Raw genomic sequence first — 72,089 nt, forward strand, 5'->3', positions numbered from 1 at the left:
TACGTGGAAGGGGGTAAGCATCTTTTACAGTAACCTCATTTAGCTTCCGGTAATCAACGCAGAAGCGCAGTGTCCCATCCTTCTTTCTCACCAACACCACTGGCGCTGCCCAAGGACTACAGGAGGGACTGATAATACCATTAGTCAGCATGGCATGGACTTCTCGGTTCATCTCATCCTGGAAATGAATAGGCACTCTCCTCGGGGCCATTCTAATGGGTGGGGCATCTTTAGTGTCGATCCGATGCGAACATAGGGGGGTTCTACCAAGGTCATGGGGACCCATACTGAAAACAGACAAATTTGACTGTACCAGTTCTTTAACGGCCTCTAGCTGCTCCCTGCTGAAGCCTCTATTAGACAGCCCCAAGTTACTCATGATGTTATCTACTTGGTCATCAGGGGTTATTCCAGCAGCATCCAGGGATTGACAAAGTTCTATATCTGACGTGAAAACCCCTAATGACATGGCTGTCTTCAACTCTATCGGTTCGGTAGAGATATTCATGATTCTAACAGGAATCTCCCCCTGAACTACTTGACCAACAGAACGAGCAACGAGCAGGTCATATCTTTCTAAGAGCATCTCACTGGGCTCCACTAGACCATAAACCTCACCCAACTGTACCCCTGGCACCAACCCAGGTATCACTACTTCTGACCGGGGGGGAACGACTATACTTTCCTTAACCACAACCTTCCCAACCTCCCCTCTCCCAAATGCCCCGAGCAACGGCAGACTCTTTCCTAAGAGTGAACAGGTATTTGATTTTAAATTGATGATGGCCCCAAACTTGGACAGGAAATCAGTACCCAACAAAACTGATTGGTTAATATCTCTACAAACTAGGAATTGGTGCTTCACCTGTAACACGTCGAAAACACAAGGGCCCTCCCAAATCCCAAGAATGTCCAACAGCGCCCCATTAGCCGCCCGCACCTTCCCCTTATAAGTCTGTAATTCTGCTTGGGCATTAACCTGCAAATCAGAAAGGAATGTGCTGCTCAAGAGAGACACTTGTGCCCCTGTATCTATAAGGCAATTGGCAGGCTGTTCTAATACCTTCCCATGGATATAAAATCCCATACCAGCACTTTCCAAGCACAATAGGGGCTGACTGGACAAATCCGGGTGGGTGGGTGAGCAGCCCGGAACACCCACCCGTTCTAGTTTTCCGACAGCTTTGCCTTTGTACAGTTCCTGCTTATATGACCAAGGTCACCACAACACCAACACCGCCGACTAGATGGGTCTGAATCACTCCTAAACCTAGACCCCCTATTCCCCACATTAAAATTTGGTGAGTGGGCTCTTTCCTCCTTTAACTTCCGAACCTCCTGAGTTAAATAGTCAATAGCTTTCAGAACCTCAGTAAGAGCGCCAGCATCCCCCTTCTCACAATGTGCCTGAACACTCCGGACCTTAGATTCCTCTGGCACATAGTCTTCCCTCTCTAAATCCCGTAGCACTTCCAGCTCTGTAGCTAAGGTAATGGCTTCCTCCAAGCTCTTCAGTTTGGCTGCCCTCAACTGCACCCTTATATCACCCCTTCCCACCTGACTGATAAAATGGTCCTTTGCCAACATATCTACGACCTTACCTTCCACCCCGGGATAAGCTCTCTGGGCCAATCTCCTTACTTTATTCCCAAACTCACAAGCTGATTCCCGACCCTCACGTCTACAGCTTTGAAAATTGAGCCGCTCAACTTCCTCATTAGCAGGTGGGGTTAAGTATTTCTCTAGATGAGTCTTCAGCTGCCTATAATCAGTTCTGGCCTCAGCTGGTAAACCCAAGAAGACTTCCCGAGCCTTTCCTTTCAGTAATAAGGTCATAAACTTCACCCTTAAATTATCATCCCAACCATTCAATTCAGAAGCTAACTCAAACTGCCCAAGCCAGTCAGGCCACGTACAGGAAACACCATCAAACACTTCTGGCATAAATGCGGGCCGAGAAACACCCATAGTAGAATTAGAATTACTGGAAGAGTCCATCTCTACGTTTCACTGGGGGGAGGGTAACCTTCTAAAAAAAGGACTTAATAAAAACTATCCCACCGCTGCCACCAAATGTAGTGGTTTTGCCTGTGTATCAATTATCTAATTGTTTAACCGCTGCCACCACCTTTGATAAGCCAGGAAGGTCTGGCCAGGATAATTCAACAATAATTCAAAGGGACCTTAATACTATAAAAATACACAGTTTATTATAATACCACAATAAAAAGTTCCATCACATCCCCGGTTGTCTTACCCACTATCGGATGACTGCTAAGGATCTATTTGGGCTAAGAATCTATGTAATACACACACACACACACTTCAATGCATAACCCACACATCAACACTGCACGTCATTTTAATGACCACCACAAAGTAACCCCCCACTTTACGATCAACCACCCACTTACACAACACCACACCCACTAAATATGGAGCACACTATCATATAATATGTGTTGCCTAGCCCTAGCTCAGCCTTCCTACACAGCTATAAGATGCCTGGGAGAAGCATAGAATCATAATTAACACTAGCAGTCACTCAGCATTTATAAAATAAAATCAGACACGGAGACTAAACATCCGGGAAATCCGCTATGCGAAACACACATTGAAACCCAACCCCAGGTTATCATCACGGGAGTATATCTCCATAAAAAGTCTAACCAAGGATCAACTGACCCGGCTTGGTTTGGGAAGTCCTCGCCCCCGGGTGCAGCCAGTCATTTCCCGGTTAAGCGCGTCTCTTCAAACGCCAGGCAGCATAATTAGTTCGCAACCCATCAGCCTCCGTCTTCTCTCTGTCGCGACACCCACAGCCGGTCCAATACCAGGAGTCCCCGTTCTCCGAAATCACTTCCTTTTAAAACCCAGACCCCGCCCCTTTTTCCTAAATTAAGGGTTCTTTACAACTGCACTAAACTTCAAATGTTCAAGTTACAATGTTTCAATACATGTTGCACTACAGGAACATTATTTGAAATATGCTGATGTAATGAGCTGTGAAGACGCAGATGCATGCAACTAAGTAAGTAACTCTTTGATGTAAATCTACAATAGATCCAGAGACACAGGTAAGAGTAACTGAAAACGATACACACAACATAGACATAGTAATACCAAAAGAGGGCTTGGTATGCATAGGCTGAACCATAGCAATACTTAACCAGTCTTGTGTGAGGGAATTTCCAGGTTCATAATTAGGCAGGGGTCAGGTGGAATTCCAGGGAGGTTGATCTGCCAAGACGATATGCTGCAGTTCAAACCGAGCATCAGAATGGGGAAGAAACGTGAATTAAGTGACTTTGAACGTGGCAAGATTGTTGGTGCCAGACACACTGGTCTGAGTATTTCAGAAACTGCTGATCTACTGAGATTTTCACACACAACCATTTCTAGGGATTACAGAGAATGGCCCGAAAAAGAGAAAATATCCAGTGAGCAGCAGTTCTGTGGGTGCAAATGCAATGTTGATGCTAGAGGTCAGAGGAGTATGGCCAGACAGGTTTGAGCTGATAGAAAGGCAATAGTAACTCAAATAACCAAGTCGTTACAACCGAGGCATGCAGAAGAGCATCTCTGAATGCACAACACATTGAACCTTAAGGCGGATGGGCTACAACAGCAGATGACGGCACCGGGTACTTGTGTCAGCTAAGAACAGGAAACTGAGGCTACAATTCCATACAGGCTCACCAAAATTGGATAATAGAAAATTGGAAAGTCATGGCCTGGTCTGATAAGTCTAAATTTCTGCTGCGACATTCCGATGACAGGGTCAGAATTTTGCGTGAACAATGATCCATCCTGCCTTGAATCAACGGTTCAGGCTGGTGGTGGTGCAGTGGTGTGAGCAATATTTTCCTGGCACACTTTGAGCCAGTACCAAATGAACATCATGTCAACACCACAGCCTACTGGAGTATTGTTGATGACCATGTCCATCCCTTTATGACCACAGTGTATCCATCTTCTGAATGCTACTTCCAGCCATGCCAAAATGAGCCATGTCATAAAGCATGAATGATTTCAGACTTGTTTCTTGAACATGACAATGAATTCATTGTACTTGAATGGCCACCACAGTCACCAGATCTCAGTCCAATAGAGCACCTTTGGGATGTGGTGGAACGGGAGATTCACATCATGGATGTGCAGCTGACAAATCTGCAGCAACTGCGTGATGCTATCATGTAAATATGGACCAGACTCTCTGAGTAATGTTTCCGGTACCTTGTTGAATCTATGCCACGAAGGATTAAAGCAGTGTAACGCCGAGAGAGTTGGACTAATATGATAAAATTCTCTAGCCCTGGTATGGACTCTAGCTGCAGCATTCTATACAAGTTGGAGTTTCTTTAGGGACTGTTTACAGCATCCAATTAGAAGACCATTATAGTAGCCCAATCTTGATGAGAGAAAAGCATGGACCAGCTTCTCTGCATCAGCAAATGAAAGCAAATGTCTCAGCTTGGTGATATTACATAAATTATGTAAAAAGGCAGCCTTAGTGACATACATGTGTCAAATGAAAGATCTGAATCAATAGTGACACCAAAGCTTTTTGCAGTAAATTTAGGTGTTACCGCCCGTAAGAAAAGAGTTGCGAAGAAACTACTTTCTCTAGAATTTTGGAAATGAATGACAGATTAGAGATTGGTCTATAGTTGGAAGTGTGCTATATATATATGGTTGTTTAAATTGATCACATTCTTAACCTGTAATTTATATCCTGTTTACATGCCTCTACCAGTCAATTCCATAAAATCACTTAAGAGATGGTCTGGCTTACCAGTGGATGTGCTGATTCCAACTCCTACCCGAGGCTCAACATCTACATTGGAGGGACTGTGACTGCTTGACCTGGAATTAGAACTATATTAGAACTATAAATAATGATGTATTCTAGCTGGGCTCCACCCAATGGAGGATGGGTTGCCTTCTGGATCTTGATCCTCCCAAAATTTCTTCCTAATCCCTGCCTAGGGATTTTTTCCTTGCAACTGTCACCGCTGGCTTCCTCATTAGGGATCTGGACCCATGCGAATATAAAGCTGCTTTGTGACAAAAAGGATTATATAAAAAAATTGAAAAAATGACTGACATTATGTAACCTATGTGGACATTGATTTGTCTATTCAATTGCCAACAAAAAGCATGCAACAAAGATAAGACTGTAAAGGCAAATGCAGGCAGGCATTTGACCCACTACTTTTCAAAGTAGTGGGATGACACCCCTCCACTCTCCACAAATACTTTGCCTTCTGAGTAGAGGCATAAACTTCCAGACTCAGTCGGGGGGATGGTGCATTCCTAATACAGCTCATGTCTTTATAGCATCAGAAGTACCAACTGGTATTGAGGGTAGCAGAAATTAAATTTAAAGTAGTTTTCAAAGTTTAGAAATACAATGCATTTTACATACAGTCTTTGTTATGGCCAATAGAAAAATGAACATATGACAGGCTTTGCATATATTCTGCAGGTTAGGACATTATTGCGTGAAGAAAAAAAACACAATTCCTTAAGCCCATGGGTTCATCCATGTTTTTACAGTGAAGGACCTCCAAAAGTTTTAATTAAATGTCATTAAAAAATTATTTTGCATAAATCACCGATAATTTACTCTTGCATATTTCTATACCCAAGCGGTTTCAAACATCTGCCACTGGAACATAACACAAAAAATCTCAATAGCACATTTTCACCATCTTACACAAAAATGAACCAGAAATAGGGAATAGTTGCATTACTTTCTGCACATGACACTGTAGCCATTTTGTTTCATGGGAATTATTTTGATAGGTCTCCTTGGAAGGTCCAGTGGAAAATTAATTAATGTCAACAAAACCATGGAACTTAATTTTCACACTTAGGTGGACAACCAAGCTACTGTATTCAATTCAAACTATAAATAAATTAAAATCAACCTTCCCTTAAATTACATAAGAACAAGCTCATGGCCAACTTTTTTTTTATACAGAACTATGATTTAATCTTCTAAGAAACATTTATACATTTACAAAATGAACGATGTACAAAACTTTGATCTTAAATGTTAGAATTTTAAAAAATCCAAAGGGCTTTGATTAGCTAGTAGAACAGTACTCAGTCTGCCCCTTGAGTTTCTTTTTATATGGAATTTCATTCATTCAATCACTCACTCATTAATAGAAATAGAAAATTTCATTTGAGCATTTCATTAATTACAGAACTTCAACAAAAACTATGCATGGATTTATTCTGATAAAAGTTATGCATGTCTTGAAAGTGTCAACTTTGAAATACGCTAGTCTTCAACACTCAATATTGTCTGCTGGTTTTATAACACACTGTAAATATGCCAGAAAAATTGCATAATGATATTACCCCAAAAGCCTTTTTAATCAACATAAGTATAGAACAAGCTTGCATAAATATTTTAAAGGCAAACCCATTTTCTAAAAATTCCAGTGAATAATTGTCTTCCTTCATACATGATAGCTTCATAGTAGATTTTACAAAAGGGCAAAACACTTTATTTGTTCTCATAATTACATGTAAATATGATAATACTAAAGTCAACAATTCTGAGAATACTAGTGTAGATTCATCAATATACAGGTTAGCACATGATTTAAAGATCACAATGTCTTTGTGATGTGATAAAGAAATCCCCACATCCTATTAAAACCATATATTGAATAGTGTCTGTATTTTAATAAAGTTGTACAATAAAAAAATAAGTTCCCATACAAGGTAAATACAGAATTTAATTGACTTAGGAATCTCGTTTAAAAAAAAAAATCATTCAGAATGAGGGAAAATTTTACAAGGAAATTACAGAAAGGAATAATTCACTTATATAGCACTTAGTTGATAAATGGAAAGACAATAAATTAGAAACCACTCAATCACCTACAGATATAGGTGTAATCAAACCTAGAGATTTGTTTGACATATATGAATGCCAAGCAGACCTTTAATCTCTCGTGACAGTTATATATTATATATTTTTAGTCTAAATTATTATTTTTGTTATAAGATATGGTGAATATGCTATAATCCCCCAAGCACCAACACTCCTGCTTTAAGGATTTATCAAATTAAATATCAGTATTCATTAATAGCAATCATGACTTTTTCTGCAGCGTTATCATATAAATGCAACAATCTCTAACTTTTTTGTGGAGGCAGAATGCAATTTTTATAGACTTTCTCTTAGACGGTTTGTTGGAAGGGGCAATCATAGCATCATCTATGAGAAAGTCATTGCATAACTTGTCTGAGGAAAGATAGGAATGGGGAATCATCAGAAAAAGCAGTGAACAAACAGTTCACAGTGTTTCTATAGACGAGGGAGGCTTTGGGGATGAGGATTATTTAGCTCCTCTGACTGATCCATTATCTTGATCTTCCACTCTCTGGCTTACTTGGAGACTTGCTGTTGCACATGTAGCAGAAATTCATAATAAGACAGGGCAGACTCTGTCCGATCCTCAATCATGTTCTGCATAAAAATGGACTTGAGTGGGCTTTCCTCTCTGTATTACAAATGACAAAGTACAAAATTGAAACAGAAATTAGCATATTAGTATATTATATCTATTTTATATCTATTAGTATTTATTATTATCTATTATATCAATTAGTAAATTATATTCATTCACTTATACCTACCTGATAATGTGCAAAACAGAGTATAAGGGTCGTTGCTCTCTCAGCCATCCAATGAAAGCTCGTGTTCTGGTAGATTCTACTGTATCTAACTCTGGGAGCTGGTTCTGTGAAACACCAAGCAGAGCAGTTTCTGCCTATATGCACTGAGAATATTACACAATGTCATATTTCTGGACTTTTGCTGTGTTCACACTCCATTAAATAAGAACTTGTAGCAATGGCTAACCATGTTGAGGGGCACATCCGCATAGTTCTGGACCCCCAGCACTTGTCTCAGGAAAGTGGGGTTGCAATTTCTTCCTACCCAGAGATAAAACTCCTAAAAGTGAAAGGACAATATTTATTAGCAGTAACCTTTCAAAATCATGTCTGTCTGACACAGATTGCTTATTTGAAATCTTACATGACTACATTTTAAACTCTGTGAGAATTTACATTGGAGTGGTAGGTTCTTCCTTACTAAAACTATAAACAATTATAAATAATTTTTATAAACAATTTTAATAAGGTGTTGGCTAGGGTTTGTGAAAACCCATTGTTTAATGGAGATAGTTTAAAATAATTGTGAGACAATTGTGAGACAGTAGGTTCATATTATTTGGACCTTATTTAAGAATTTTTAAAGCTTTATTCGAACACCAGAGTTGGGGTGGATGTGGATGACTACTCAAGTTATTGTAGTAATGTGACAAAGTTGGTTTTATGGCCTACTGAATAACACACTGTGTGCCAATTTCCTATGTGGATAAGGGCAATAAGGGAAAAAAAGATTATGTGAGTATTTTTGGTGAGAAAATAAGGAAAATAAGACTTAACGTAAGCCTTAAGACACCTTTATACCAGTCTTTTAAAGAACAATAGTGCACTTATATCTGTGCATACACATATGTATATCTGTGATCAAGAAATGTTATCACCGTAACTGTTGGCGTCAACAACCAGATTTTAAAAGTTCATTTTACTATTAATGTTTTAATGTATAATTAATGTACTGGACATAGCACATCAATGTAATCATTTAATTCAGTTATGTTATCAACTAATATAGTTTAGACTGTCATTTTGTAATTTAGTACTGGTCACTGACAGTTTGCAATGACACAAGCATGCTGGCTTGAGAAAAAAAGTGGGTGAGAATAATCAGGTGACCTAGCCTTATATGCTAATAATAACATTTGATAGAAAAAAGAGGACTTCTAGAAAAATTCTGTGCAAGACAGAATATTAGTTGGGTCATATTTTGGAAGGGTTCAGAATGTTTTGGAATGATCATTTAAAAAGTAAGATTTATTTAAAAGTAAGAAATGTGTGCACTGTTCTGCACTGACTGAGCCTGAATCCATGAGGAAAGCTCCCTCCCTGACGAGCTTCTCCACAGACAGCTGCAGCACTCCGGGCTGAGGAATGATGTGATCATTGACGTTCCGTGCCCCCTATGGACATAAGATGATAAAACCACACAGGACCAAATCAACCAAGGAATAATTTATAAGCAATGACTTATGACTATTGTAGAAGACAACTGCACCAATAGCAATACAGATTTTATCCTAACAGACACACCATGAAACCAATTCCATGAAACCATGAAAGCAATTCTCTAAAAATACTATCTATTTTACTCAGCTGAAATCTTCCAAAAAACCTGAGCCGGACAAAAAAAAAAAAAAAAAAAAAAAAGTTCAGAACTGATTAATGAGTTCAGATACAGACATTGGAAAATAACCAAAAAATACCTGGTCTGATGGATTAAGAAATTCTAGCATGACTCCATAAAACTAAAGATTATCTCACCTCATCAGTCAAGGTGTCTAGTCGATACAAGGATGGATGGACCAAATGCATGAGGTGAGTCAGTGGCTGACACTTCAGCTGACACATGGCAAACACACGATCATCCAGCCGGGTGCTGGTCCCTGTCCGGAATGCTTTCTGCAACATAGTAATCCTGTATCTTTTTGATGTACCGTGATGAAGCCCTTGAAGAAGCATGTTATTTATGGGTAGCTTAACTTTAATTACTTAAAGTTTAATTATCGTTAAAAAATGAACTAAAACCTCAAATGATTAATGATACTGTCAAACAACAGTAATCTACTGTACATAATAAGAATAAAACCAAATGTATAAAGCTATACAATCTTTCATCCAAAAAAAAAAAATTTAAATAATAATTAAAAAAAGAGGCACACACACACACAACATACCTACATACTATGATAGACGTACACTTTATATCACAGAATATCTGTTGTCACTGTATTGAGTTCTGGCACAAAAATGTGGGCAGTGTATAATAATGGTCTGAATCTAAATCCAGACCCAAATTCTGTAACCACTCATAAATTAGTTGAACAACTAATGCTACAATTAACACTTATTGGCCACTGACTACTATGGGGTTCATGTGAATATTTCTGAAAAGACAGATAGGGGGTACCTGTTTCAGCAGGCCTAGGATGTACAGGGGGAAGAGCCGTAGACAGGCAGGGGCAAGCAGACCCGGCTGTTGGACGGCGAGCACCGAGTTGCGGTAGGATGTCAGAGAATCGATAACAGCGTTGGTCATGGCATCACGGGCATCAGTCATGCTAGCGGTCACTGAGCGGTCCACAGCTGCAGAAAGAAATGCATATATTCTCTACATAACTGATCCCATGACATGATAATGGTGTAGGACATCTTCCCATGGCATAGCTGAAGAGACGTTTCAGTATCTTCACTGCTCTGAACTCTGTCAAAGGTACAGAAGTGGCAAAAAAGAAAACCTCTGCATAATAATAATAATAATAATAATAATAATAATAATAATAATAATAATAATAATAATAATGCACAAATCCATGCACATCAAGTACTTCAGTCTAAAATCATGGTACTCAAGGAAGATTGTGATAGGCAGTATGCTTGTGCTATGTGAACGTGAACGCCCATGATTATCCAGCAATGATTTCTCTTGTTGTGAGCAATCAAGTAAAATGTTCAGTAATCAGTAAAATACACATGACACAGAGGTGTGTTTAAAGCTAGATAGATCCTTACCCATGCTAGCCAGCAGGCCTGTGATGGCCTGAACGTCAGCTCCAGCAAAGATATCGGATATTGAATTCACTACCGGCAAACACAAGGTGTGGACTCGGATCCGCCTCTCACCTGAAAGAAAATTAAATTTAGCATGCTTCTCATGTGCCTGTGTTTACTGATCAGGATTAGTAAAAGTAAATGCATATAAATACTAAATATAATAAACTAAGCTTGGTGAAGAAAAGTATATCTTATTTAACTTAGTTTTGCATAAAGTTAACTGTGCTTTAAACCACAGAAAATTACAGATAAATAGGTGTCTGTCTTTAAAATAAACACTTACAGTTACATTCCTTCACCATCCTCAGTCTTGGAGCTGAATGCTACAAGACTGAGGATGGTGAAGGAATGTAACTGTAAGTGTTTATTTTAAAGACAGACACCCATTTATCTGTAATTTTCTGTGGTTTAAAGCACAGTTAACTTTATGCAAAACTAAGTTAAATAAGATATACTTTTCTTCACCAAGCTTTGCATTCAAAATCAAGCATCATATGATTCAACCAATACAACATATGTATAAGTTATAGCTGTGGAGCATGTTTTGAATGCTTCTTTTATTTATATATTTAGCCAACCAGTAAGGGTACCGACATGATGTGTAAAAGCAAGGTAAACTGACCATTAGGTTCAATGTGTTAATAGACTATTCTTATGTTATTAAAAAATGTGCTTGTGTTTTGTCTTCTGGGTGCACCTATATATCTCTGCTTGGTAAGGTAGGCTGTGGATTTTATTGGCTCTGTCAATGTCAGTCTTGTGTTATAATTAGTAACTGTTTTTTATGTGCTTGAAAATGTGTGCCGTCAATCGCAAAGACATGGAACTGTGCCTGGAATGTAATGTTCAATTTACGTTGGTCTGCAAACTGTTAGACAACATGAAAATGGCAGTAGGACAATGCAGCATATAGCTGCAAAAGCTAGAAATTGCTTAAAATGATATGGAGCTTACTGGATAAAGTATTTAGTAGTATTGATCTAGCTAACTGATTAGAATATGGTTTATCCCAACTACAAGATAATTAGCTAGCTAGTTAGTACGCTTGCTTATATATCAACCTTTGGTGTATTTTAGATGTCTTGAAAAATTCAATGTCAGTTTTGCCAGTGTCCTTTATTCTGATGCAGCATGTAGAAATTCAAGTATGTCCTTCTAACAAACATTTTGTTTCCAAAGGTGGTGATAAAAAGTTTATTATGTACTCCGAGAGACCGAGAGATTACTGAGCATGACAGCATGACAAAACTGACATCAGATCAGTCAGAAAGGTTTTATTCAAATGATTAGATTGTTTTTGCATGCTTAAGTCGCTAATTGATGAGTTAAGTCATTCAAGCTACAAGTCAAATAATCAAAAGTACCAATAGTGAGTCTTTCAAAATACATTAGAAGTGCAATTCGAGTCATTGGCTAAAGTCACCATTTCTGATATATATTGAAGGTATGCCACTATTGAAGCAATAATACACGAGAGGGAGTGCTATAACGTGTAATATTGGCACTGCTGTGCTGCGGTCCTCGTGCCTACGACCGCAGCACAGCAGTGCCAATATTACACATTATAGCACGAACCTCGAGTGTATTATTGCGATTATACCACAGTTCAATTATCGCTGTTTATTGAAAGATTGGGTTAAAGAGGATGAGAAAATACGACCTGTTTGGTTAAAAATACTCCGCCAGTTAAAATAGTTCCATTCAATGGCTCGCTGCTAAACTTGCACAACACTGGAACAGCCTTACCCAATAAATATTATAGCGGTAAATATACACAAAAATGACTGTTGATAAAGTTGTATTTATTACAAATAAAGTACAACAATTATTGACCATCCACGGCTGATTGGAGGTTCGTTCAGGTTCAGTCCAGCTCTTAAACCAACGAATCTGCTGATGCCATATAACTCTCCCTTCACGTTTCTGACGGATCCATAAAAACGTCGTAAAAGCTGATTCGTTTCATTTTGTTGATAACACTAAAATCGACTGTAATGTCGTTGCTCTTTAACCAGGATGTAAATATATTAAGAGCCCAGGACGTTTGTTTTACGGTATTAACTTTGTTTCTCTGCATTTCCAGCTCATCCAAATCATTGTTTGTAAACGTGACAAACCTTGGCTCATTGTAGGAATGAGGCTGGTCATTTATAGCTTCATCCTCCAGTTTCAGATGGAAACAAATGCTTTAGAAGCCAATAGATTTAACGAACTCCCTGTCATTCATTTTGATAATGTTGCTGCTTATTTGAAGTTGCACTGTTTGGCTTGTAAACGCTGCTTAGTTGCTAGGTTACCTGTATGTGGCGGAGTAATACATGGAGAGCTTCGGTTACAGTGCTATAACGTAATATTGGCACTCTGAGATTGCCTCTCAGCCAATCACATTGTAGGGTCGGAACAAACTTACATTTACATTTACGGCATTTAGCAGACACTCTTATCCAGAGCGACTTACAACTGTGGTATAATAATCATTATTAGTCATCATATTAGCATTTGTTTTTGTAAGTTTAGACTGTTGCCAGTATTCAGTGAAGACCTCATGACATACCGAAAGCCTGCTGTAAATAAGATTCATGGGTGGCAGATAACTCATATAACTGATCGAATACTCCAAAGTTTGAACAATAACTTGGTCTAAAATTCCAATGCCAAGTTAACCACCAAAGCAACTCAAGTAGTTTGATATTTAAATAACAGGCATGATGCATTTTAAACTCTGCTTGACTGCACCTTTGCTGGAAGTGTAGAGAAGGGCTGCTTGGAATGACACCACTTGCATGTCCAACAGGTTTTCCTCAATGGACATCTGCACAGCAAAGCCAGCGTCAGGATTAATGTTCGGTAAAGACAAGAGGTCGGTGGAGCGAACAAAGAAGTTTCCATGGAAGGTGTGTATTGACAGGCCTGAGAAGGATATAGAAAAAAAGTCAAAATAAGACCCGATGGACAAATAGTACTTGTGACAATGCAAAGACATAATTTTTTGTACTTTTCCAAATACAAATTGAAATTCTTAATTACATAGGCTAACTTAATTAATTCTTAATTACACAGGCATCTTATCATGCATCAAATCCCTCACAAATCTAAATTGCAACACTGGCCAACTGAAAATGCTCAGAATATCAGTAACCTATACAGATTCACATGCTTTTAAAAAATCAACTCCAAACCTTTAGTGCAGCGTATCCTCATAACAGCCTCAAAACCAATCTTGCGGGTGAGATATCTTTTGAGATCTTTTTGGAAGCGTTCTGTCTGAGCAGGATTGTGCTCATTATGATACGAGGGATAGAAATAAACACTCCCTGCTGAATACCTTGATATACACCCTGTAAGCAAGCAGCATACACACAAAGAAAGTCAATACTCATTTATGGTCATATATCAAAGGTTAGAAATACCTTTGCACAAATCATACAATTTGTCTTAGACATGTTGCATACTATTTTCTCAGATTCATAAATTCTAACATTTTAAGCTTGTAGGGGCCTGTTCTGTATTATACATTCATACATGCATACATACATACAAACGTGCATGCCACTAATTATAGAAAACATGCTACAAACACTAAACACTGCGACCAGTAAAAAAAATGTACAATTAATAAATGTAATTTCTATCATAATCTTATAGTGGTGTTAAAAAAATATTTTTTTTTTCTGTAGTCTTAGTCGACATTAACATTGGTAAATTGGAAAACACATCCGTTTTCATACATTCTGCCCATTCATCTACTCAAAAAACTTTCCACCACAAAAAAGCATCTTCTGAAATCCACTCACCAAAGTGGGTAATTCTTTGGTTTGTTTTTTGTTGCTGTAGTATGGATAAGAAAACAAATGACCTAAGGTTGACCTAAAGTTGTAACAATGACCTAAAGTTGTAATATGGTGGAACCCATCGCCATGCCATTTAATATAGTGTGCATTTGAATTTCATGTTTAATTGCTTTATCTGATAGTTTTTATTGGATTTTTTTTCTTGCAATTTTTGTCTAGATGTTGACTTATACACTGCATATGACTGCAGCATGTAAACAAAGCATCATGGTCGAAATGACACAGAAGTCATCACAGAAACTTGTGCATGCTGATCACTCACCCTTTCCATATTTTTTGTGTTTTATCATGGTCAGGGAATTTTTGGAAAATGTCCTGAAAATACTAGTGTTGCCAAAACACACAAAATGAAGTTTTCCAATGTACTTGTTAGTGTGGATAAGGCCTTTAAAATTACTATTGACTAAGATCTTCATAAGACATACCACAGTCGTGCCCTGTATTGAAAAGAACTGACCTAAGGTAGCAAGATCACAGTACTGTGCACTAAGCACAAAGAGGTCCACAGCCACCTGCTGACCAGAACAGTCAAGGGCCAGTTTCTTATAGAAATCCGTAGCAGGAGAAAGATGTTGGACATCCTGAAATTGAAAACAAACACAATAACTAATTAGTATGTGGCAAAAAAATAAAGAATAACAGGTTCGATAGTGAGACGCGGCAAGCTGAAAATTTTCAAACTGGAATGTAACAAAACTACTACTGTAACTAACTTTGAAAACCCTACTACTCATTTGTGAGTAAGATTTATAAGGGTTTGGTACTATAGCAGTTTTTTAAAAGAATAATTTATCATAATTCTGTATTTTGCTGTTTGTAACTGACAGACCGTTATAAACAAGCAGAATAATAAACAAGCAGAATTATAAACACGCAGAATTACTGAATGTTATGAGTTCTGCACTAGAAAACAAATGCACTGCCGTCATGTTCCACCCCAGATATTTAAACCTCACCACTTTAACGTTTTCCGTGCAGCACCCACATTTGTTTTTATGATTTTAATTATGACATTTTTAACATTTTACTTTGTATCATTTGCATAACTGCCACATTTTTTAAATTAAATGCCCCATATAAATTTTATGCCTTTGTTTTTCCGTTTTTTAAAATCAATTTGTGTTCATTAGATCAGGGGTTCTCAACTGGTCTCAGCCCGGGACCCACTTTTTCTCATTGTCATTAAGTCGCGACCCAGTTTTATACAGTACAAATGTTATAACAAATTAAAAGGGTAAACAATTGGTGGTTACCATGGCAACAAGATGGTTCTCATGCTGGGCTACATACTAAAAATTACTCAAGGAGCCAGTAGGTCCTAAAAGGACAAAATCAGGCGCCAATAACTTTTTCTAGGTGCCATAATATAAACTAATAAGCACTCACATCAGGTCAGCTGTTATTTAGGATCTCTGTTGTCCAACATGACTGATGTTTTCTCTTCCTTGTAACTGTGGTTAAGTTGGTTTCATGTTCGCGTATTCAGAATTAGACATGTTTTAAATGTACTACTATTAGCATCTACAAATGACCTTAACATGGACAAAAGTGGTGGTCGTAAAGGCCCCGGAGCACTGCACACTGCTTTTTTCTGCAAAGATTTAAATAATTTTTAAACGATTCTTCATAAGATAAAAACAAGTTGTATAAATATTAAGTGCACATTTTGTCAAATGTTTAAATAGCTTTTAAAATGTCCATCATAAGAGCATAAAACAGGTTATAGTTAAGTGCATCCTAATCAACAACCTTGTTTTGTGGAATTATGATGGCCCATTTAAAAGCTATTGAAATATTTGACAAAAAACTGACCACCACACATTGGTGCAAGGTATAAATACCCATCTTTTAGTTGTAGGTTGTTATTAAAGATTAACTTTATGTAATCCAACTTCTTTGGTGGTCTTAGATGGACCGTTTAAAAGCTATTGAAATTATTGCAAAAAACAGAGTGCGCAGTGCTCTGGGGCCTTTACGATCTCCACTTGCTTCCGTGTTAAGGTCATTTGTAGACGGTGCCTTAGACGTTGCAGCGGTGACAGGAGTATATTTAAAATAACATGTTTTAAAATACATATATTCCTGATGTAAACAAAGTTGTAGATGTTTGTCTTGGGTGCCAGAAATAAGAATTTGCATATTTTGGTACTTTTAACTTAAAGGTATTGAAGAAAGAATTCCGAATATGCGAACGTGAAACGAACTTGACCAAGTTTCATAGTATGTAGGCTATATGAGTGACATTTGATCCCATTAAAATGAACTTAAAACTATGTACAGTTATAAAGGAGTGTGTCCTCTTATGGTCCGACAGAAATGTAGACTGTGTGAAAAAATAAAATATTTTTGGCTTCGCTATTTTCAACAAGCTAACGCTTAGTGCTAAAGTTTCAGCTCGGCTCTGCTGCTTTGCGAGTCACGCTGGTGATTCCCGCTTTTGTTAATGGGCAGAGCGAACATGAGAGTGGGAACTAAAGCATATCGGTTAACTTTTAAAATACAACCTCAAAAGAAAATTGTGGATATTTTTCCAATGACAAAAAGTCTTCACCCATAAAATATAATGCTCTTGTATCACCTGTCGCCACTGGCGAGTGAAATAATTTTATTACTCATTTATGGTCGCGATTGCGACCATTTTAGTCGCAGTCTGGAGCTGTGGCATGCGCCTCTGTCTTTTTTCAAAATAAAAGACGAGTACAAAATCTGAAGAGTAGACTTTTTTTTTTTTTAAACAAGTTGTCCACGACCCACCAAGAACGTGTCCGCGACCCACTTTTGGGTCGCGACCCACCAGTTGAGAATCACTGCATTAGATAATCCCATATTCTGTAAAACGTGAAGGTTCTGTTTGTAATAAACAACACAAGTAGAGCCTGACTGATAATCATATTATGACAGTTTACTGAATTAAGATTTAATACATGTGTAATGTGTGACATTAGAGTACCTTTGCTGATGATCTCTGGTTGGGGTCCTCTCTAGACTGGAGTGACCCCATGCCCAAGGTTGGTAGCTGGGTCTGAAATACTGACACTCGACCACCAGTAGGTGACATCAGCTTAAAGGCAGCTTGCAGGGCTGGGCCCAGAGCAGACTGAGTTTCCATTGTTTTTGCAAACATCTGAGGCAAACTCTTCAGTAAGTCTTGCACCAGCTGCACAACAACAACAACAACAACAACGTTATAATTTTATATTGGATGAAAAGCTCCAAAATAAGAATATTAGGCCATTTAATGGACCTACCAACTGAATCTCAAAACATTACTGTAAAAACTGAGGGCTTACTTCTTTGCATTCATTGAGATTCACTAAAAGGCTGTCAGGAGTAGGTAAAAAAATATCTGAGAAAAATTACAAGAGAAAAATTTATATTATATCACAAAATATTCATACCATTCTAAAGAAAACTTTTGACAAAAATAATGTGACTATTTGATATAAATATAGCATTTATTATATTAATCTATATCTTACCTTCAATATCTGAAACGATGAGCATTTGTGGCTGGGAAAGACCCTCCTGTAGGTTGTAGAAATGGATCATGCTGTCAAATGTGATGAAACCAATTTTTGTCCTTGTATCTCCTGGAAGACTAGAGAATAGAGCAGTATACTTAAATACTTGTATGAGCATGAAGAATATGCCTTCAGTATGATGACATAAAAATGTGTACTTACGAGTTAAGATTCTCTAAAAGGGATTGGCAGACGACATCTATATACCCAGTTTCCACAGCGTTGTGCGACACATCAAGCACAAAGAGGTATACAGCAGGTTGGGGTGGTCTCAGCTAGGTAAAAAATGTTTTTCAGTTAGTATGCTGATCTGATGTCAAGGGTCCTATGTATTTTGAATGAATAACACCTGTTTTTTCCATATGAGTAAAAGTGCAGCACAGAGTAGGCTTGTCCCGATCCAGTTTTTTTTTTTTTTTTTTTTTGAAAGGACGATCCGGGTTTTCCAGAGCACCCATTTAGATAAACCATTCCAGTTTTTGCCGTTTGCCAGTGAGAGTAAAATCCGGTCCACATTTTTCAACACACCTTCAGCACACGAGCATATCATCTCCCCCATTTTGGCTCAGTGGCATCTCCTAACCATTAAGACGGCCATGTAAATTTGAAGTTATCGGTAAAAATGTCAGTTGTGTGGGATTACTGATGTTGGACGAGAGGGCTTGGCTTTCAATCGCTGTTCTAGTTCATGCCAAAAGTGGCCATGTACCTAATTAAGTAATCAATTTGTTTTAATCCTGACAAAGTCCTTCTAGTACACAGGTGTCAAACTCAAGGCCCGCGGGCCAAATGTGGCCCGCCGCGTAGTTTTATGTGGCCCGCGTGTACATTTCCCACAATTATGGTACTCGCGAAGTGACGGCATCTCGACACTGCGGTGTTACCATATCTATGCGATTTTCCAAATAAGTGTAATTGGGAAATACAAATAATGATCCCAAAATGTCCAGGAAGAGAAACATCGTTGCAGATAGAAGGTTGTTTCAAGAAAGATGGGAAAACGATGTTTGCGCTTCAAGGAGAAAAACGGGTATGAAGCGGTGGCGGTTGGTAAAGAGTACAATATACCTCTGCATTTTGCGACCAAACATGGAGCTAAGTATGCCAAAAAAAGCCATCAAGAAAAACGATGAATTGTCAAAGAATTTAAAGGCAACAGAATGTATTCACCACAAACGAAACGGCAGTAAAAGCTGCTTTGTTGTGGCTAAAGAAATCGCCGCGCTCCAGTCTTTTTCAGAGGGGGAATTTTTTAAGCACATTCGCTATTTTCACAGTAATTTGATATTTCAAGTTTTGATCAAAGTAAATGTGATATATTTGATCAATTTTTTCTTTATTCATTTGGATAGTTTGATCGTTGATTGATGGAGTAATGTGGGTTTCATAACCTAACAAATTTAAAGGATTTATGGTATAATAGCAAAATTTTTTTTTACATTTATGCAAATCTATAATATTTGTAACTTGAATAAGTAATAAATTCAGAGGTATTTAACATTAAGGAGTAGGTACATTCATAAGTTACATATGGCCCTCCGTGGGTAACGATTATGCTGATGTGGCCCGTGGTGAAAATGAGTTTGACACCCCTGTTCTAGTATCTGCAAACACCTAGATCAGGTATCACCAAATGGCGGACCGCGGTCCGGATCCGGACCCGAACGCCGTCCTGTCCGGACCCAATTAAATTCCTGATTAACTGGATACGGACCCAAATGCCAAAAAAATTTTAACGGGAGACTATATTTTAAACCGGAGACGAGTGTTACGTTCACCACCCATTTGAGTGTTACGTTGCCCCCCCGCTCAACAACTTTCGTTCGCCGAGTGCTGATGTTTCATGGAGCCCTTATACCTGTTTAAACTTTTGGCTATATCCTATAATTATATTTAACAGTGTCCACCATAGCACGTTATATTCCCATATATATAACAAACTTTAGTACTTGAACATGCCTAATAAACATGTCTATCCTCTCTTTTCCGCTATGGTGCATCATGGTATAATGTTGTGGAGTCTCAATGTGTCTCAGCTGATACGGCTCTTCCGACCCTTCTGACAAGCATTCCCACCTGGTCCTGTGCAGTTGACACTCATGAAATCCAGACTAGGATATTTAGGAACATAGAATATGCTTCTTTTGATTACGTTTTATTACTTCATTTATTCTTTACATTGCTGCTATTGTGGTGTCTGGTTTTGAGGTGCATCTCTTTGGTATATACCAAACTATATGGTCACCTGGACCTTATATATAGTCAGATGTCTGAGTTAGCTTGTATATTTCCAGGTATCAAGGTATACAGGTCCAGGTATCAAGGTGTGGTTCTGTCATTTATATCTGCAGTCTGGATTCCAGTGCTGTTTACCTTTATCTAGCAGACTCCAGGGCCTCACATATGGGCCACCCACTGTGTTTCCTTTTTAGCTAGACATCATCTTTGATCTTATTACTGTTCTGTTTGCCGACTTCCATTCGTATTATCATTATCTTGGTTTCCAAGGGGGACAAGAGGGGTAGTGTGTGGTTTAAATATTGTGTAGTCTCAAGCAGAAATGTTTGGTCAAGTCAGGAGACCAAAACCTTTTGCAGTGAGAGCCAGATTTCTTTAGGTGAACATATGTGGGGGCCATCCATTCAGCCTGGAATCTTCTGGTGAAATATAAAATGCTGTGGTTAACAGAGGCTGTGGGCCAGAAAATTTGAGTGTGAGCCACATTTGGCCCAAGTGCCGCACTTTGGACACCCCTGGGCTAGAGCCTATGTCAAGGCACCAGTCTTTAGGCTGGAGTCCAAGTCAAGTCACAAGTAAAATATTTCAATTTATTTAGTTATCTTAACATATTGATGGTTGTTTTGATGTTTATTTACAAGTGGCTACGCTAATTAGGGTTCTACAGACTTATAGCCAAAGGCTCCACATAGCCAAAGGCTTCACACAAGGTTCACCAGAAAAGGGGCTGTGTCCCAAATCACCAAATCAAAAGTAAGGAATAGTGGCAAAATTTACACACAAAGAAAGTATTTTTTCTATAACTCTCACATAGTGTCTGGGTAACGGACTGACATTGTTATTTTGGATGAGTTTGAGTCAAGTGTCAAGTTTGAAGTCTTTTTGAAGGCGACTTAAGTGCGAATGCTTAATCACTACTGGTTTCCTTGAATTGGATTAAGTCATGGGTTTTGAGTTGGTGCACTTTATTCCATTAAATCACCCTTATTCCTGAGAGTGGCGTGATTGATTCCTTATTTTTGCACTTCCCTCACCCATCACATAAATATATATATTCAAGTGTTTGCATACAAATATTTTGATGAGATTAGTATTAAATCTATCTAAGATAGATTAAATCTAAGATAGTACTATCTTACCATGTATTCAGAAGGAGCAATGAACTCAATAGTGGCATTCTGGACCTCTGGTCTTTTATGTGGCTCTCCATATGATCTGCTGACAGGATTGTACATGAACTCCTCAGGAACTAGAACATAGAACAGCAAAACAGTGACCTAGTATGTAAATAACCTCTGCTTTGATTAATCCTGTCTAGGCAAAAAAAAGCTAACTTTACACTTCACAGATCTTGCTTACCATCATTTACTCGATAACATAAGTTGCATTTCCATCTTCTCTGATCCAGGAAGGACACAAATGGATTAATGTAAGTCCTACAGGAACGACAGCGCACTATAGTGCTGGATGTGACCACAGGTAGCTGCTGTAGAGGGACAAACAAAAATGTCAATGTAAGGGAATTTTCATCCCATGTATAACTATCTCATGAAAGAATTAATATATATTTTTAAAGATATTCATATTCTTCTGTACTTCTGAATGCCGTGAAAAAAAAGGAAGGAAAATAGAAAACTTTATAGGGTTCGGTAAAGAACCTTTAGAAAAGAGGGTGAATACTCCTGTGGTACATTTTGCTTGCTAGAAAAGGTGGCAACAAACCTTTCTTCAAACTGTGCCATGGTATATGTAGATGTAGACCAATGTAGATGTATATGTAGACCAATGTAGATGACATAAATGTTAAATTATTTAACTGATCCCATGTCATCATCACTCAAACGTAAAATGGCACAGTGCATCAGAGACCCCACTTAGACTCTTAATCAAAACATTTTCCCAAGGCAGTCAAATCACTTACACTGCCCCATGCATCTGAAATAATCATATTAATGTTATATCTCCACTAGGGATGCAAATGATTAATCGACTTTCGATTAATTGTCGATCAAGAGGTTACTCGATCAAAATGTATTAATCACGATTAATCGTTAGAGAGCGCTTCTGTAGTAACTTGAACAGAGCGTAAGAACGAGAGGCGAACACGTGTCGCGAAAGACCAGAGTGGAAAACAAAATGAAGCGGGCGAAAAGACGTGCGGTGTGGGACCATTTCAACATTGTTAATTTAGGCAAAGAAGTCAGATGTTCTCTGTGTAATGCGGTATTGAAGTACAACAGTTCCACTAGTTCACTCAATTATCATTTGAACACTGTGCATGCAGCTGTCCTGCATATCACCAGTGCACCTGGTCAACCTAAAATCACAGCTACACTGGGAAGGCGAGCGTTTTCGAAGCTCGCTACGAAAAAAGAAGAGTGAGCTAAAAACAAAGCTATCTACTGCTACTGCTGTAGCACTTACAACAGATTGTTGGACGGCTCTAACAACAGAAAGTTACATTACCGTGACGTGCCACTACACTGACGAGAACTGGCAGCTAACATCTGCAGTGCTGATTACGACGAACATGTCGGATAGACACACCGCTGACAATTTAGCTGACAAGCTCTATGATGTTGTGGAGACTTGGGGACTCTCCGGTCGCGTTACAGCGTGTGTTCACTACAACGCTAGAAACATTGTCCAAGCATGGGCTCAATAATATTCTGTTTGGCTCTCTATTTAATTTCTTCTTAAAATTTTTTTTTTTTATGTCTAATGTTTCAAATGGAGCCAGTCCTTAATTTATTCCTTTTTTTTAAATGAAAGAATGTGTTTTGTTATACCATAAAAAATTCCTAATGCATAATTACTTGAGCCATATATCATATAATACAATATAATTATCATAATATAATATAAACTTTTTGAACAAAGTGTTTTAACTATTTAGCTGATATTTTTAAAGGCCCTATTGAAACACTGAAATTCAGGTGGAAAACGCCGCTTATCGATTAATCGAAAGTCGATCGATAAGATCAATCAACTAATGATTAATGAATTAATCGATAATTTGCATCCCTAATCTCCACCACCGCAATCAAGCCTCATGCCATATTTCACCACCATGTGAGCATGCACCCTTATTTGCAGATCACTGAACACCTGCACTTTGTTACATCCTTAGAATTAAGTTAAAATTATTTAAGGCTATTAAGTCTATACTGATAAGACTGTTTAGTTTCAGTTTTCAGACTTCCTCAGATGACACAAACCAACCACCATGGCACCCAAAAATGTACTGTTTGAGTAGTGACAATGAAATATGACTTATTATCCTTTAATTAACTGAATTTCTTGACTTACTGAGAGATCTTTAAATGGATGCAACAGCAAACCAAGAGGCAGTCTGGCTTTGTTCAACAGTGACTGTGTTTGGGGGATGCTGGTAAGTGTACATCGGAAGACCCTGCAGGGGCAAAAAAAATGGTAAATACACAAGAATAATTACAATACAAAACACAAATAACCAATGAACAAAAAAGCATGGCCTATGACTGCCATTTTCTTGCATTATCATTCAACAAAACTAAAACTAAAACTCTTAACTAGTTAATTGTTACTAATAATTGGTTACATTTCATAGCAGATTACAGAAAATCAATTCTGATCAATTCTGTTATGTTCTCACTCTGGGTTGCTGTTGAATTTCTGCAGGTCCTGAGGCAAGCAAGGTGTTGGGGGAGGAATAGGTCCTGGGGGCAACAGGTTACGCTCCTGCAATAGGTTGATGACTCTTAGGGCCTCAGGGGTCTGAGACTGTAGGCTTAATGCAGCCAAGGATGGACTTAACTGGGCTGGACCTACAGGAGGCTAGTGAAATGACAGGAAACATGCAGGAAACTTCATTTTTGCCATGCATACTGGATTTGAGGTTATACTGCTTTCTACTGATTTTTCTAAAAAATCGTATTTTGCTAAATTACTACAATTAGATCAAATGAATACATTTTGTTGATACAAACATTTTTTAACAACTTAGTTAATTTAGGTAGCACATTACAGTGGTAAAATGACAGTGATCTCAAGTAAAGGTAATCAAGTCACAGAGAATGACAATGACAGATGAAATGGTCAAGTGTCAACTTAATTACAGAAGTGTCAGTAGATAAATAGATTAAATTAGATTCAACTTAGTCATTGTACACGTCACAAATACGAACCAACAAAAGTGCACTGTAGTGATAAAATATAGAGATATGCAGATGACTTCTGTTGAATTAATATTTATTAGACATACATATGCAAATATATTTAAATTAAAGTTACATATACTATATTGCCAAAAGTATTTGCTCACCTTCCTTGACTCACATACGAGCTGACATCCCATTCTTTATACACAGGGTTAAATATGATGTTGGTCCACCCTTTGCAGCTAGAACAGCTTCAACTCTTCTGGAAAGGCTGTCCACAAGGTTATGGAGTGTGTTTAAGGGGATTTTTGACCATTCTTCCAGACATTTGTGAGGTCACATGCTGATCTTGGACAAGAAGGCCTGGCTCTCAGTCTCTGCTCTAATTCATCCCAAAGGTGTTCTATCGGGTTGAGGTCAGGACTCATCCACACCAGACTCGGTCCAAGTTCATTCACACTGTAGGTACCATGCTAAACCAGCAGAGTAGGGGTTTCACCTACTACACTCCGACTCATCCACACTCCACGTCTCTATGGACCAGGCTTGGATGTTGGAAGAGGAAGGGGCCAGCTCCAAACTGTTCCCAAGAAGGTGGGAGCATGGAATTGTCCAAAATGTCTTGCTATGCTGAACCTTTCAGAGTTCCTTTCACTGAAACTAAGGGGCCAAGCCCAGCTTCTGAAAACCAACCCCACACCATAATCCCCCCTCCACCGAACTTTACATTTGGCACAATGCAGTCAGACAAGCGCCAAACCCAGACTTGTCCATCAGATTGCCAGATGGAGAAGCGTGATTAGTCACTCTAGAGAACGTGCATCCACTGCTCTAGAGTCCAGTGGTGGTGTGCGTTACACCACTGCATCCGACACTTTGCATTGCACTTGGTGATGTATGGCTTGGACGCAGCTGCTCGACCATGGAAACCCACTCCATGAAGCTCTCTCTAGACCAGGGGTACTCAAATAGAAATGAGGACAGGCCACTTTTTTTTTCAATCACTGAAGGGGCCACTTAAGGGGGGTGGCGAACGCATTTGGGCCGTCTGCTATCCGTTTGTTGTTGCCATAGAGGCAATCCCTAGCATCGTCTCGAGATCGCGGTGCGCAATTTCAAAATAAGAGCTGATAGCACGATTGAGAAAAAAAAAAATCATAAAAAAAAAAACACTTTTCAAAACAGCTCGCGGGCCGCTATTTGAGTATGGGGGCTCTAGACTGTTCTTGAGCAGCTAATCTGTAGCGCTTCAGCATCCACTGATGCCACTCCATCAGTTTACGTGGCTGAGTTGCTGTCGTTCCCAAACACTTCCATTTTCTTATAATACAGCTGACAGTTGAAATTTCATGACTGGATTTGTTGCACAAGTGGCTTCTTGCACTGAACTCCTATTCTTTCAACCCATGCTTTCACAAAAATTTGTGTAAAAAAAAAAAAAAAAAGAGTCTACATGTTTATGTTTAAACACACGTGGCCATGGAAGTGATTGGAACACTTGATTCCAATCATTTGGATGGGTGAGCAAATACTTTTGGCAATATAATGCAAGTCTTAAAACACCAGAGCATATTTTTCAATGGCAAGGGCAGACAAATATATGTTTTCACACATATATAAATATCTTTCACAAATATACAAACCTGGTCTTGCCCAGACATGTGGCCTAGAGCGCTTCCACGTAAAATGCCTCTCTCATGCTTTTCATATACCCAAGGGGCCAGACAAAATTTGAAATAAATAACACTTAAAAAGCTTAGATAAGTTTTGCACCTGCTGGTATTGCTGAGATGGTGAGGAGTATGGCTGCGTTGGAAGGTGCACAGGAGAAGGTTTAGGCACTCCGAGCATGCTCTGGTAACCAGGCGGCAGTGGGGGGTATGCAGTGCCATCAGACTTGCTCATCTGTCCTGGCTGAGAAGGGTATGCGCCAGCTGGTCCGGAGAGAAGCAGACAGAAAGTCAGTCAATGGCTACTTTAGATACACATGGGAAGTCCTCCTGTCCCGAGGTCAGAACTGTTACCATGGTTGAATTGCAATGCCTGTTGCAGTGGTACGCCTTGCAGCTAAAGAGTAATTGTTTCTAATAAATGATTTCTTACACATGCACAATCAGATTTTCTTACCATTTCTTTTAAATGCTTTTCAGGCTTGCTAGCTCAATATGTTGCAAGGCACCATAATTTAAATCAGTGACAGATCAAGAAGGGTTTATTTATTTATTTATTTATTTTTGTCTGGCTTAATCACCAGTCAGACTGCATGTTGTTACAGCTAGTGCACAGTGGCAACATCACAAAGTCACAAACATCACACACTAGTTCATGTCTGATTATAAACAGTATGTTCAAAAGTATGTGGATATGCCTCAAAATTACTAAGTTATGCGCTTCCATCACAACCACTGCTAGTGGTGTATGAAGCACAGTCATGCAATCTCTATTCACCGTATTTCGCCACGCCCACTTTCAAGTGTGTGTTTCTTTCGCCTTTGTGTTAGAACTTCCGGTCAGCTATTTTCGCATTAATGTACACTACTACATTTTAATGATTTTTTTCATAAAATAGGCATTCTTGTCTATTTACTTCTTTACTTAATTACTTAAAATTACAAAATGAATGCAAGGAAAAGATGTGGCCACTGATAAAATAGTTACTTATCTGATAGCCTCACAAGCACCCAACGCGTTTGCTTCATCAGAGCTTCATAACCGAGCCATTTCTCGGGATAAGGATGATCTGGTGTTGGTTTCCCCTCCACAAAATGATAAGAGCAGACGTATGGACGTTTGGGTGGATGTTTTAAATTTAGCGCCTTCAGCCTTAGACGCAGGTCCTCTTCTTTGGAAGGCGGTGGATATAAGTTATAAGGTGCCCCACAACACTCAGATCTTTTCGAGTTGTGTTCGTAACACTGTTGGTCAAGCACTGCTACATCTTCGTGCTGCGCGGTTTGTTTACAAGCCCAGCGAGCCGCTAATACTATTAAAACCGGCGTAGTGGAAAACTGGAGACTAGTAGTATCTGTGATATTGTGATTGTGATTTGAGTCTCGTTGGTGAGACGCGGTTCTTCTGTCACACGTTTTGGAATAAACCACATACGAGGTTCAGCAAAGGCACCGCACACGACTGAGGGAGGTTTAAAAACTACTGACACTGTTATTTTCTTCCTAAAAGTGAGCGCAGGTCAGTGGCGTTGTAACGAGTGTTGATTAGGGGTGTATTCAACTAAGGATTTTCATAGTCGAATCTGATTCGTCAGATTTTCCCTTTAGTCGACTAATAGTTGAATCAGGGGTTTTTTAAAGAGCACCTTAAACGGGATCCCGTTCTCATTCAGGACTTTTTTCCACTTCAAAGTAAAAACCTAAAACACTCAGATAAATGAATAAACATGGTAGGTTGTCTTTATTCAGCTTTTATTTATTACTTATTTATTTTTTAATGAAACGTTAGAGAACATTAACCGTCAGTGCGCATATCGAACTGTCAGACAGGCACTGTGCAAAATGTCAAAAATATTTTAAATAAAATATGCCTGCTTGAAAATATATATAAAACATTTCCACACAACAGCAAACAAATTATAAGGAAAGGTTCAAGTAACGGGGTTTAAAAGCAAACAACAACAATAAATGTTTATAGGATTACTTGCCGAGATGCACCGCGACGAGACGACAAACGGCAAACGTTTTTTTTCGCCTTACGCGTTTTAAATGGTATGCCATGTTGGTTGTTGTCGTGCGAAATAAAAGACGTTGACGACATAACTTGCACTTTACTTTATTTGATTCATCTTTATCTTTTTCAAAATACTTGAAGTTTTTTAGTAGACATTATAATCTCGGCGGACGCTGATCCTGTAGCGTGTTCAGCTCCGCTCGTTTGGATTGTGCAACTGCAGGGTGTGATGTATTAATGTGTAATAAGGAAGATGCCTATTGTTAATGCGCACACATCATTTTAAAATATTTATTAACAGAAATTATGATGATTTTATTTGACAAAAGGCTATATATAACGAAAACAAAGACATTTAATGTAACAACTAATGCTTAGCAGCGTCCTTGGGCACCCCCATGCAGTTAGAATGGTACATTCGACTATGACATTCATAGTCGACTAGGGGGTATAGTCGACTATAGTCGAATCAGCGACTATTGCAGGCCACCCCTAGTGTTGATAACGGAGTTTATCCACTTTTTACCTAGAAAACAACAGTTGTGTACATAACAGAGCTCGTAGTGTGCTCCAAACGTGACAAAGTCCTGAAGCATATCACGACTTATGTTTATATCGAAGTTTGTGCTTGTTTTTTTACTTAATACTTAATTTGTGTCCATTTTACATCCCCCCGCTAATAATTTACACTCGCCATCCCCCCTCTTGTGGCTCTTGGTCTCTGACGGGTTGGCCACCTCTGCTCTAACTGAACATATTATGCTAGTCATTTTGTGCTTTTGTCGTTTTGCTTGTAATCGGTATCAGCGTATCCGTAGCACCGGAAATTCCAACACAAAGTCAACCAAGATGGCCCTGCCCAGCGTTGTCATGGAAAATAGCGTGAATAGACAAAAACTGGAAATAGTGTGTCATTGTGTCAGTGTTTTTAAGCTCTACACTGTAAACCTGTTTAATTTCAATGTACATAAATATTTAACAGGGCCTGAAATTCATTTTTCAAAATGAGTGGGAATTCCCCCCTTAAATGTGTCACATAAGGGGGATTTCTACATTTTGGGAGGGGATACTTCTGGTGAACCTAAATACAGGTCTTGCTGTGCTTATATACATACATATATATGTATATAATATATATACATTGTAACTTGTCTCTTGGTTCTTCACTACCCTGATCTGTCCTCTTCTTGGTCTTTCTTTTCTTAAAAAAAAAAAAACATTCCAACTGCTCTCTTGGAGGGCCAAGCTGAAATTAGCATACATTGGTTAGGCTTGTTATAACTTAATTTTACGTCTGTTTTGTGTGCTGAAATGTGTCATCACATCACAATCAGCTGACTGGGCATCAGGCAGAATTTTATGCATTGCAGTAATCCAGGGTTGCCAACTCTCACGCAATGAGCGTGAGACACACGCATTTGACCGTCTTCACACGCACAAACGCCATACATCCGATTTCTCACGCTGAAAAAATCTAGTTTATTTACCTCTGATCTACATCTACGATTCAATGAGTTATTAGTTCGCTTATATCGCTCTGATATAATACTTAAATGTGTCCATTTTACACCCCCCCAACAATTTACACACGCACACCCCGCCCCCGGCCAATATTTTACACACACGCCGCCACCCCCCCTCCCTCCCTCCCAAAATCAAATCTCACTCAGTGATAAAGTTGGCAACCCTAGTAATCTGTTTTTCTGCCCTTCTCCTCCGTTATTGACCACCTCTTTCAGATCAGCCTCGCGCTTTCTTTCAGTGCTGCTGTATGAGAGACACTAGCCGAGTGGCGACTTAAAGTCGATGTTTTGTAGCATCGGCTGGTAAAAGTCACAGCACCGTACATTTTACAAATCGAGCAGCTCATTTCACCGCTATTAAGTTCGAGCCAAGGATATATTCTTGACCAGTTGGACTGAAACATATCTTTGGACTGCTGCTTTAGTTTACTACCGTCACCTGTGTGTGAATCCTGAGGATTAGTTTGATCAACGTCGCCGCCGCTGCGGTGCTAGGAAGAGTGAGAGCGCCGAGTGCAGCGTCCAGTACGGACGTCGGTCTGTCCGACTATCTGTCCGTCTCACAATACAAACAGAGCTATTGTTTTGCTGAACGTTTTCGCTGTAATTGTGTGCGGGAGTTTCCCGCATTATTATGGATAAAATTGCGGGAATCGAAGAAATAGTGCGCAATTCCCGCAATCCCGCACTGAAATTCAGGCCCTGTTTAAGTTTTGTTGCATTACTATCAAATCTAAGTATATTGTACTCATATTTGCACACACTGAAATTTACTAACAGTTTTAAGTTTAATGAACTGAAAATTAAATGTTTTCAACTCATCAACTTAAATACTTTATTGTTGAACACCCGCAAAGATGTCGTTAAACTCCGCCCACTCATTTCACCTCGGATGGAGAAATTCGGCGCCATTTTCCTCTTGGAGAAAGATGAACACGGTGAGTGTTATTTATTCAGTCTTATTGAAAAAGGTTTAATTTGATTATGTGAAATGCATTATGTACAATAAAACACCCTCTGAGGTTATATACGTATAAAACCTTGATGCCAGGGACCGAATAACAAACGTTTTGAGGTGATTAGCACAGTTAATGTTAGCATACCTAACCTAGCTAAGTTAGCAAACTGGTAGCGATAGCTAGCTAGTTAGCGCTCCATAATTTGACAGTGAAGATTAAAATAAATGCATAATTACATCAAAACAATACTTGTCTTCAAACTAGGACCAACGTATGTTTTTATACGCTAGGGTCTAATGTTAGGGTCTTTCAGTTTTAAATGGTGCAGCATTTATTGGCGCCAGAATGGAACAGCACCGCAGTTTATTGTGGAACAGGGAAAAACAAAATTGGTGAACGTCAATTTCTGAAAAAATAATGTTACCAGCATTTAAAGGATAGTAATGTGATTTTGATAGCCTAAACCACTGTATCAAGGTGTATGTAGTATTATTGTATTATTAAGCAAGGTTATGTGTGTGTTTATTTTAGGTGCAGGTGTTTCTCCCCGGGGATGGAAAGCAGTATTTCTGGACCTTTAGGGATCTCTTAGGTAGAAGCACCCTGAAGTTGTGGGGTGAGCGGGTCTTGAAGAGCCCCCATGAGAGGTGAGGGCTCCCCTTATGTTCGGGGACTAGTTGTGTTAACTAGTATGTACAAGTTCACTTCTGGTTATTGTATCCTTTACTTGGATTATGTAACGGGTTTTGTGCTGGTGCACTTTATTCATTAAATCCTTCATTTTCAATGAGACTTGTGTGATCGTGTCCTTCTTTTACTTGAGCACCATTGCTCTTAACCCTCAATTGCTCACTTGTATAAAAATGAGATAAAAATGTAAGTCGCTCTGGATAAGGGTGTCTGCCAAATGCCGTAAATGTAAGTAGAATTAATGGGTAAAGCGATTAGGATAACAAGTACAGAAAAGTTCAATCATCCTTGATGCAAACCAACTTTATATTTTAAGTAATACTGACTTACATTTTCATTGTACATTACTTAAATTTTTAAGGCAACCGGTTTACCAATATTTTTAAGTAAACTCAACTTATCCAGGCTTACAGTGTAGGGTTGCCAGCTAAATGTTGCCAGCTTTGCCACAATTCACTTTATGAAATTGTGCCCCACAATATCTGCCCCAGTCAACTGTAATTGCTACTATTGTAAATTCAAAGGTTCTAGCATGCAAAGTCATGTCTACATTGCCCATCCTCTGATGGATGACTCCAAGTTCCATGTTACCTCTGAAAGCAACAGCAACATAAGAACTCAGGAACGTAAATGGGCTGTGATGAACAGATGTACACAAAAGCCTAATATCACTATGCTTGATGCTTTGTTATCGGCAGGGGTGATGCAAACATGCTTCCAGTCTTTAGCACTGAAAACTTCTTTTCTATTAGTTGTACTTCATAACCTGGCTGTCTGTTGGACATGCCAACATTTCAGTCAAGTGATCAATCAATCAAGATGATCAAGTGTCCACATACTTTAGGCCACACAGTGTGCTGATCTGGATGAACTTTTATGAAACCATGATCCATCAGGATAATGTTTGAGCTAGATGTGTTGGTGGTTAAGTCACATTTAAAATGAATAATTGTCCAGGTGACAAAAAGTATTCAGAAGTTTGTCACAAGTATAACACTATGTAGAAAAAAACCTTGAGTAAATTTAGACTGAGTAGCATACAGACTGCATTAAGCTCACATGTGAGGAACCTACAGACTACATTAAGCTCACATGTGAGGAACCTACAGACTACATTAAGCTCACATATGAAGAACCTAGAGACTACATTAAGCTAATTTTTTTGCACCAAATAGTGGTGGTTACGCTGTCTCCAATAATCTAGTCAAGTAAGCAATCCAACAAGTATAATTTATAAGTTCTTACAACTTTGCATTATAATGCAGTGCAGACTACACATAAATTTTCTGATTCCATTTTGAAAAACACATTAACCATTTGGCCAATGGTGGCTGAAATGTTTTAGTTTACATTATACAGATGACATGCAAGTAGAGTTAAACCAATTTCAAATATAAGAAAGTTTGTTCTCTACCTGGCATGGTGACATGGTTTGCAGAGGCAGTTATTGGTGCGTGTCCTGGAGACGGAGATGCATTGTGGAAGGAGGGAGGTGTGGCAGTTGCCATGCTATAAACTTGACTTGCGCCAGGATTTGGAACGGGGCCTGGCTGAATGCCCTTGGAAGGGGCTCCTATATGAGATTGTCCCCCATACTGCCAGCTTGTAGGTTGCGGAGGGTGCTGGTAGTAACTGTTAGATACTGGGAGGGCTGAGGCGCTCTGTGATGGTGGTGACAGAGGCATCCTGTGGTTATTTGGCGCAGGCTGAGAGGGTGGCATGGGCTGCAAAGGTCCAGGTGGCATAATAGGTAAGGATGACCCAGAGGGGTTCTGGTACAGGCTCACTTCAGTGGCAGGCTGATGGGGCCTGGAAGGATTTGTGCCAGATATTAATGGAGCTTTGGATTGAGCTATAGTAGGACAGCCTGGCTGGCCCACCACATAGTCTTGAGATGTGGGATGAAGTGCAATAGGACTCTGGAAAGGACCTAGAATTAAAATGATGAAAAAGGGGAAACATTAGGCAAAAACCAACCATGAAACCAAAACAACAGTTTCTATAATCCTTTTTGACAATCTAAAGAAGACTAAATCTAAAGTAGACTACAGACAATTATATAAATAAACAGATTAAAATAACAGATTAAAAAACAAAGTCTATATATGTGTGTATATATATATATATATATATATATATATATATATATATATATACACACACACACACACACACACACACACACACACACACACACACACACAATGAAGAATAAGAAAAGCCATTCTTAGTAATAGGAGACTACATTAAAATTAGAGGTGGAGGTTTTTTGGAAACCCTATACCCTATTACACTGGAATTACCTAATGTTAATTTATATTATATTTATATATATATATATATATATATATATATATATATATATATATATATATATATATATATATATATATATATATATTGTACATATCGCCAAGAGGTCTTTATGTGCTACATAGACTGGGTGGCAATTTTATTGTTCTGCACGTTTTTGAGAAGTTTGAGAAATCAGCAGATAAAATGTTTCAATCAATTGCATTTATGCAAAAAACCTGAAGATTAACCAAAAGGTATAAAATATGCAAACTGCATGGCAGCCTTATGTATGTAAGGAAACAAATGCCAAACACAGATTTAACCCATTTTGCCTCATGTCTTTACATATTTTGAAACCTCCAAATGTCCTTTATTAGCATTCAAACGTTAATTGATTAATTAATTAATTCAAGCATAAAACATTTTTTATAGCATTGAAATATTTTCAAGGATTAGGTTTCTTAAAGCATATTTTCAAAATTCACATAGAGATAGATCAAAAACCCACAAAGAGTGCCAAAATAGTTAAATGTATTTATATAGTGCTTATTACAACAGTCACATGTCTGGTGGTAGGGAACTGGTCTTGTGACCGAAGGGTCGTGTGTTCGATTCCCAGGCCTGAGACCATGAGTGAGGTGCCCTTGAGCAAGGCACCTAACCCCAACTGCTCCCTGGGCTAGGGCTGAAAAAAGCAGGTTTACAGATGCCCGAGTCCCCCCCCCCAATGAGCAAGCTAAAGGTGACAGTGGCAATAAAAAACTCCCTAAGTGCTTGGTGACCCTTGAGAGGACTTAGAGAGAAGACTGAAAGAGGCAGCTCATCATCTTGCTGACACCGTACAACACAACAGAAACAAAATGGGTAATAAGTTCATGTAAGCAATAGAAGTCTACACTAGAACTGTAAAAGTCCTAGTTTGGGTTTGATAAGTATGTGTCAAACCACAGGAACAGCTGCCCTAGTTGTTCTAGAGCATTCTTGATATCCTGGGAGGAAAGAGAACCAGGGTAGTGGGGAATTGGGTGGGTGTGCTGTGGAGAAGTGTGTGGGTGTGATGTAGGTGGCAGGAGCCTACAGCTGAGATGGGTCACCGCTCAGTAATATCAGGACACCAGAAGTACTTTGACAGGAAGAGAGAACAGATTATTAGGCACAGTCATATACCAAGATTTGTATTTAAAGGCATATAAGGTGTAAAGATGGACAGATCTACCTATGGCTGCACTGGTAAAATTACAACACAATCTCAGTCAACAAATGTCACCAAATAATAATAATAATATGTTAGGCATTTGCAATCCCTATACAGTACCTAACAGGATGTAAGATTACAAAAGAATGTATTATGTATATGTATTTTCATTATGGATGGCTTAATAAGGTTGCCATTTAGCAGACAAAAGATAAATTATTCATTGTTAAAGCAAAGGTGAGTGCTAATTAGCTTAACATTTGCTAGCTACCTAACGATGATCCTGGGTCTATAGTTTTAAAGTAGTCACTGTAGTCATTCTAGGGCCAATCAGTAATATGTTGGTCATCTTGACAATTTCTTCATGACTAATCAAAACGATAATTTATGCAGACTGGTAAACTCACTTTCAAAAAATGTAAAGCGTTATGGTAGTTTTTTTATGTTTACATTAATTATGTAAGGAACCTTAATAAAGCATATTTCAGCATTTTTAAGTAAAAGATTGCATGAAATCAAAAATAAGTTAAATAACTGATTACACAAAAAGGGAAAAATCATTGCCCATTGGAGTGACACTGGAGTTCAGAGCTCAATAACTTTGCCTATTGCATCCCGAACGGTAATTATTGTAATTATGAATACTTGATTTCTCCAACACTTCGTAAAGTTTGGATGTACAACTCTAGCGAAAAAGTCTTCTCCATCAAATGACTAATGTACATGTCTCACTGATGAAACTATTGCTGATGATGAAGGAACAGCAAACATCTTACACTCAGCTTACTGGAAGAGACATTACCAACATTTTTAATACTACTTATGTTCATTCATTGGATGTTTTGTTGAAACTTGGATTGCAGTCGGTCGACTGCTTCTTCTGTTTAGAGGATAACATTTGTTGCAGTTTGAGTATAGACATACAAAGTGCTCAAACTACAAAGTCTTGTAGATGTAATTGATTTAAGAACTGTGTATGGTTAAAACAAAAAAAAAACAGTAGCAAAAGAGCATTCATGAGAAGTTTTAAAAGTTTACTAAATTAGTCAAATTTGTGCTTTGCAAGTAGTAGATACAGCTATTAGCAAACTGCAAACATGAAGCTCTCACATTTCATGTCAACACAGTTCAGAAAGGGGTATGCAGTTACTCATATAGAAACCTCTAGTGTTTCCTTTTTTTTAGATGCAGTCCACTGAGACACTCAGACACAACTATGAAATTGTTAGGACATGGAAATAGCACATCATATCACCTCCAATTAAAGGGAATTTAGGGTATGTATGCTTCTTTGTGATTGTGCAGGTTGCCACACTAGTAATAGACATTGACATCCGTTTCTGTGTATAGGTAGTAAAGTTGACAGGAATGTTTATAACAATAAACAACTGGCTCACAATATTTTTATATGAATGTTGTATTGAGTGCCAGATGAATAGGAGGTTCATGATTTTGCAGGCATTTAACATTCCCACATCTGCAGGATCACGTGTGTACCAAGAATGTCATAGAAGGCATTACCACCCAACCCCAATCCCCACAGGTGCTTAATGATCGGAAGCAGAGGTGACTGGCTAGAATTGTATATGCACACAGACAAGCGACTATGGAAGAAATCACATCCACATTCAATGCAGGAGCACATGCTTATCCAGCTGGTCATTATAGCTTTCTTTGGATATGGAAACAGAAAACACACCAGAGTGCCCCTGTTCATACCAGCATACCTTACATTGTCTTGTGAGATTGCAAACAGGACCCTAGTGGACTGGCAACATTTGGCATAGTTCAAGGAGTGATGGTAGTGTTTGTGGTATAAATTGGATCAGACTGGTACGGTTTGTGCAACATGCTGGTAAGGTTTGTGTGTGGCACAGACTCCACAAAGCCATGGACCACAGTTGTCAGAGAGACACTTCTCAGAAATCTTATGCTTCTCATACTTATGGTGGTTCCATACTCAGGGCTCCAGACTAAACCATAAAAAAGTAATATAATGTGAGTAATATAATTCATTTACTTGCCAGTGGCAACAGGTGATACATTTGTCTAAAGACAAATTGTATTTTAAAAAGTTAACATAATAGTCTACATTAGTGACCCATCACATGGACATGTCTACCGATCAGAAAAAGCATGCATTGCTTGTGGGAATCCGACCAACAATGTGACTCGCAATGCAGGGTAGCTGAACCTTCAGCAATAAGCATTAACTTGTTGAAAATGGCAAAGCGAAATAAAATCTGTCAAGACTTTAGGAAGCCATCTGTTTAATCGCAGCCACAGACAGACTCTGATAGCATGTTGGAAGGTAGAGATCCTAAACACTAGAGACTGCATGCATTAACAGTGCCAGTGGTAGTAGATATGGCTTTAAGTCACCAACAAGGCCAGAGTGGATCTGACATGTTAGAGATTGTTTGAAGGCACAGTGGATAAAATCAATCTGTAACTGGTGTCACCAAGTACACGTTCACTATGGCAATGGGGCCAAGAACGACTTGGTGAGTCGTTGTCATTGGGGAGGACAGTATGGATTTTACGGCTCAGGAACCGATTGGCTGTGCAGGTACAGTCTAGTGGGTGAATGCTGGGATTTAAGACGTTGCAGTTGGTGTACTAAGCAAAGGGTACTGATCATGCGCCTTCAGTGTCAGTGGGGCTGGGTACGACTTTAATCACCAGAAAGGTGGACTGGAGCCTTTCTGCACAGGATATCTGACATCTCGTTGCATGTATAGGCTAATTATTATGGTTATTTTCCCCTCAATGAGGTGCATGTCAGTCATCTTTCATATACAGAAGTGCTTTACAAAGTACTGAAACAGTAAAATGCAGTAACATACAGTCAGATCTAACCACAGTGAGAAAATATTAAATGTTTTTATTTTGAAGAGAAAAATGCTACATTGTTGCTTCTTCTAAGGAAAACCCGTGCCATATCTGATCTGTGTTTTGCAATAGTAAACAATTTGGCAAGTAGATGTTTAATGTTGATAAGATTGAACCAAGAGTTTAAAATCCTACACCTATACTAAATACATTACCGGTAATTAATAATTAGACAATAATAAATAGACAAACCAATGAAATTGACAAGGAAAACAGATTTTTAAACAGATAAAAATATTATTCACTGGGCCACTGGAGAGAGACAGAACGTTTGTAATATTGGAGTACAAAAGTGAAGTCTTGAGTGCCACATGTACAACCATACGTGCCAAAAACAATCACAGGCTAGACCACAAGTTTGAACATCACTTGATTTTCTTTAAATGGCTAGTTCAAAATGACCGCATCGAATCAGTATTTAAATCAGAATTTAAAAATCAAGTTTATGGTTTTCTTATTTTGACTTCAGCACCATGAGCTACGCTATATATTTTTAAAAAGCATAAAACCTGTCTGATTTTAGCGAAAGTATAAGTGCATTAAAAGCCACTTTGACGAAAAAAGGGGGACAACCGCGTGACCACCAGAGAAAATAGCGACTTTGAAAAACGTGAGTTTTATGCTTTTAATAATGACAGAAATCACCACAATCCAAGTTTTGGCAGCGGGCCGTACTTTTATATAATGATGCTACATTTGTATTATACATTATCTAGCTATTAATATATCTAGCTATCTAATAACAAAAATCAATTTTAAGTTTTCAAGCCAGTAAAAATGTTGGCCATGTAGGTTAACTGGTGAAGAGCCTAAATCGCGTCAGAGCAAAGTTAGCTGTGTAAGCTCGAGTTAACCACTCCGACCTCAATAACACCACTTTAACCGTTGGGCTTTACGTCAACTAGCTACAATCACACCGAGAAACAGCACAAACTGATGTAACAGCTGTACCTTAGTTTATTAATCACATTTTTAATAGTCATCCATATATTGTGCTCTCTAGCTAGCTAGCTGATGTTAGCTGCTGGGCGAGGCTAACAGAGCTAGCAGGGCTAACAGGCTAACCAAGCGAGGGTGTGAGAGCCGTCTAACCTGCTACAAGTGTTGGCTAAACGGCTAGCTAGCCAACTTTCACATCACCGAGTCAGTTAGCCAACATCTAGAGACGTTACCCGACACCAGACCGTCCGCGAAACCGCATTTAACCCGCTAACGTGAACGTAGCGAGGCCACGCTGGGGTAGTCGCGCGTACGTGGGTCCGTCGTGGCAGTAAACTCACCGTTAGCGTACGTCCCTCCTCCGGTCCCGTTCTGGGAGCCGAAACCGCCGCTGGACATGTTGGATCTGAGGCGCTTCGTTAGCGAATAACGTTAGCGAGCGAACCTACATGGACGTCTAACCAGCAACCTGGCGAAACTCGCAAACGTACTACGTTCAAATTGTAATAAAAACGTCCCTCGATACGGTATTTTTGTCGCCACTGTTCCAGGGCGATGGCTAAAATCCTCTTGACTTGACTTGACTTAACTTAACTTGGCCGAGCTGGTCGTTCCTCACACGGAGCTGTCAGGTCGTCAAACATGTCTCCGAACCACCGGAGGGACGCAGGCGCTCCGAGCATGCGCGGTGAGTAACACGTCAGCTCGTCAAACACGTCTGCGGAGAGAGGGGGGGGACGCACGCGCTCCCGAGCATGCGCAGTGAGTACACGTGGCATTTCCTGTGCTCGACATTTGCGAGCGTACTGGAAAGCTTAAAATGTGCTGAAGTGTCGAGATTCGAGCACGTCGGTGCGCGTCTGGTGAACGTAAATCTGTAATTGTTTTACTATAACAAACATTTTATCGGATACAGTGAATATTGCTACAAAGCCTTTGTTTTTTTGTTCTGAATTCCTGAAATATATTTAACACACATCACTACAAATTGCAGGCGTATTCACATAATAACAACAGATCGACAGTAATGACGCATATGGTCCCGCTCGAAAACTAAAGTCGCGTCTATTATGCCCGCGTTTGTATTTTTGCCGTTACATATTAAAAGCGATATTCTGTTCAAAGTTATCGTCCTGTGATCGACGACGGTGTCTTCGCCGGAAGGATTATTTGGTGACAGAAGCAGGAAGTGGCGGGGCAGGATCGGGGAGAGACGGTCGGCCATTGCTGTGTGTCGTGGCTCTGAGTGAAACACGAAGACGGGAGAGAAGACGTCCACCAAGGTCTCTCGGGTCTCCAGGAAGCACATCTCAGCTGTGTCCAAAAGCACGTTCAGGACGTCCGTTCCGTCTGTGTATAGATAAGAGGTATGTTGTCATGAATCCGACTGATACTTCATTCACATTTGGGACGGCAAGAATTGTTCCTCAGCTAGCTAACTAGCTAACTTCAACGATAGCCTGCAGTAGCTCACTTGGCTAGTCGGTGAGCAAATTTTGGGGCGAATCTGGCTACAATGGGCACTTGTTAATATAATAAATATATATTTTATAAATTTAATTGCTCTATGTAGTTACCTAGCTCCTCAGCGCTAAGCTTGCTAGATAGCTATATAGATAGCTAGCTTAGCTAACCTAGCTAGTTCGTAAGCCGGTATTAAGTTATTAAAGCTGTGGATTTGTACATTTGTCTTTAGTATGTTTATAAATATATATATAATATAATATATATTAGTTCCCCCGTTCAGATGTAGTTTCGTGTGAATGCTGCTACATCAGTTTGTGTGATCACTTGGCCAGCCAGGATTGGGTGCTGTGTGCACAACATCCGTTGTTGGATCATTGTCTAGATAGCTAGGTGGCGTTCACATGCCTCGCTAAGTGACACGTAGCTGTAGATATATAGAGGTTTAAGGTCCGTCATGATTCATTCTTTTAAGTACTTCTGTGTCAGTGGAGACAAGTTGTCTTTATCTTTGACGTGGTTAGGCAGCAAGCCGCTTGGGTCAATAGTTCTAATGTTCTGCTCAATCTGTTCATGCTATGCAGTATCTACCCTTGTCAAAATGTTTTGAAATTGCATTACGTGAATATTAAAGCCTCGAGCTTTCAACTTTGCATGAAACAGTTTAAACCTAATGCTTCTGTGTTAAAAATTTTCATGTTTAATATCTTTGAACTATGTTGCACATAACTTGATGTATTCCTTTATATGAAGTTTAAAAATAAGAGCTGCTGATTAGAACTCTAAACTGTTGTCAAAATCTGCAGGAGTTTGGCATGGTGTTGATGAGGTGTGTTTGGCATCATATCAAGCTGAAGCTAGTGATTACACAGGCTCATGTATTTGCAGAAAATGAAGCATGTTGGCCTGATTCTTTATATTTACATGGACTTTTATTTTTTATTTTTATAAAAAGTACATAAAACCAAAATGAAATTATTGCTTTATTACAAATTCTAAGGTAAACACTTTAGCACACCTAGATCGGTTGCAAACTATAGTACCACAGTTGGAATATGAATGGTTAATTAAATCATTCTTGATGAGCATGTCTTTAATGTTGTTATCTATAAGAAATTAGTGGAGTCTGTACATCATCCTTGAGTGTCCTGAAGTGTTGAAGTATAATATTAGCCACTGTTTTATTAGTACGATAATAAGTCAGCTCCAAAGGAATTCTTGTTGTCTCAGTAGATTGTTTATAGGTCAGTGCGTCCACTCTCTGAATAGGTAAAACATGAGCAAAAGCGGCATCTATGAGTTCCTTAGGAAAACCACAGTTTTTAATGTTATACATTCCAATACCTTTAAAAAATAATATTAAATTATTTAATATATTAAAGTGTATTATATATTAATATTAAATTATATTATTTTTAACTTATATATTTAATATAATTATAATGTTTTTAAAATTTCCTCTGGAATAGTCTATTTAGAGAGTTCAGGGGGAAGAGCGACCCGTGTGTTGCTATATGACCTTTGCTGTTCCTATACTTTAAAACCAATGCTGGTCTGCTTGTGTAATCAGAATCATAGGTTGTCCTGCTAATTTCAGTTGTGCTGCTGATCAGTATTAATGTGACCAAAAATGGTGGCGCTCTGCTGAGGAGGTTTAAGGTTTAGATTTTGAATTATATTACTTAATTGCTGAGAAAATATGTAGTTTATACAATTTTATAGTTTTCTTGCAGGTATTATGACTGGTCTTGTGTGATGTAACGGTCTAATTGTGCCTGCATGATACTAAACTGCCAAAATAGCAAATATGTAAGAAGGTGATGAAGAGATTCCCCATCACAGCGAAACTTTTTATCAAGGCTTAGCTACCTTATAACTAGACTATGTTTTGTTTATAAAATTGTGTGAAGTACCTAATTTTTTATTGAAGATTCTGTTGATTAACAATTTGTTAGTTTCTTTATTAACTTCTTTATTCACAACCCAACAGTGCCACACCATGCCTTTAAGGTTTTTTGTGAGTCATGTATTTAATCTATTTTGTTTGTTACATATTTAAAATCTTAATGTTTCTTTAAAAGTAAAGAAACACTGCTCTACCTTTTTGTCGCTTGAGCCAACTGGCATACACTTGTCGCCCAGCTGGTCAGTTTTGCTCACGTGGTTTGGCTTGCTTACCAAAAATGTTAGGTACTGCATATGCTTTAAATAAGGCAGTCAATTAAATCCTATACTGTAGGTGTTACCCTGTAAACCCTACAGTATAGGATGTGTATGTAGTACCTCCTTCTCTCGTGTAGTTCGGTCTCCAGCTTTGCTGGGTCTATTCTGATGCTGTTACTCTGCCACCATGATTGCACTTGAGAAATGGTACAGCAGCATAAAAACTGGAGTGCATCAGTGTGAGCACATTGGAGAAAAGCTTAAGTATAAACAAATCAGGATTTCTATCTTCACTACAAATAGTATATGATTATACAGTACACGGTAAAGAACGTTTTTGTGACAGAATACTGATGTTAAAGTCCATTATTGTCCAATATAGTCCACTAAAGTATTGCTGTCCCCATTAAGCTCAGGCTGCTCCCTTTACTTGCATAGACTGCCAATGTGAATAGTTCATTAATAGTCTAAAACCAATCATCGTCAGTTTTCTGTGTAAATTATGCTAAAATTATTAGCAATATCTTATTTTTACAGACTTTCCATGTCTAAATTCAATTTAAAATGAAAAATTATTGAAATTATCTACATTAACAATAATTTTAAATGTAAAATATTCTTGTGAGCTTAATTGGAATGAGGGTGATCTTAAAGAGTACAGAATGTACCCATTAAGCACACTTCAGACTTTTGACTTTTAAACTTTAATAACTTTGTTACATGAGAAATGAATATTTCATTTTAACTTGACATGACTTTTGCTTTAAATATGTCATTTTAGATTTGGGTGAGCTTAATGGGGGCGTTTACCATAATTTTCTAAATCTGAGTGGTCTCTCCAGATCAAAGTTTTCATGTGGATTTCAAAATGGCCTTCGGGAAGAGGAACATTGACAGGATGTTTTCAGAATATGCAGCAGTATGTTTGGCTTTAAGATGCATGGAATATTAAAAAAACAACAGTATGTGTATTTATTTAGTTATGAAGCACGATAATAACTTGTTTGCATATTAGCATAATTTGTGTTCAAAGTTACAAGTGTGCTTTATAGGTAAGTGAGCTTAGTAGGGGCATTTACCCTATATTTCAGCAAGCAACATTTTGTTCTTGTACTGCAACATGAATCAGAATTTGCATTAGATTATTGTAATTACTGACGACAATAGTCTTTCTGTAATTTGGAAAGGTTTAGCTCATCAAATCAGTCTGAGCTGCTAAACTCTGCACCTTGTCTTAAATTCACATTTGGTTTGATGCCACAAAAAAATAAACAAATGCACACATGAAAAAACACATGTACACAAAGCTAATCACAGCATGTAATTAACTTCTATGATCTTAATCATTTTGCCAGTGCAATTTGTTTTGACATTTTGGGCCTTTGGTGCCTCAATTGAAAAATGTTTTGCACGTTCATTTATGTCAATTATTTGCACTGAATTAGCTTTATTTCACTTGTAGGTCTAAAAGACCCTTTGGGCTTTTTTTTATTTTTGAGGCCTTTAGGCTTTTTTGCCTTTTCGTGTATGAATCCCCCATCGCCGCTTGCAGCTATATTTGCTGATTTATTGTCAGTTGTCAATAGCTGGGTTTCCATCCAAACCTTTCGAAAAAATAATGCGCAATTTCCAAGTTTCGGCAGAAAAAAATGCGAATTAAGCCTTGTTTCCATTCATTACAGTTATGCGAATAAACTTTAGATCACGTGAGAGGACGCCAAACAATAATGGTTTTACGTCCATCTGGCAGTTACGCATTTTTGCACTTTGAGGTTTTGAACCATTTTTTTCTTTTCCTTTCTGTACATGGAGAAGTTAAATTCAATTTTTGCTCTCTCCAGAACTGTTTTTGTATGCATTTGCCATCTTTACATCGCGATCATGTTTGCTCTTCGTCATGATACGTCATCGTTTAGGGTTGTCCCGATCCGATATTTGGATCGGATCGGCCGCCGATATTAGCAAAAAATGCGTATCGGTATCGGATTGGCAGACACGAGAAAATGCCGGTCCAGACTCCCGATCCAGTTTTTTAAAGTCCGATCCCGGTTTTCCTGTGCACCCATTTAGATAATCCATTCCAGTTTTTGCTAGTGAGAGTAAAATCCGGTCCGCATTTTCCAGCACACCTTCTGCACACGAGCGTAGTTTCTGCCCCAATTTAGCTCCGTGGCATCTCGGACCGCCGTGTAAATTTGAAGTTATCGGTCAGTTGTGTGGGATTATTTTACCTTAAAGGATGACAAAGACGAAGAGGTAGAGTGCAACATATGCCACAGTAAAGTCAAGCGTTGTGGTAAAGCTGTAAGAACTTTTAATACCACCAATCTAATCAAGCATTTAGCGAAATACCACCATAAACAACATGACGAGTTTCTAATGAAAACCGAAGACAAAAAGAAAGGTCCTACACAACTAACACTGGCAGAAACGTTTGAATTGAAGGGAGTGTATAGATGGGGATGGAGCAGCAAAGTGTGGAGTAGAAGGCATTTTGCTTTTAATTAGTTTATGATATGTGCACAGATTTTTTTTTAAGCTTTGGTTTACACTTGTTCAAGAGCACTGATAAATGTTAATGTTAATAATAGACTATTTTCCACTCAGGTTGTGTGTTTTTTTTAAATATAATTTACAATATTATTTGCACTTGTGGCTTTTTAATCCTTGGTTTACTGATGCTATTTCTGTTTGTTATTTAATATTTTGTCTATTTTGAGTTTATTAATTGCTAAATAAACAGGTCAGTTTCTCCTTACCAACCATTGTGTATTATTCAAACACACCTAATTCAGCTGGCTACTTGTTATCAAGAGTAAAACGCTTTTCAACATGAGTTTGACAATAAAATAAGTTGGCTAAATAACTTTAAACTTTAATACATGCTCGGATAGGCCGGTATCGGCCGATATCGGTATCGGATCGGAAGTGCAAATAAATATCGGTATCGGATCGTAAGTTCAAAAAGCTGGATCGGGACATCCCTACCATCGTTTATGCGAAAAACCCTTTTCCATCCAGTTTTTCCGAATTTTAGCGATGCAATAGTCTAATTTTTCCACTTCCTCCTAGCGTAAAAATCTTTTTGCGATATTTGGGGCTTTTTTTGAATTTTGGACTTTTTCCATCCAGCTTTTTTCATGCGCATTTTCAAAATGCGCAAAAACTCAGTGGATGGAAAACCCTCTAATGTCATGCAGAGCGGCAACTGACAACTTTTTTTTGATAATCAGTATAATATAAAAACAAGATATTTACACTCATGGATCTTTATTGTTTTTTTTTGTTTTTTTTTTAGGCAAAAGGGGAAACATTTTCTCTTTTTAACTCTAATATTCAAATATGCAAGCCATCAATTTTGTTCATGATTCTAGAATGCTGTATATGTGTTAATCTAAATAAATCTTGTAAATGGTGCTCCTTTAAAACTCTAGTTTCATAAGTACAGGATTTAGATTTGGATTAAGTTACCTCTATCCCCATCCCCATGCAGCTGTCTGGTATGTTCGGTGGTATTAGTAATTCATTGTTCAAGAGAAAATGCATTTCAAATTGGAGAATGTTAAAAAGCTCATAACGTAAAGTAACATGGATAGTGTTAATGTAAGAATGGAACTGAAAGCATTTTTTATTTTGGAGGGGAGCGTTAATAGATGACATGCTTTGGTAACTTCATATTTGTCGGAAAGAGTGCTCTGCCCTGTTGTAGCAGGCAGGAGAATCAAAAAATCGTTCTTACCTTATCTTTAATTGTTTTCTTTGATCTCATGTTGCCATTCAACATTCTTTAAGCACTATGTAAGGAAAAACACAGAATGGCTTATTTCTAGTTACATGTCAGCTAGCTAAGTTCTTTTCACATAATAAAACCTTCAGTGTGTTTTCCTGCTTGTTGTAATTTGTCACCAACGTATTATATAAATTTTATTAACCTGTTGGTCCATTCATGTTGTTGCGCATCATATTCATTTCATTTTCAATTCAATGTTTCACTCTTTTTAATAATATAGCCTATTTATGATAATGCAGCATAGAAATATGGTTCCAAAGTTTCCTGAATCTGTGGAGTCTGCCCTTTTAATCCCTATTTAGATCTAGCTAACTAGATTAAACAGTGAGATCTGATGAAGATAATGTTTTAATGTCAAGGAGTTTGATTCCTGTGAAAAAGAAGAATATGGAAGTAAGGGTTTGATGGATAAATCAATGTTCTTAAATTAATGCCATTTTGCAATATTGCAAAGATGGTGGACTTGCATAGTTATGGTCAGAGCTGGAGTGGCTAATCAGGAGATTCGGGAGGATTCCCGATGGGCCGGCTCATGTCAATCTCTAGTTTGGGCCGATTGGAAGGGAAAAATAATTTTGGGTCGGATTTGGGCATGAAACTCCAGGGCTGAAAAGGGGGCCCACTCCGGCCATGGCTATGGTCATATTTATCCACTTTGAGTTCTTCTATCAGGTAGCTAGCTACTTGGATAAATGCTGCTTCTGTGCAAAATTTGTGAAATTGTTTGTAACCCAAGAGTCAGGACTAATGGACAAAATGTCTTTTTATTAATACGTTTCTATACTATTTCATTATTTCATTATATTTTGCTACATTTGTGAACATAACACTTGGATAATGTATTTTAAACACCAAAAGAGTTGGTCTACATGAGTAAAAGTATGTTTTCATATGAGATATGGAAAAAATGGATATCTTCCACTTTAGGGCCATATTTCTTTATGCTATACTCTAGGTCAAATGAAAGCCTACCCCATTAGGAAGAGATCCGAGATTGTTCTACACATTTTTAATATAAAACATGTATGTATTGTTGGTGCAAGTAATTCACTTTAAAATGAATCTGAAATGTGAAGTGGGATGAAATATGTCTAAAAAAGTGCCCTGAGATGGCAGGAGGATACATAATAAATTATGGTAAATGCGTATCGGTGTTTATTTCTGTGACTTTTTAGAATGCTTCCTGGGTGGGCAGTGGCGTTTCAAACAGTACTACTCCCACTCATTCTCATTTACCACAAAGATTTTCCCCCTCATTTTGGATGAGCTTTTTTTCTTCATTTTCTTACTACTAAGATGGTGGTGAAATTACTTGACAGGAAGTATGTGTAAACAGTCAAGTCTGTCCCAAACCTTTCCAAATATTTCATGTAGTGTGGGTCCACCTTTAATTGTTCTCCTGTATGTGTAGTTATTTATAAGTATATAATTGTTTTTGTTTATTTTCCTTTAGATTTCACGAGATTTGGATATGTCCTTCATATTTGATTGGATTTATAGTGGTTTCAGTAGTGTACTGCAGTTTCTAGGTAAGTCCACAAAAATTTCAATACACTTAAACAAAGTTTCAATACTTTTAATGCCTGAAATACACAGTTGGATAACAAGAACAGCTAAATACAAATCAACAGTCTTGTCTGGTTTGTGTGGTTTATAGCCTGGCTGGCTGCCTGACCTGTAATATACTGGGATGATCTCGTGGCTTCTATGGAGATAATTTGATCTAGAGAATGTTACTTAAAAGTGTCGTAACTATTTCAGGGCTGTATAAGAAATCAGGCAAATTAGTATTTCTTGGCCTGGACAATGCTGGCAAGACAACGTTACTGCATATGCTTAAAGACGACAGACTGGGTCAGCATGTACCAACCTTGCATCCAAGTAAGTCCACATCTTGATAACTTCATATAACCACACAATTTGAAGTAAATTAATTAATTTTAATTTTACTGCATAGTTTCACTTGTGTATGAATTCTTCAAACCATACATATAGCATATGTAGCCACATTTACATTTCATCATCAATGAAAACAATTGCATGCAATAACAAGAAAAAAACCCTTTTAGGACTGAGCAGAAAATGTTATAAACAAACCTTGTACCTGAAATTCATGTATTGCCTTTAAGTATTGATAATAGCGTATTTGTTGTAGCAGTCTTTTGTGCAAATAAATTAAGGTGAGGCATTTTACTACATGCAAGGAGGACCTACTCCTCATTAAAGACTAGATTGACTTTCGGAAGACAAGGTTAGATAAAAGTGGTGTGTGAGATGATCATGTCACAACTGTGTGTTTGATTCCTAGCTTCAGAAGAGCTGACAATTGCTGGCATGACCTTCACCACCTTTGACCTTGGAGGACACGCACAGGGTAGATAAAAACAATTTTTATATTACTTTTATATATATATATATATATATATATATAATATCTTGTTTTACTGCTTACTTACTATATTTGACTCCTAGCACGAAGAGTGTGGAAAAACTACCTCCCAGCCATCAACGGCATTGTTTTTCTTGTTGACTGTGTAGACCACTCTAGACTGGCCGAATCCAAAACGGAACTTGATGTGAGTGTGTCAGGTTTTTTATTGTTTTGGTGATTTTTAACATGATCATTATATTGTCATTGTCTGTTGTCAGTCATTTACTGCATGTTGGTTTCTTTAATGCAAAACGTCTTAATAGCATTTGAAAACTAGATGTTTACTCACCTCGGTGAAATGTGAGTGTACTTTAGGGGATACTTTTCACAAGTGATAGTGACTGTATAAAACAATTTCTCTAAAGTTGAAACAATTCAAACATCTGTTTCTTAAGGCTTCTAGTAGTATTGTAAGATGTTTTATTTGACATCCATTATATACATTCTTGTGTTTGCTAGTGCTTATAGTGAAGGAACTATGTAAACCACCCTTCAAAACTAAAACAAACCTGGTCTTACACTAGTTGTTGTAAACTAGACAGTCCAAAGACTTATTTTAAATGGCCTTATAAACGATACTTTGATTTAATACAGTGACTCTTCAATAGAGACTTTAATTGTAATTCTCCCAGTCATGCAGCATGTTGCAATAATGTTTTTGTTTTATTGCAAATACCTATAACAGGCACTAATGACAGATGAAACTATTGGAAATGTGCCTATTTTGATCCTTGGCAACAAGATTGATAAGCCAGAGGCAATTAGTGAGGAGAAACTGCGTGAACTGTTTGGATTGTATGGCCAGACCACAGGCAAGGTAAGGTTACGCATTCTGAAAATGTTTTAAACACATTTAAATGTTTTTAGGTGTTTTAAGAACTTCATGTTTTTAAACTCTTTTAGGGTTAGATGATTAAGGTGTATGTGGCTTATTTACTGTCAAGTAACATACTGTCTAAGCATGGAGTACCTATATCTATAATGTATATAAAGATAAGAAATGTATAAATAAATATGTACACCTCCGCACTTTGTTATTGTCTCACCAGGGCAATGTTCCCCTGAAGGAACTGAACACGAGACCACTGGAAGTGTTTATGTGCAGTGTGCTAAAGAGACAGGGCTACGGCGAGGGTTTCCGCTGGCTTTCCCAGTACATTGACTAGGGGGCCTGCTACAAGTCGGTGTACTAGGATTCAGCTAACCAACACCACACAGCCCTGTGTTCGGTTCTAAAGCCTTTGCTCTTCAAAAGACAAGTGACGGCAGCAACCCAGTACAACTTGATTCAAATAGATTTTCATTTGGTGGACATTTAATTTGTTTTCAAATACACCTTTTCTAAAATAATAATATACCAGTAATGCTGAGTTCAGTCCAAACTCATGACACACTTCATTAATTTTACATTTCATTTGACGTTCTTTATCCTCTGTGATGTGTGGAAAAATATGAATGAATGTTGTGATATTGGCAGCCCCAGTTTCAAACTAAATATAAATGACTTGTCAGCATTGTTTCATTATGGCTATTATGTTTCCCGGTTTCTTCTTTCAATGTTCTTTTAATATTATCTGCATCTCTGAACATCATATGTATGTGAACACAGTCTTGGCTTATGACGTCTGATGACCTTAAGCATTTTCCATATACCGTGTCACTTTGGCATCAAAGTAATTTTGAAAATTTTTTCTGCCTGGCTAACCCTTGTAGGACGTGGGGCCGATCATAGAGTCCACTCAGATGTTCATTCCCAAAGCTTCTTCAATGGAGTTGAATGATGTTTATTTTTTGGTTCAGGTTGAGACCTAAGAAGAGAAAGGTGGGCTGCAAGCTATTTGGTGGAAGAGCAACGATTGCAAAAATTGTCTGACCTTTATGACCTTTATTTTCTGAAAGCGGAGGTAGGAGGTAGCCAACAAGGGTTATTTTTTCCCTTTCTTTTTTTCTTACACAAGCTCATAATGTGAAAATGTAACATTTTGAGTTTGGAAGAAGATGAAGATAATTAAGATTATGATATATAAACACCATTTTGTAGGTCAAAAACAGATTTACATTAGGTGTCAGAAAGCAAAATGTGACCATTTAGGAAAGTGTAACACCAAGTCAACTGGCAGTATGACCTGTATATCAATTTTTATAAGAGGTGTTTAAAGTGGTTCTTGATTTGATCATTGTACATTACAGAAACAAACAACTATTATGCATGCCTTGTTTCTTGATTTTTAATGAGCACAAATATGTGAAAAAATCCAAAACAAGGGAGACCAAATTAACATGAATAAACAGTTGAGAACAGTTCTAGATCTTTTTCTTTGATTTAGCAATTTATGCAAAATAAATTTTTATCCTGTTCCTTTGTATAATATCTATCATTCCATGAGCTGTTCCACATAAGGGACAAGTGTTTGAGTCATAAATTGTAATAAATGTTTGCAATTAAAACAGGATCCAAAGCTTTTAATAGTTTATTCTTAAGGCAAATAATGTTTTAACTGAAAATAAGTAGGTACTAGTTATTTTCAAGTATTTTTAGATGGAGAGCTACATAGTTGAAATTGCTAGGTACATTTCAGAGAGGTCTTTCATCTGCTAAGCACGCAAATTATTTGTTTTAGGAGTTAATATTCCTGTTAATATTAGAAAACATTACTACCTTCATTTCATGGAACTCTAAAGTTGCAAGAGTGTAGATCAGTTCATTTTCTTACTTTATTTACCATATCAGCAACTGGCAATGCAAATGTCATTAATACAATGTCCATTAGTATTAAAATGCTAGAAATGGAAATGACATTCTTAATGGTCTGAAGGTGTTCAATAAGCCAAACAGCATGTCTTTTCCTAATTTCTTTAATGTAAAGCTAATGACATTTCTTGGAAGGGCAGTCATGGCCTAGTGGTTAGGGAACTGATCTTGTGACCGGAGGGTCGTGGGTTCGATTCCCAGACCTGAGGCCATGACTGAGGTGCCCCTGAGCAAGGCCCTTAACCCTCAACTGCTCACTTGTATAAAAATGAGATGAAAAATGTAAGTCGCTCTGGATAAGGGCGTCTGCCAAATGCCATAAATGTAAATAAGACTGCAGTAGACTCCTCCTGCATTAATGCAGGAGGAGGAATTGATAACATTTGATCTATTTATGCCAGCTATTTTAGCAGTTGTGTTAATAAATGTGCATGTAGCACATCTGAATGGCCATTTATGTTACTCTTGATGAGCACGTATGATGTTTTTAGCTCGTCTATAATGGAGGATACTTAAACAAGGATGTTTAATCGTCATCCTGCGTCATCCTTGAGAATTCTGAAGTTTTAAGTATGTCACTGTTTTATTTGTAGGATCTTGTCTGAACAGTTGTCAGATTGTTTATAGGTGAGTGTGTCCACTCTGAATAGGTAAACGTGCATCATGATTTCAAAGAATTCACACATTTCCTTTCTTCTTTCAAGTTCTTGATGCCTTAAGTAAATTGCCCTCCAATTTGGCATAATAGCTCTTGCAGCAGGGTGAGTGGGTGACATCACAGCAATAGGTAGCCATCCAGATAGATAAATAGACATCATTTGGCTTTCCCACGAGAGCACCACACCCCTTCCATTTGCATGGCTAACGGGTTTAACATCGAAGCTGCTGAGAAACCTGTTGAAAGAGATCTGGTTATAGGACATGCTGTGACATGAAGCTAGCTAGGGACAGCAGCAGTAGTTCGCTGGATGCCAGGGTGCTGGACATTGCAGGTAATCTTAAATTTTCAGGCAAGTGTAGGTTCTCTCACTTGTTCATGTAGAAGCTAATGATGTCGACTTTTCGGAGATTACTAAGAGTAATAATATAGACTTGTTGGCAAAGGCAATATCTAATCCCATTCCAATGCAATGTGACGATATAGTGTACAGATAGCTGTCTTTACTGAAGTGCTGATTGCCCAAGTGATGGGCAAGACAGATGCCAGGCAGCAGACAAACAGGCTAAACTGTCCATCTGCTAATTGCTGTAACATGTCATTCAAGGTTGACCATATTAACACTATGTCTATTTCCCTGGCTACGCAGACATGCAGACAAGCATCCATGTCTCCAATAATTAATAGTTATAGAGTATTTGTACAGGTGCTCCACCCAGTTAATTTTATCACATTTTAAAGTTCAGCACAACTCTACCAAGCATGTGGAAGCAATACAGTATGCTTGAGTATCAAGGTAACAACTTAACGGGACCCCACTTCCTAAAGTAATTGCAGTGTTAAAATCATTTTGGAGAGAAAAGGTTCAGTGTAATACTCTGATCTGCCATTTAAAGATGATCTTTGTTCTATAGATGTTTTTGAGATCAGCCTTGATCTGTTGCACACTTGTGTGTGAGGTTGTGTTGTATCTGCTGAAAGTTCTTTTAAATGTATTGTCGCTCATTATTCCTAATGCTACAAATGAAGGGGTACAAAGCATGACAAAAAACCAAACCTACTGAGTCAAACATGGACACTGTAAGAGATGTTCACCCACATGGCTGACACAGATACAAGGTCATAGCCTTAAATAACAAGAGCTTTCAGGTGAGACCATGCTGCTGATGGTTTTCCCAATAATCTATGGTGTCGAAAAAAGCACTAAAGTACCAATAAGGGCAATTATGTTGTTCTTTGTAGTGTTACTATACAGTCCCTGACATAAGTTTTGTCGCTTATCCATGTTGTGGAAACAAAAGCTTATAACCTGACTTTAAATTCATCGATTGGTTTTAGAAATGACTCATATGAAAGCTGAAACCCTCCCAAATGAGATTTAATTTACGAAAATAAATTTGCTTTACTGCAGAAATATTGATCATTTAATAAACACAGAAAGGTATGATTTTGGCAAGACAAAAGTTTTGTCGCCTTGTCATATAATGCACCCAATCCTAGTTTACAGCCTCACCTGTGCTCACTAATTGATTGGTTAATTAGTGGGTGTGTATAAAAAGAACTCCTGCACCCCAGACCTTCACTTGCACTGCAACTTGACCTCTGACTTCTTCTTTCGACCATTCCCATTTAGGGGTCACCACAGCGGATCAAACTCTTCCATCTGGCCCTGTCCTGGGTGTCCTCCACTGACACACCAGTCACTCTCCTATCCTCTACCACTGCATCCATAAACCTCCTATTAGGTCTACCTCTCCTCCTTTTGCCTGGAAGCTCCATCCTCAAGACCCTCAATATACCCATCCTCCCTCCTCTGTACATGTCCAAACCATCTCAATCTCGCTTCTCTAACTTTATCTCCAAAACATGCTACATGTGCTGATCCTCTAATATACTAATTTCTGATCCTATCCTTCCTCCTCACTCTAAATGAGAATCTCAACATCATCTCAGACACCTCCATCTCCCTCACCTGTCTCTTTGTCAGTGCCACTGTCTCCAGTCCAAACAACATAGCAGGTCTCACTACTGTCCTATAGATCTTTCCTTTCATTCTAGCTGACACCCTTCTATCACAGATCACCCCAGACACTTTATGCCTTTCAAACCACCCTGCCTGCACTCTTCTTTACCTCTCTTTCACTTCCTCCATTACTCTGTACCCTCGACCCTAAGTAGGTAAACTCGTCAACCTTCACCAAATCAACTCCTTGTAACTGTACCTGTACCTGCCCTCTCATTCACACACATGTACTCTGTTTTACTCCTGCTCACTTTCATTCCCCTGCTCTTCAAAGCATATCTCCATCTTTCCAAGCTCACCTCCACCTGCTCCCTACTCTCACTACAGATCACAATGTCATCAGCAAACATCATAGTCCAAGGGGACTCCTGCCTAACCTCGTCCATCAGTCTGTCCATGACAATTGCGAACAGGAAGGGACTCAGGGCTGATCCCTGATGTAGTCCTACCCCCACTTTAAACCCAACTGTCATTCCTACCGCACATCTCACTGCTGTCACACTGTTCTCATACATATCCTGCACAACCCTCACATACTTTTCTGCTACTCCTGACTTCCTCATACAATACCACAGCTCCTGTCTCGGTACTCTATCATAAGCTTTCTCTAAGTCAACAAACACACAATGTAACTCCTTCTGTCCTTCCGTATACTTCTCCATTAACACTCTCAAAGCAAACATAGCATCTGTGGTGCACTTAGCTGGCATGAAACCATACTGCTGCTCACAGATCTCTACCTCTCCTCTAAGCCTAGCTTCCACTATTCTTTCCCAGATTTTCAGGCTGTGACTGATCAACTTTATTCCCATGTAATTACTACAGCTCTGAATGTCGCCCTTATTCTTGAAAATCGGCACCATTATGCTTCGTCTCCACTCCTCAGGCATCTTCTGACCTTCCAAGATTCTGTTAAATAACCCAGTCAAAAACTCCACTGCTGTCTCTCCCAAACATTTCCATGCCTCCACTAGAATATCATCAGGTCCAACTGCCTTACCACACTTCATTCTCCGAATTGCAGCCCTTACTTCCTCCTTGCTCACCTGCGGCACTTCCTGATTCACAACCTCTACCTCTTATAACATTCTTTCCCTTTCATTCTCTTGATTCATTCTCATCAGTTCCTCCAAATACTCCTTCCACCTTCCCAAGACACACTCCTCACCAGACAACACATTTCCATCTTTATCCTTTATCATCCTAACCTGCTGCACATCCTGCCCATCACGATTTCTCTGTCTGTCCAATCTGTACAGATCCTTTTCCCCTTCCTTAGTGTCCAACTTCTCATACAGCTTGCTATATGCATTCTCTTTAGCTTCTGCTACTGCTCTCTTGGCCTTATGACACATCTCCTTGTACCTCTGTCTACTTTCTTCATCTCGCTGAAAATCCCTCTTTTTAGCCAACCGCTTTCCTCTCAAACTTTCCTGAACTTCTTCATTCCACCACCATGACTCCTTGTCTATCTTCCTCTGATCTGAGGTCACCAAGTACCTTCCTAGCCACATCCCTCACTACATTTGAAGTCTCATCCCAGGTATCCAGAACTCCACCACCATTACCCAGTACCTGCCTCACCTCATCCCTGAATTTTACACCACAGTCCTCATCCTTTAATTTCCACCACCTGATCTTAGGTTCCACTCTCACTCTCTTCCTCTTCTTCACCTCCAAACCATCCTACATATCACCATCCTATGCTGTTTAGCTACACTCTCCCCTGGTAACACCTTGCAATCACTAACCTCTTTCAGGTTTCGTCTCCTACAGAGGATATAGTCGACCTGTGTGCATCTTCCCCCACTCATATACGTTACCCTGTGCTCTTCCTTTTTCTTAAAGTAAGTGTTAACTACAGCCATCTTTATCCTTCTAGCAAAATCTACCATTTGTCCTGTATTCCTTTCTTTAACACCATATCTACCCAAAACCTCCTCATCACCACTGTTCCCTCCACCAACATGTCCATTTTAATCTGCTCCAATATCCACTCTCTTCTTTAGGGACCTGCAAAATAACTTCATCTGACTCTCTCCAGAATTCTTCTTTCTCCTCCACATCACAACCTACCTGAGGAGCATAAGCACTGATGATATTCATCATCACCCCATCAATCTCTAACTTTACACAGATCACCTTGTCACTTACTCTCTTTACCTCCACTACACTCTTACTAAACTCATTGTTCTGGATTACCCCTACTTAATTTCTCTTCCTGTCAACACCATGATAGAAGAGTTTGAAGCCACCACCAATGCTCCTGGCCTTGCTCCCCTTCCACTTGGTCTCCTGTACACACAGTATATCTATCCTCCTCCTCTCCATCACATCAGCTAGCTCTCTCCCTTTACCTGTCATGGAGCCCACATTCAACATACCAACTCTAACCTCCACCTTCCTGCTCTGCCTCCTCTCCTTCAGCTTCAGAACCCTCTTCCCCCCCTCTCTTCCTCCTTGTCCCAACAGTAGTCTAATTTCCACTAATGCCCTGTTGGACAACAGCACCAGTGGCGGTCGTTGTTAACCTGGGATCCGGTATGGAATTTCTATTTTTGATCTGCATCATTTTGGCGCAGTTTTTATACCGGATGCCCTTCTGACGCAACCCTACCTATTTGGGCTTGGGACCGGCACTAAAATACACTGGTGTGTGCACCCTAGTGGCAACTTGACCTCTGACAACATGCCAAAAATCCATCCTACGACCAAAGCCTTGATTATCAAAACGCTGAAGACCAAATCCACTGCAGAGTTGACTGGCACCTTTAATGTGTCTCCGCATCAAGTACAAAGAATTAAAAAAAGATTTGAAGAGACTGGAGATGTTTTTTCACCTTACTTTCTGTGGGCAACAAAACTTTTGTCTTGCCAAAATCTGACCTTTCTGTATTCATTAAATGATCAATATTTCTGCACTAAAGCAAATTTATTTTCATAAATTAAATCTCATTTGGGAGGGTTTCAGCTTTCATATGAGTCATTTCTAAAACCAATCGATGAATTTAAAGTCAGGTTATAAGCTTTTGTCTCCACAACATGGATAAGCGACAGAACTTATGTCAGGGACTGTAAGCCAAGCTCACAAGTGAGCTATGATCACAGAAGATATGTTTGTATGTTGGGCTCACAGAAGGGCAGTGGCAATGCTAAAATCAGGGCAGGAAGAGGAATGATTCATCCAAACCCGAACCCTCCTAGTCATGTCTGATGTGTATTGTAAAGGACCACGTAACTACAGTTGTGATCAAATTTATTCAACCCCCACTGAAATAAAGTGTTTTGGCCAGTTTGACATTGATTTTGATAATTTCAGTCATCTTATTTACAATTATATCAAAGAGGCACTTATAAATTAGACAAACATAACATAATATTTATGATGGAATAACCACAAATGTCTTTACTGTGCTCACATCATTATCAGTTTTATTCAACCCCCTAGTGACATTATTTTTTAGTACTTAGTACAACATCCTTTTCCAGTTATGACAGCTTTCAAGCGTGAAGCATAGCTTGACACAAGTGTCTTGCAGCGACCTATGGGTATCTTAGCCCATTCTTCATGGGCAAAAGCCTCCAGTTCAGTCACATTCTTAGGCTTGCGCACTGCAACTGCCTTCTTTAGGTCCCACCAGAGGTTCTCAATTGGATTTAAGTCTGGTGATTGCGATGGCCACTCTAGAATGTTCCAGCCTTTCATGTTCAACCATGCTCTAGTGGACTTGGATGTGTGCTTCGGATCATTGTCCTGTTGGAAGGTCCAACGTCTCCCAAGCCGCAGGTTTGTGACTGACTCCATCATATTTTCCTCCAAGATCTCCTGGTACTGAAGGGAATTCATGGTACCCTGCACACGTTGAAGCTTTCCTGTACCATTAGAAGCAAAACAGCCCCAAAGCATAATTGACCCCCCGCCATGCTTCACAGTAGGCAAGGTGTTCTTTTGTTCATAAGCCTGGTTCTTCCTTCTCCAAACATAGTGCTGGTCCATTGTCCCAAACAGTTCTAATTTAGTTTCATCTGACCACAGTACACTGTTCCAAAACCTTTGTGGCTTGTCCACATGGCTTTTGGCATACTGCAGTCGACTTTTCTTGTTCTTTGGAGTCAGCAAGGGGGTGCGTCTGGGCGTTCTGGCATGGCATTCTGGCATTCTTTTTTCAGTTCCTTAGCAGTCACGCGGGGATTTTTCTCCACATTACGCTTCAGGTAGCGCACAGCAGTCGCGGTCAGGATCTTCTTTCTGCCACGACCAGGTAACGTTTCCACTGTGCCCTTTAACTTGAACTTGCGAATGATACTTCCGATAGTGTCTCTTGGAATATTTAACAACTTCGCAATCTTTTTATATCCATTGCCATTCTTGTGAAGAGCAATAACCTCTTCTCTTGTCTTCTGGGACCATTCTCTTGCCTTCACCATGCTTGGAAACACACCAGTAGATGTCTAGAAGGAGCTGAGTATCACAGTCCTTTTAAATCTGCCTAATTGGTGCTTATCATGCTTGATTGCTGCTCGTTGACATCCACAGATGTTTTCAATACCTGATGGAAAACACTGGAATGAACCTCTGTTCTTAGGAGTGGTAGTCGTAAAGGGGTTGAATAATTGTGTCAATGAAGAAATCACAAAAAGGCCATTTAATACTTTATGACAAAAAAAATTGATGCTATCTTAGTTGCATTTAGTTCTTTAACAAGTCCTTGTAAGATTTCATTATGAACACAATTACAAATGTGCACTGAATTCCATAAAACCCTTCGCAGCATTGGGGGTTGAATAAATTTGATCACAACTGTAAATACTAGTGCTGTCAATTCCAGGTGCCGCGATTAAAAGTCCTCACCAGGATTTTGCTCAGGCTTCCTGGATTGTGTTGATTTCACTAATTTTACCTGGATTGTTAATTAGAAAATCTAGCAAGCTTGAGCAAAATCCTGGTGAGGACTTTTAATTGCGGCACCTGGAATTGACAGCACTACTAAATACCTATCAAACCTAGCTATGAGTAAATTTCCTGCTTCCTCTTTTCAAAACGTTTGCACTTAAATGTCACCATGTTGCCATCCTATTCCTTAGTTAAGTGAGTTACTTATTCTGTTTATTACATTTTTTGACATTGCTACACATAACCCTGATATCGACAACCTCCATGAGACATCAGAAGACCTTTCCATCCTCAAAAACATCGACGCACAAACCAAAGCTATGTATTTCACCATGTCAGAGTCTCTTGTTGCTTGTGCTGAGTGTTACCCATCTTCTGTCAGTAGTGGTAATTTTATATGTGAGAAGTGTAGAATAAATTAGCTTAATGGAGATTGTGTGTTTAGAAGAGCACCTCTGGGCTATAGAAAGTCCTAGAGAGCAGTCGATAGCATGTAGGTTATCAGGCCCAGTTGCCACAGTAATAGTGATACCCCAGCTCCGTCAGTAGAGCCCTCAAAGTGGGGCGAATTGGTGACGTCTGGGCGGCATAGCCGTAGGGCCAAGCACTGTTCAGTACAAGTTCAATTGTCAAGCAGGTTTGCCCCACTCAGCGATACACCAGCTAAGCAAGAGTACTGGTTATAGGACATTTGCAGCTTCTCCACGTGAATATAGTGACCCTTTAGATAAAATTAGGGGAAAAAAATTGTCATACTATCTCAGAGCCTGTCAACCTGCCAATGCACCTTGACAACTGTCTGGTCAGCTCTGATGCTCTTTTGGAGTCCTTCTCCCCATTTGGTCGTGAGGAGCTTACTGCTAAAACCTGCTAAGCCCTCCACATGCATACTAGATGCTGTACCAACCCATCTACTGAAAGAATTACTGCACAGCAATGTAGAACCTTTGCTTACTATAATTAACTATTCTCTGAGCCTGGGTTACATTCCCAGGTCATTTAAACTTGTAGTCATGAAGCCGCTAGTTAAAAAACCTGGTCTAAATCCCCAGGAACTGTCCAACTATAAGCTAATCTCTAATCGTCGTTCATATCCAATGAGCTCTATAATGAACTCTTATCTGAGCCTAGGCTACACCCCCAAATCATTAAACTTTGCAGTCATTAAGCCACTGATTTATAAAATGGTCTTAATCTCCATGAACTTTCCAACTATTGGTCAATCTCTAATCTGTCCCTCATTTCCTAAGTTGTTGTTCTGCCCCTGCTCATGTGCGTGTGTGTATGCATCAGAGAAGGGTTCTCTGTGTCTTGCTGAGCGCAGCAGGGCACATTGCTTCTGTCTTATCTGAAGCTGTTAAAGCTCACAGAGAGAGTCAACTCACAGTCTCCACTGTTCTTCCTTCAGTGCTGGTAAAGGATCATCCCATCCAGCTTGATCAGCAGACAGCTCTCTGACCAAGGCCTTACCTTGGATAGTTACAGGTGACACATATCCCAGGGGTTTGTAAAGGCCATTGACAGTAGACAAGATGCCCCTTCTAGTGAATGGCTTTATTTCTCTAGACACAGAAGGTAAAAGTGTCAGACTCTAGGTTCCATGTAAGTCCTAGACTCCATTGCAGTGGCAAAGGGTCGATGGCCAACTCCTAATCCACTAGGTTTTTGGCTCTCTCTTCAGGAAGAAAGGCATCCATCACAACCCAGCTGTTGGATGCTATTTTGTGTATTTATTCTGCTAACATTTCCTTTGTTCTCTTCAGAACCGAGATGGCTTCGCCTTCAGAGGGAAAAGAGGAAAGCCCATCATCAACATAGAAGCTCATGATGAATTGCTTAGCTTCAGCACCATGTTCTTTCTCACCAAGTGAGGCTGATTTTCTCAGGCAATTTATGGCTACCACAGGGGATGGAGAATTCCCAAAGACATGCACTTTCATGCGGTATTCAGTGGTCTGCTTGCTTGGGTCATTCTCTTCAAACCACAAAAGTAAACAGTTCACTGTTCAGTAAACAGTAAAACATCTGCTAGATATCCGCCGTCACAGCTAAGGGTTCCTTGCGGAAGTGCATGAGGCCTCCCAGCAAGGTATTCATGTCAGGCCCACAAAGTAGAACATCGTTGAGGGAAAGGCCCTCATACTTGGTGCTGGAGTCAAACACTACATAGTTCTGGTCTCTTTTCTGTGGGTGATAGACACCAAAAATGGGCAAGTACCAGCGTTCTTGTTGTGGTGTCTGCGCTGGAGCGGGTTCTGCTTGGTCTGCGTCGAACATTGCTTGGATGAATTTGAAGACGTGTTCCTTCATGCCTTGTTTCTTTTCCAGCATGCAGCGCAGGGACATGAGATGATTGTTGGAATATTATATGTTGTTGGGTAGATGCGGCCTGTTTGGTTTGAAGGGCAAGGGTGCTACCCAACGGTTTGCTCATCTATGTAAATGTCTCTGTCCATGAGGTCAAGGAAAAGCTCATCTTCAATAGACGTGTCAAGCTTGTCATCATGCTGTGTTTTTTGAAACACATTCCAGCCCAGGCTCTCTACCTTTTACGGCTAGACTACTAGTGCATGGGCTGAGCATCCACTGATGAGCACGCTGGTTTTGAACGCACTGACACCAGTTGAATTCTTCCCAGGCACACGTCTCTGCTGATCACCCGTCCAAGGTCGATCCCTGGGCGATTGCAGCACTATGAGGGCCATTACAATGTTCTCATACCTTGTGCGCCTGGATCACATTCCTTCTGAGGAGAAGCAGAATAGGCACATCCACCAGGTGCTCAAGATGAGGATGATGTTTGGCTGCGTTTGGCGATGGTATTTCAGATCTGTCGTCTGGCAGCATGTCACACTCAATCAAGACAGGCAATGGAATTTGTTCGTTGCCATCTAGCTATTCTACAATGAAGTTGCTGGCACGTCATCCTGCAGTCTTGAACAATCCTGAGCATGTATTTAGAGTATATGATGGTCCTTCTCCTTTAATGCTGAAGTGCTCAAAGAACTCTGTTCTGCCCAGTGACTTGTTGCTCTGTTCATCAAGAACTGCATAGGTCTGCATAGCTCGTTCTCTCTGCCTTTCTGCACAAGATTTTGGAGCATGACCTTGAGGTGTTAACACTGCCACATACCTTAGTGCATCTGGGATTCACAGATGGGTTGCTTCCCACCATGGTCTGTACTAATCTGTCTCACCTCAGCTTTCCACGGGGCGGGTCCTGGATGCAGCGCTGAGAGATGTATATCACTGTTACACTCTTTACATTGCACGAGCTTGACACAGTCCTTGGCCATGTGGGTGGATGATGCACAGCACCTGAAACAGATATGTTTTTCCTTCAGATATGCTTTCCTTTCATCCAGTGTTTTGTTTCTGAAGCCACAGCACTTTCTCAGAGGATGTGGCTTATTATGTAAAGGGCACTGCATGTCAGGATGTTCATCAGGTTGGGTTGTCACAGCAATGCCACTGTCATTGCTGCTAGCTGAGACTTCAGTTTTCCTCACGCCAACTGACGTTCCTTTCTGGTTACTGGTTAGGCTACTCCTTTCTGTTTTGGTTATCCTGTTATGCTGGCGAGGCTGGCGTCATTGCATGTTTTTGCTTATTCACAGATGAAGCTTACGAAGACTGAGAACGGTGGGTGTGGGACCCTGCGTTGCTCTTTGTAGCGTGATCCTACAAGGATCCATCTTTCTTGTAGGGTGTGTGGGAGTTTCTGAACAATGGGGCTGACCCCAGTCGGCGTCTGAAGACAGCAAGTGACTCCGATGTTCGGACACACAAGGGAAGTTCATTCCACCACCTTGGAGCCAGGACAAAGAAAAGTCTGGATGCTTGTCTCCCATGTGTCCTGGATGATGGAGGGTCAAGACGAGTCATACTTGAGGCACGGAGGGCTCTAGGTATGTTTCTGGGTTTTACCATGACCATCAAGTAAGGAGGAGCTGGACCATTCTTTGCTTTGTAGGCCAGCACCAGGGTTTTATATTTGATACGGGCAGCTACCGAAGCCAGTGGAGGGAGCACAGCAAGAGAGTGACATGGCTGAACTTGGAAAGGTTGAAGACCAGCTGAGCTGCAGCATTCTGGATCAGTTGCAGGGGTTTGATGGCATGCATAGGAAGACCAGCCAGGAGGGAGTTGCAGTAGTCCAGTCTTGAGATGACAAGGGACTGGACAAGGACCTGAGTGGCCTCCCTAGAGAGAAATGGCCGAATCCTCCGAATGTTGTTAAGGGCGAATCTGCATGATCGTGTTGTGTTAGCAACGTGGGCCGTGAAGGAGAGTTAATTTGTTCTTTGTTGAGGTAGGCTCATTCGTTGATAATCTTGGGCAACTGCCTCTAGCATTTAAGCTTCTGCCTGTGTGGCAGCGGCTGCTTTTCCATTCTCAATTCATACAAAATAGCTTGAATTATGTCTTGTTGCTTTAACATCTCTGCTTCTCTTCTTCAGCTCTGCTCGCGTAGCTTCGGCTTTAGCTTGTGCTATTAAGGCGGGAGAGCTAGCAACGAATAATTTGCTAGTTCGCAAACAGCTGGATACTTGCGAGCACGTTTTGAGGTCCTCAAAATCCACATCCTCTTTGATTTGTGACATGACTGTTGCTTGAGTTCATTTTCTAGTTTACGTGCCTTTTTTTTTTTTTTTTTTTTTTTTACTGTTCTGCCCATGCTCGTGTGCGTATGTGGCTACAAGCTCAGCAGACAGACAACAGGTATCCCAAGAAAAGCCAGAAGCCGAATTCTCTTCAAAGCTTTACTTGAGACTCACTGTGAAAAACTAATACAGACATGCAATTTCTGTTTTACAACCCACCCCACCCCTGTCAGCCATTGTTTAACTAGCTGTATTTGCAAGGTGATTTGAAATTAACAGGGGAAAAATGCATCACAATTTACCTGAGAAACTACAGTTCAATGTAATATAATTCATATGGTTTTATCTGCAATAGTATAAGTACTAAACAAAATATAGTCTTGATTCCTACTTTGTCACCTCAAAATCAGTTTTTTCTCGATGGAATCTGCATGTGCCTGTTTACAGCATTGATATTCACCATGTGGGATCAGGGAGGAATTGGGTAAATACTGGAATGATAATATGACTCCTATCTTATCCGTGATCGGTGGAACTGATGGTGTTACAACTCTCCCCATGTTACAACCATACACAGTCTTCCCTACTTACAGGCAAATGTTTCCCTGGTCATACAACACAACGTACGAAAATGTTGGCTTCCTCTCAAAGAACAACCACCTACGGAAACACAGAAGGAACAAAGATCAGCACTGTGAGGAGACGTCACAGTTGTAAAGAAAAGACTTTAGGTGACTTATTTGTAACTTATTTCAGTCTGCATTTAGACCCCACCACAGCACAGAAACAGCTCTGAATAAAGTAGTTAATTAACTCTTAGTATCCTCTGATAAAAGATACATTTTGATACCAATTTTTCCTTATAAATAATGAATGCTCAGAATGCACAAATGTCAAATATGGTGTCCCACAAGGATCTGTATTGGGCCCCAAATTATTCTCACTACCATTAGGTACAATCATTCATAAGCACAGTATTACCTTCCATTGCCATGCAGATAAAACTCAAATGTGTATATCTTCTAACCCAGATGATGTCAATAATACTCCCAAAACTGAGAACTGGTCAATAGGTCACTATTGATTCTGATCTTGTTCTAGTCATATTTGTCAAGTCACAGGGAAACTTAAAGGAGGTATTCCTCGTGCTCTGCTAAAGCCCTTCCATTGTTGTGTAAACCTGTCTCCTGTTTAACTTGATTGCCATACGTACTACGCCACAAGAATCCCTTCAATTCAGTGCGACCAAATCGATTTTTGGACACACAGTTTATGGCCCATTAAATGTGCTGCAACAACAAAACTTCTACGTCATCCACTAATATGTTGGACTACATTAATTCTGACTGCATATTGCATGAAGCAATAGACCTTTCAGCCTATTTCTATTCTTTCTGCATATTCCATCATATAAAATTTAATCAAATGAAAGTCCAGTTTTACTTTTCATAACACTTATAATTCACTGTCCAGATGACAGCAATGGTAGAAACAGTCTACTTCACCGAGTGTAGCCTTCAAATTAGTGTCCATTATGTTGTATTTTACATAGTTTATTCGATGATACGTCTGAATGATTTTAGAGTCTGCAGTGGAAATGGGCAACATGTTTTCGACAATATAGTCTGTGATGAGCTACTTTAGTTCAGCAGCACAAAGTCCCATCACTTGTAAGTCTATTTTTACCTGTTTAGCAGAAATGGGGCTATTGAATGTGGTAGCTGCAGCAGTCAGGTCAGTGGGGGGATCTGGGTGTTTCTCAATGGGTTTCACATTCATGTGCTGGCTTGCTAGGTGCTTACTTAGATTTGAGGTACAATTTTTCACCATAGATAAGTTTTCTTCCCATGCAGAGCGAAGAGCGGACGCTCATGTTTTTGTCACTTTTTTTTTGTTAAACTGAATGTAATGTCTGTACTTCCAAGAATTAAATGCTGCATGACCCTGCTCTCTCCCAAACTCCATGTTTTCTCTTATTAATCTACAGACATGTCTATTGTTTGATGTTGCACCTCTCATACATGATTGTTAGGAGACACTCTCGCAAAGAATATCACGGTTTAGTAATGCAGCCTGCTTATGGGAAAGTAACAGTAATCGAATCTCAGTTTTTGCAATTGTAATTCCTTTACTCATTACATAAAAAAAGTAATCGGATTACAGTGATGCGTTATTTCTAACACCTTATTGCCCATCAGTGGTTGAGATTTTGTATTCTTCCCTCAGATGGGTGTGGCCCATTAGCAAACCCGACACCTGAGGGTCATTTGTCTGATTATATATGTATTCTCTTTGTACCAGTTGACTGCTGGTTATTGGTATCATTCATTTGGATTTGTCACATGTTTCGCAATGGTGCACTTTAATCATTAAATCCTCCTTTTCCCCTGAGACTGACATGATTGCTTCCTTTTTGTTTGCATTCTCTTGCCCATCAGTTTCCTTACTAGATACAGAAAACGCTTTTGTCTAATCAAGATTGGACTACTGTAACAGTCTTTTAATTGGATGCTTTAAAAAGTCCCTAAAGAAACTCATGCAGAATGCAACAGCCTGACCAGGGCAAAAAAAAGATCGCACTAGTCCTACTCTCTCAGCATTGAATTGGCACCTGGTTATATATTGAATTGATTTTAAAATTCTGTTGACATAAAAAGTGATAAATGGTGAACTTGTTGCCTACTACAACCCACCTTGCTTTCACAAAATGCAGGGTTTCTCCTAAAATTAGTACAGCCTCCTATAAAGGCCCTCACTTATGGATCAGTCTTCCAGCTTCAGTCAGAGATTCAGACACACTCCCAATCTTTAAATTTAGGATTAAGATTAATCTGATGAATATAAAGGTGTAGAGTCTGGGGTTCCAGTCATAGAATCTTCTGGTAATCTGAGATGTTGATGCTGTCATACAGCCACGTCACGTGTTCAGTGTAGTTTGTGATGATTTGAGTGGAATGCAGAAGCTCAGTGAGCCCTCGTGATTGTGGTCACCTCCGGGTCATCCCTTTAGTCATGCTAAGATAAGAATGTCAGAGCCACGTGCTAATAAATGATATGTGTACTACACGTCCTAGATCTCAATGAATAAAAATTTCCTGTTGCAAATCTTTGGTAGGTTGGCTTTATTCAGCTTTTATTTATTACTTATTTATTTTTTAATGAAACGGTAGAGAACATCAGTGTTGGGAACGTTACTTTAAAAAAGTAATTAGTTATAGTTACTCACTACTTGTTCAAAAAAGTAATTGAGTTAGTAACTGAATTACTCTATAATAAAAGTAACTCGTTACCAGGGAAAGTAACTATTTGCGTTACAGTAAAAAAAAGATTATATGCCAATTAAGTTTTTTTTTTTTAAGCAGTTTTCACAGTCAGTTGAAATGAGTAGATCAGAAAATTGTTTAACTTTTGATATTTATTGCACATCCACAGACCAGTGCAGGATAAAATCATTAAAAAATCCCAAATGTTTGAAAAAAAAAAGCAAAAGTAAACAGTTACACTATATAAAGTGCATTTACATCTACGTTGATGACATAACTTGCACTTTACTTTGTTTGATTCATCTTTATCTTTTTCAAAATACTTTTGAAGTTTTTTAGTAGCCGTTATAATCTGTAGCGTGTTCAGCTCCGCTCATTTGGATTGTGCAACTGCAGGGTGTGATTTATTAATGTGTAGTAAGGAAGATGCCTATTGTTAATGCGCACACGTCATTTAAAAATATTTATTAACAGAAATTAGAATGATTTTATTTGACAAAAGGCTATATATAACGAAAACAAAGACATTTAATGTAACAACTAATGCTTTGCAGCGTCCTTGGGCACCCCCATGCAGTTAGAATGGTACATTCGACTATGACATTTATAGTCGACTAGGGGGTATAGTCGACTATAGTCGAATCAGCGACTATTGCAGGTCACCCCTAGTGGAAAGAGTACTGAAAAATTGTAATTGAGTAAAAGTATCATTACTTTGCCTAAAATCTACTCAGAGTAAAAGTAAAATTACCCATTTCAAAATTTACTCGAGTAAAAGTACAAAATTACTTCATTTAAAATGTAATTTGAGTAAAAGTTACTTGGTTACTTTCAGTTATTTAATGCATGAATCATGAACCAAATTCAGCACAAGTTGTTTTAATCTATTTCAAAGCATATTTAAGTGCACATCCACACTTGCAAAAAGATCAGCTGGGCTCAGGAACATACTTCCTCACAGCACAAGGACAGTCACAACCTATACCAAGTGCAAACAATTTTCAGTCCTATTGTCCAACGGACAACACTATGATAAGAATAAAGAAATTTAAATTACAAATTATTCAAGTGCCCACAAGATGCCACAAATCAAACTAAAATGCAACAGGATTCCACTACTCAGAATAAAATGCCCACAGGATCCCACATCAAAAATGTAAAAATGCTCATAGGATCCCACAATTTAAAATTAAGTGCTCACAGGATCCAACTATTCAAAATACAGTGCCCACCGGATCCCACTATTCACAATAAAATGCCCACAGGTTGCCACAACTCAAAATAAAATATAAAATGACCACAGGATCCCACATCTCAAAATAAAACAAAATGCGCACAGGATCCAACTATTCAAATTACAGTGCCCACAGGATTCCACTTTTCACAATAAAATGTCCGCAGGATCCCACAGAACCTGATAGATAGAAGATTTAAAGATAGAACAATCTCATCCTTTTGGAAAAAAAAGTGCACCAGATTACGACCTGATTATGAGACAATGGAAAGGGTGCGCGCAAGGCAATGCCACGCAATTGGCCTTCAGTTCTGGGATTCAGAAGTTTAAATTTCTGCCCGCATTTAATTTTTCACCATCAATATTTTTTTACTCAGTAATGTGAGGGCGTTCAAATGTAGTGAAGTAAAACTACTTGGGTCAAAATGTACTCAAATAAAAGTAAAAATTACATATTTCAAAAACTACTCAGAAAATTACAAATTGCTCATAAAAAGTACTCAAATGTGAGTAAATGTAATTAGTTACTTTCCACCCCTGCTGCTGACACACTTCAGCCACATGAGGCCTAGCAATGTCATGCATCAGAAGGAACCCAGGGTCCACTGCACCAGCATATGGTCTCACAGTGGGTTCTGAGGATCTCATCCTGGTACCTAATGGTAGTCATGGTACCTCTGGCTTGCACATGAAGGCCTGTGCAGCCCTCCAAACAAATGGGGGTGAAGGAAAGTCTACATTTCTCTGAATTGGAAGATCCCATTCCTCAGCTGATCAAGATTCATTCCTATTAGAACATACAAACAAACAAATGTTAAGTGATAACAATAAAAACAAAGATTTCACATGTTACTTAAGAAAATAAACTATTATATAGGCAAAATTAGTCAACTTGGAGAAACAGTTGTTGGAGAAATCAGTTGTTTGAATGTGTGCTATCAATCCAGATCAATATTTTCAGCAACAGCAGCTTTTATTTATATAAATAAAACTTACATAAATAGAAGCGCAGGCTCTTCATGACCGCGGGACGTCCTCCTCTTCACTCACCTGATCACAGGCCTCTGACACCTGGTTCTCAACGGGGGTTGGGGGGGGGTGTACCTGGTTTTGGTCAGGGCCCTTGGCAAAGTTCCTCCTTCGCAAAGCACCTCCTTGCCTTGGAAGACCACACCTTGGAGGTGCAAGCACGGGCATGAGAGGAGGGCAAAGACAGTTTTCCTCGTCCACCTAAAATGGGAAGTCGGGAGCATCACCATTTTCCTGTCCTGGACTCTTCCAGCCCTGGGGACACGAGGATGGATGCCAGGGATTTCCCCAGGGAACTTTTTCGGGTGGGTGCGTGCTGCTCCAGGGAGGGAGCACGCATAAGTACCTCCTGGGGAGCTGGGGTTGCTCGCTTGGACCTGACGCAGCTGACCACTCCCATCTGTCCCTTGGGCAACGTCCCTGGACTTGCCTTCCCTGTGCAAGTGTGTTTTGTTGTTGCTGGTCTTGTTGTCTGTGTTTTTGTCCTTGTGTTATTCAGTGTTTTATGTCGTGCACCCCTCTCTCGGCTTCCCTGCCCCTCGCCACCGTGACAGTTACATACAGCACATGGTCCTCTCTGTCCAGAAACAGATTGTGCTCTTGCCACAGTCATTTGTAAAGCCAAAAAAAAAGGTTGTCTCTGCAGATGCCATTCAGTGCAGAGAAGACTACCATAAACTAAAATAATCTGGTACATTGGGTGACATATGTTTAATTTGTAATTCCAGTTTTCAGGAAATCAGAGATTCAAATACAGTATAGCCCATACAGCACTAGTTTATAGAAGTTGAACCTAATGAATGCAAAGCAAATATTTGTCTTCCATGTGGCTGGTTTGGCAAGAATCAACCAAATTTCTTAACATTTTGAAGCCATTTGTAGATGAGCTATTACAAGGATGGCTTTAAATGGAAAGACTATATATATAGAGCATGCATTATATCTATGTCAGATTCAGTTACTCACCAACTTCTAAGAAAAATAAGTTTAATGGTTTTTATGGAGTTGATTTCTGTTACTGTGTTGGAGTTGGTCCCTACACAAAAATCGCCCCAAAGCTACATCTCAGAACTGAACACTTTGATCATGCAACAGTGGCAACTCCTGAGAATCCTTTGATGGGAGTAATAGGACCTTCACCATTAATGAAACTCAAGAAATTTCAAATGATAAATGGATTTGTTCCAGAGTATCAGCACTGTGTTTCTGCCTTGGCTTGTGGTTTGTCTCAAGACACCATGACAAAGAGTGGTACATAAGAACAAGATCAGATCGCACTGGCAAGGAGCTCACTGCAATCCAAACCCCAATCCAAAGATAACTAAAATACCATGATCTGTCTGCACCTTGTTTGTTTCAATAATTCTCTGGGTACTTAAAACCAAAGGTGCAGTCTAAATTTAAGTGTGTCTTATTTGTCAATTGTGATTTTCAAACCAATCAAAATCTGTCCTCAACATTTTACCCATCTGTAAACAAAAGTGATTACTAGGGAGCCATGGTGCACAAGTGCACAGAGCAGTGGGCAGCCTTAACCTGGCACCCAGGGAGTAGATGTGGTAAGGTGCTTTGCTCAAGGGCACCTCAGTCATAGCATCAGGCCTGGGAATCAAACCCAAAAACCCTCCGGTCACAAGACTGGTTCCCTAACCACCAGACCTCAACTGCTAGCAGTGCTGCACACTGAAGCCCTCCTTAAGTGAAGCACTGTTGGAACTGTTATCCTTCCTCAAAGCGTCCATGAGATAGAGCTCTGTCCTTTGTTATTAGAGCTCTATGCACCAGTGTTAACGCTTAAGAGACTTCAACTCAGTGTTCGATTCTGTTGTTGAGCCACCTTCACTATGGCACAGAAACTGTCATCAGTACAAACACCTGCTATTAAAGACTTGCTGGCTATTATAAACAATGTGTATTTTATCACTATTTCATTATACATTACATACTCTATCATTCAAGTAGTAACACAAGTCTTTAAAAAAGGATAAACTCAACAGTGGAATTACATTGAAGATTATGCAGAATTCTTAGCATGGTCATAGTCTGAGCACAGCATCTAGCAATGCATTGTGTAAAGGAGTTCATAAAGACTGATAAACAGCTCTGCAGGGTCAGTCAACTTTAGCTCCACTTTTGGTTCTGAGGCCAAAGTCAAATTTATTTATATAGCTCTTTTTACAACACATGTTGTCACAAAGCAGCTTTACAATCGTATGGGTCCAGATCTCTAATGAGCAAGCCAAAGGCGACAGTGGCAAGGAAAAACTCCCTGTGTCAGAACACAAGAATAACTATGCAGTACTCACTTACTTTTTCAACAAAACGTGTTTTGATCCCATCATTAGATGAAGAACATATTATTCCACTCACAAACAACACAGAGCAATACAACTGTAAATGAAGAGCTGGAATAAACTCTTAACACAGCAATGTTCTCCTTATCTAGACAGCTTACTATAATCTCAAGTATCAATACAGTTGTGATCAAATTTATTCAACCCCCACTGAAATAAAGTGTTTTGGCCAGTTTGACATTGATTTTGATCATTTCAGTCATCTTATTTACAATTATATCAAAGAGGCACTTATAAATTAGACAAACATAACATAATATTTATGATGGAATAACCACAAATGTCTTTACTGTGCTCACATCATTATCAGTTTTATTCAACCCCCTAGTGACATTATTTTTTAGTACTTAGTACAACATCCTTTTCCAGTTATGACAGCTTTCAAGCGTGAAGCATAGCTTGACACAAGTGTCTTGCAGCGACCTATGGGTATCTTAGCCCATTCTTCATGGGCAAAAGCCTCCAGTTCAGTCACATTCTTAGGCTTGCGCACTGCAACTGCCTTCTTTAGGTCCCACCAGAGGTTCTCAATTGGATTTAAGTCTGGTGATTGCGATGGCCACTCTAGAATGTTCCAGCCTTTCATGTTCAACCATGCTCTAGTGGACTTGGATGTGTGCTTCGGATCATTGTCCTGTTGGAAGGTCCAACGTCTCCCAAGCCGCAGGTTTGTGACTGACTCCATCATATTTTCCTCCAAGATCTCCTGGTACTGAAGGGAATTCATGGTACCCTGCACACGTTGAAGCTTTCCTGTA

At 39.2% G+C, this 72,089-nt stretch overlaps 2 protein-coding genes across 4 annotated transcripts; one reads left to right on the top strand and one right to left on the bottom strand.

The window, feature by feature from the left end:
- Positions 1 to 5,972: 5,972 nt before the first annotated feature.
- On the bottom strand, positions 5,973 to 39,358 carry LOC143482444 (protein transport protein Sec24A-like). Its single transcript, XM_076980819.1, has 21 exons — positions 39,014 to 39,358; positions 32,766 to 33,281; positions 26,269 to 26,429; positions 23,991 to 24,172; positions 23,666 to 23,768; positions 21,716 to 21,842; positions 21,496 to 21,605; positions 18,281 to 18,393; positions 18,077 to 18,195; positions 17,888 to 17,943; positions 17,548 to 17,754; positions 15,055 to 15,178; positions 13,926 to 14,084; positions 13,483 to 13,656; positions 10,705 to 10,815; positions 10,103 to 10,278; positions 9,457 to 9,594; positions 8,991 to 9,095; positions 7,889 to 7,981; positions 7,663 to 7,766; positions 5,973 to 7,526 (listed from the first exon to the last, which is right to left on the bottom strand). Exons 1-21 carry the CDS (start codon positions 39,069 to 39,071, stop codon positions 7,412 to 7,414), a joined length of 3,051 nt encoding a protein of 1,016 aa, XP_076836934.1. The 5' UTR covers positions 39,072 to 39,358; the 3' UTR covers positions 5,973 to 7,411.
- An 80-nt stretch (positions 39,359 to 39,438) lies between these two features.
- Positions 39,439 to 50,973, top strand: sar1b (secretion associated, Ras related GTPase 1B). Of its 3 annotated transcripts, XM_076980821.1 has the most exons (8): positions 39,439 to 39,549; positions 39,798 to 40,039; positions 47,543 to 47,618; positions 47,851 to 47,970; positions 48,398 to 48,463; positions 48,562 to 48,665; positions 49,206 to 49,337; positions 49,570 to 50,973. In XM_076980821.1, exons 3-8 carry the CDS (start codon positions 47,561 to 47,563, stop codon positions 49,684 to 49,686), a joined length of 597 nt encoding a protein of 198 aa, XP_076836936.1. In that variant the 5' UTR covers positions 39,439 to 39,549; positions 39,798 to 40,039; positions 47,543 to 47,560; the 3' UTR covers positions 49,687 to 50,973. The 3 variants fall into 3 exon arrangements, with proteins under 3 accessions (XP_076836936.1, XP_076836937.1, XP_076836935.1); XM_076980822.1 differs by having other exon boundaries at positions 39,478 to 40,039; positions 48,628 to 48,665; XM_076980820.1 differs by having other exon boundaries at positions 39,485 to 40,039.
- The last annotated feature ends 21,116 nt before the right edge of the window (positions 50,974 to 72,089 follow it).

This window comes from Brachyhypopomus gauderio, chromosome 18 (assembly GCF_052324685.1).
Source record: "Brachyhypopomus gauderio isolate BG-103 chromosome 18, BGAUD_0.2, whole genome shotgun sequence".
Classification (NCBI taxonomy): Eukaryota; Metazoa; Chordata; class Actinopteri; order Gymnotiformes; family Hypopomidae; genus Brachyhypopomus; species Brachyhypopomus gauderio.

Coding starts and splice junctions, on each gene's coding strand:
- sar1b (XM_076980821.1), top strand. CDS start 47,561: ATGTCCTTCATATTTGATTGGATTTATAGTGGTTTCAGTAGTGTACTG. Junction 47,619..47,850: donor TAGTGTACTGCAGTTTCTAG/GTAAGTCCACAA, acceptor TAACTATTTCAG/GGCTGTATAAGAAATCAGGC. Junction 48,464..48,561: donor CCTTGGAGGACACGCACAGG/GTAGATAAAAAC, acceptor TTTGACTCCTAG/CACGAAGAGTGTGGAAAAAC.
- LOC143482444 (XM_076980819.1), bottom strand. CDS start 39,071: ATGTCCAGCGGCGGTTTCGGCTCCCAGAACGGGACCGGAGGAGGGACG. Junction 33,282..39,013: donor AGGAGGGACGTACGCTAACG/GTGAGTTTACTG, acceptor TTTTAATTCTAG/GTCCTTTCCAGAGTCCTATT. Junction 9,096..9,456: donor TAGACACCTTGACTGATGAG/GTGAGATAATCT, acceptor TTATGTCCATAG/GGGGCACGGAACGTCAATGA.